Genomic DNA, 67,030 nt, shown 5'->3' on the forward strand with positions numbered 1-67,030 from the left:
TGACGATGACGCTGCCCTTTGACGATGACGACCACGCATTTTGTGTCAACTTGGAGCAGTACCAACGTACATAGAGTAGTATAGCTGACCCCCTCCCCTTCGCCACCTGGGATATCGAATTGATAAACTCAAAACGTTAGAATAGTTTGGGGGCATGGGGAGCATGGAGAGTGGGGAGCCTAGGGAGTGGGGTACTTTGTATGCCTCAAGTCTGCCCGGTTACTTTTCTCTATGCGGAGAGCATACGAGAAGCCATTGGCCAGCCATAAAATGTTCGCTTCAAATGGCGGATTTAGTGGGTGCTTTAAATTAAACAATAGCTATAAAGCTAGGAGCATGCCGTGTTCTATTAGATTCTGTAAAATTAAAACAAATATAAAGTTTCAACCGCACTTATGCGTATTACCAACATTTTCAAGCGGCTGTTCAGTGCCTTCGCCACCAAGCGATTTAACTACTGTTTAATTCTCCATTAAACAAGTTTACACATAATTAAATTCGACGCGCCATTTAAATACGCATCTTCCAGCCGTGCGCAACAATTGCATTGAAAGCTTTTCATTTCTTTCCCATATTCATTGTTAATTTTTATGTCATTTGCGTGCGCCCCAGCAAGAGGCACCGTTTCCCCCCATCTCCTCAAGCGTCGCCCATGGAAATCCCTGACCAAGGGCCACTTGTCGCCGGAGGAAAACCAAAAAACTGGAAAAAAAAAAAACCAAAAGAAGAAGCCCACACGGCCCTCACACACTCACGCACCTCGGAACATAATTTATGTATCGGCGGAATAATGCTTTACGATCTTGGCCTGTCATTTTGGTTCGCTGCTACCTGGGATCCAAAGATTGGCGTGGGACGTTTCGGCTGGGAGAAGATTTCCACACGAACCGGGTCCAAATTCGAGTGAAATATGCAGTATTGGAAAGAGATCTGCATTAGAAATGCTCACTGATAAATAATCTGCATTATGATTGTAGCCGCATCTACAAATGTTACTTTAAAGAGCGAAAGACTGCGAGCAATGATTGGAGTTATATTAAATTTAGTATGCTTTCGAATTCCGGTGCTGTCAGTTACGCGTGACTGAATTGCTCAAAATTAGGAGTGCCACAAAAACACAACTACTTTTCTCCAGGGCATAGACCACAAGGTTCGAGACGAAAATGCAAAGTGGCCCATTCTAGGAGTCGCGATGCTATCAAAAATTCTACGTAAATATGGCACACTGAACTTGCTCGGCAATCACCATCCGCGCAATAGCCAACCGCGAAATCCCAGCCATCGGACACCGGGATGCAGATGCGGATTAGGATCCATTTCAGGTGACTTTTCCGGCGATCCACAGCTGATTCGCCGCGGAATACACGACTGGAATCGGCGCAGTGCGGCGCACCACGAGCGGCGTAAGATCATTCCGAAGCTGGTGTATCTGCACAATCCGTGGAAGTACCTGGTGACCAAGTTCAATCTGTGGAAGCTCAAGTGGCTCTGGGACCGGGACTTCAGCGAGCCGGACTTCTTGGAGGGCGCCAAGCAGGCGGCGATCGTCATGACGGACATCATCCGGCATCAGAGTGCCGATAAGATCAGCGAGTATACAACGCCGGTGGGCTTCCAGCAGATCACCCGGGACATGCTCCTCTCCCGGAACGACACGCGGCTCCAGCTGGTCAGGTTCGAGCGGGAGCACCTGCGCCGAGCGATTCCCATGAAGGTGGCCACGCGACAGAACTTCGGCCGGAAGTACGCCTTCATCGACATGCTCTTTGTGGGCCTGCGGAACACCAAGGACTTTGACACGGCCACCGAGGTGGTGGAGGTCAGTGAGATCATCCGCCGCATGGACAACGAGCTCAAGACACCGCCAGAAGTCGTCTCCGTTCCGCATCGTATTGTCTTCGCCGAGATCTTCATCCGCTTCAGAAGAGACTACACGGCAGATGCCAGAAAGGGTGTCAATTTGAATGGCTATCCCCCCGCTTTCAGTGCACCCACAACTCCAGATCCCATTGGCAGTGCAAAGCCACTGCAGACACCCTTCATACAGTCGGCCTTGGATCCCATGAAATCCGCCCAGACTCCGTCCACGTCCGCTGCTCTTCCGCAAGCGGGTAGGATCCTGCATCGCATGGACGACGTGGGCTGGTCGGTGTCCTTCTACAAGATCCTGACCTTCGACGTCCTCAACTACGATCCGCAGAACAAGCGGCACCAGCACCCGTCCGACGACAAGCCTTAGTGTTAGTGATCAGTTTGATCAGTTTAGTATGATAGAAAAATTGTATGATAAATTCCAGCTGGCAATAAATTGAATTAAGCAACTTCTCCAGCGTTTTGAATAATATATGTACCCAGCAACCTTAGATGAATAACAAGTTCAAAGATAAGTAGCTATTATTCAATCAAAGCAGAGAAAACGGAGACTTTCCATACCGTTTATAATCAAACTCATCAGTTAACTTCCCATACCGTTTATAATCAAATTCATCCGACGGCTTGTTCCCATAACTAATGGCAACATTTAAGCCCATTTTTGCGTGAACTCTCTAAGCTCACTGAAAACCCCCACAAGTTCACACCTTTTTTTTGGGCCACACACGAAAATATGTGTGTGTACAAAACGATGTTGTAATGAGCCACATTACACGATTTGATCTTGTTAGCTGATGTTGTGATGTTATTTTTGTCGTTATTGTTGTTTTGGGCTCTAATTGGTTTTCCAACATTAGCTTTTGGGCTTGGAGTCTCATTCGGCTGTGGGGCTTGGCCTTGGCGTGACCCAATCAATTTAAATATGCCGAATGATTGAAGGAAATAACATAAATAAATTGACTTATGTATGTACACACAACGAGCTCGTGTCATTTGCGTTTTTACATCGTGCCTAACATCTTTTTGCATAATTCGAACATGGTAAATGGTTTTTGGAAATTTAAGTGGGATGGGATGCTAAATATGACAAGTTATGCTGGTTACAAGGGAAAGCTCCGCCCTGAAGAACGAATTTCCACATCGCTGTCTGTTAAGTTGGTCAAAAGTATGCAGTTAGAACTATTTTAAGTGAGCAGTTCCATTTCCACCTTAATGCGACAGACATTTATTTAGCTAAGCCTGTGATCCTTGTGTCTGTCACTTCAAACAAGTTGTTTTGAATGCAGTTTTAAAGGACATTTTTCAAAGTGACGGCACTTCGCTTTCATCCCGCCCAATTCCAATTAGTTGCCCACGGGAAAAGCTATTTGCTCGAGTTAAACAAGACCCGAGTCCCAGGCCAAATAATCCCGACATCCTGCAGTGGCCAAGGAGCGTGAAACCGAACCAGAAACTGGACACGAAGGGAGCGAAAGCGATTGCGAATGCGAATAACAAGAGCCGTCAAAAGGGAAAGAAATAATTTAAATAAGAAAACACAAGCAGCTGTTGCAGTTCTGAGCCAAAGATGGAAATGTGGCACTCCCACTGCCGCTCCCCGCCCCGCCCTTGTCATCCCAGGAGGCAGATAGCTACTGAGGCAGTAACACTGTACAAGCAAAAGGGATAATCTCATTATAATGAAACGCAAGTTATGCACGCGCAGCCGGCAGCCGCTAGATGGCGCCAGTCAAGGCGTCACTCAAGTGTCGCCCGCGCTCTTGGCTTAGGCGTCAAAAAATAAAATACGTAAAAAAAGACTTTAAAAATAGGCAAAAAATCAAATCGGAAAAGGGAAAACAAACCGATGGGAAAGGCAACCGAAGACACAGCTGCTTGTCTGAGACCCGGCTCCACGACTCGGCTTACACAACTGGAATTGGCCTGGCTTGAGCTGACACGCAAAGCGGCCATCGCAAAAAATAAAAAAAAAGAAGCAGGAAAATTATAAAAATTTATGTGTTCCCTTCCTTTCTTTCTGGCCATTCAATCTGTGCGGCAGCCAGCTTCTGTTAGCCTGTCCACTGGATTTGTTGTCCATTTCCAAGGATGTCAGCCGGCAAATGCCTCCGGCCGCTCATAAATAACCAATGGCAAGGAATGCTGTTTTCACCACTGCGAACGTCAGATACCCTAAGCAAACAAATGTTGAGCTATACAACATTCAAAATCACTTAAAATCTCTATCAATAGCGCCTATAAGTAGGCAACGAAATATTTGCAACCCAAAATCAGGAAAATTCCGTTTGAAAATGAAAGCTTTTTATGGCAGATTTTACAATACATATCATTGGAAAAAAAGAAAAAGTGATTCTACATATTTTAAATCATCTTACTGATACTTCAGGATTGTTGATTCTTCTCGGCAATTTGCCTAACTACCAGCCAAGAATTAATTAGACAATCCGAAAGCGGAGAAGATAGGCCGAAAATCAGTAAACCGGCTTAATTCCAAACTCATTTGCAAATATTTACCGAGCCCAGCGAATCGCAGGCATCCTAAGCCAAGTCCCTTTTAACCGGACCCTAAACCGGATCGGCATCCCAGATCCCGGCCAGAAAAAGATGAGTGTAACAGGTGTACACGAAATTTAACCCGCGCAATGGGCCCAAAAGTTTCCACCCGCCTTTCTGGGCCCCATTTTCTTTTAATTTTCCAAAGATTAATTACAAGTCTGGCGTAATGAGAGGATTTCCGGTGCAGGATTTGCTGTGTCCCTTTTTTTTTTTTTCTCCTACCACAGGCGCTCATATTTCTTGTGCTTAATAAAAATTGAATGAAATTTATGAAATATTCGCGCGATGTGCATAGAAATGCGTTTTTCAGGGGGCGGTGGGCGGTGGTCGAAACCACCCACCTGCAGTCTGAATCTCAGCCGCGAATCGTTGATCTTCATTAGCGGAGCCGCCGTCGCCGTCGCCGTCGCCGTCGTTGCCGCCATTGGAGCTGCCGGTAAATGTCTTTATAGACATTATTCCCGCCGTCGCCTTCCTGGCAAAGCTTTAAATTTATGGCAACGCATTTGCGGCGCACGCTCCTAAAGGCCATAATATGAGGCAGAAGAAGAAGACGGGGAAGCAAGAAAGTCTGGCTAATAAAGCGTCGGCGTTATAACACCATCTCCAGCACCTCCAGCTCTTTCTCTCCTTTATTAGTTCATTGCTTGGCTGAAGAAAGCCCCCTTCCATATCCATTTACACTCGACTATTTATCGCCGCTCTTGGCCAAGTTAAAAGCAGAGCTGCGAGACCTCCCGAGGCACCATGCCCAATATACATCCATACATACGTACATAGAGTTGTCACATAATTCCCAACGCTAACAGGCCAAAAGCGGTATTAGCACTGCATTTGTACAATGCCGCCAGATCGAATGGAACTTCTTGGAGTGGTCAGTTTGAAAGCGAGATATATGAAGAGATTCAATTACATTGTAATTGTCTCAAGCTTCTAGATAGTGCACTGGAAAAATTAATAGTGGCTTCTTAACTTTTAAGTTCGTATCGGAAATCTTCAGTATTTTTACTTCTTCCAATAAGAAATAAAACAATTGGAAGACAAGGACCGCTTCAAGTTCTCATTTCCCCTTTGCATCTCTGACTATCTCCCTTTCACTCATGCCGGCCATCTTCTGTCTCACTCTATGAGCAGGCAAGCAATACTGTTTCGCGCCTTTTATGAATTCCGCGGAAAATGTATATGCGCATATGTATAAAATTCGAGGAACAAGTAAAAACCAATAACCAACTGAACCCATTTAGCATGACATTCGATTTTAAGCGAAAGCAAGCCGCACATGTTTTAAAGTTTAAAGAACTGGGCCACAAGTTCGACTGCCCTTTAAATTGCCACTTGGCGCCAAATATTTATTGCACTCGGGGATTGTCTGTTGGTTGGCCGTCAGCTTTTGGGGGAATCTGCATAAATCGAAAATATTTCAGCCAAAGTTGTGTCTTTAATTTAAAACACATTTCGCATTCCCCTTGGCTTGTGTTCGCAGTGCACTGAGAGAAAATACTAGCCAAGCCATTGATACATACATGCATATAATTACATACATATTTACCAAAAAAAGGTGTGCTTAATGTTTTCATTTTCATTTCAAGCGAAGTATGTACCTATTATTTTTCTCTGTGCATTGGACATTCCGCCAACAAGAAAAACATTAAAAATAACGAAAAGCCAAACTGAAACATAAATAAATCTGAAATTTTAAGCACTCAAAATCCGACAACACACAAACACACACGCACACCCAGCTGCACACGAACACACTTACACACACATAAGCTGTTTGCGACTGGAAAACTTTTGTTTTTGAAAGTTCTTCGGTTTGGCGACGTTGTTGGTTGTTTTTTTTATGTACCTCCTTTCCTGTAAAACATGCAATTTCTTTCGGTTTCGCAACGTTCGATTGTTGCGGTGAGAAAGGGGCGGCGGGAGCAGGGGGCGTGGCAGGGCAGCAGCAGCTGCAATAACAACAACGAGCGGCGAACAGCGAAAACAGCGGCGACAAGGACAAAAGCCAACAATGGGTTATTAGTGGCACTTAAGCAAACACGCGGCCCAAAGGGCTGCCTGACCAAGGGGGCGTGGTCGGGGGTCGAATGCCACAAGGATCTCCGTGTGTGTGTGTGTGTGTGTGACATGTGTGTGTGAGCGGTCTTCTGCGGTTCTGGTTGCTGCTGCTGCTGCCGTCGCCTGATTTATCGCCAAGATGTGGGCGTTTTTAATTAATTTCAGAGCACCACCGCTCAGCGCAGATTTCCAGCTCATAAATAGCGATTGCTGCACAATATTCAAGCAGGGGAAAAAATCAACAGCAATGTGGTATTTAGTTAAGAGCTGAAGACCTGAAGAGCTGCAGCAACTGCTTCAAAAGTGCCTCAAGTATCGCCAAGTGGCGGACAGCATTGTGGTTACTTCGTTTGAGTGTGAATACAAATTATTCACACAGCCCAGCCGTTTTGGCTAGTTTGAATGGCAGGGCAAACAGCAGAAGAAGCCCCAAGGGAATATTCGAAAACCTTGAGGGCTTCAAAAAATATGTATTAATATGTATTATATGTATAAGTAAAGAACTTTTACATACACATATAAAATATAAAATACATAATATAACAAATTTAATCTAAGCTTAAAGTAATCTTTCATTTTGCCATGCACACTCAACTCAAATTTCCTAGTTTATCCTAAAACTGCGAAAATCCTCGCTAGCACTGCACTCGAATAGCAAGAGCGCACATCCAGAACTCAGAAATAATTAGATTTTCTGAAGCTAATTTGGTGTTTCCTTTTCTGCTTGGGCAAACTTTTCGCCTTAGCTTTTAATTCTAATTTTGACGCGGGCTTTTGCTAATTTACTTTCAACTTGAATCTTGAATTTCTGTGGAGTTTAAGACACCAACTTTCAACTTCCAACTTGCAAGACTTGCCCAGATAATCTCGACGAGAGTGTCACTTTGCTGATGCCTCCGCACTTGGAGCTTTTTGGCCAATTGGGAACTCTTGCCAGGACAAAAGAAGGCCGCCAAGTTGCCATATCACTTACCCGGAACTTTAAAGGGAAGAACGAGGAGCAAACTTCCATGTGGTTGTGGATGTGAATGGTGGTGCTGGCTGCTGGCTGCTCCTTGGGCCACAATAAATTCATTAGCCGGCTGCGGTTGAATATGAAAATCGCGCGGAAGAACTAATTATGCTGGGAATAGTGTTGCACTATTAAATTTCACTTTGTTGCATGCATAACGTTCATAACGTTCATAACGTTCATTACGCGGCTGCAAAACTCAAATTGAACCCGTTTCGCACTTAATGAGAATTCTGCGGAAAAATCTCGCAGGGCTGCTTTTAAAAATCGATAAATGCCTCATGAAAATACTGATGCACATATTTCAATGACAGCGCGCTGGAATGTTACGTATTTGAATTTGTTTTTAGTTGAAGCTAACAAAGTAAAATGTTTGTATAAATTAAAAAATTGGGCGGGGAATGCAAATAGTAAATAAACGGACAGCAACGAAATGGAAACCAATTAAAAGCAAACATCCAGTTTGTTATGTTGCCCGATGTCGTGTATGCAAATATTTTCGCATCCAGGCGATGTGCGAAAAGTGATTTAAAAGTTTAATTCATGGCCAACAATGGGGAGCAGTAACACGGCTTGCAAATACCCACTAAAAAAATTATAAAACAAATGCGAGTGTAAGTTACCATCGAAAATCGCTGATGAAGGCGGTGGTTTCAAAGTGTTGCATACTTTCAGGCGCAGTCGCAAGTGATTTCGAAAATATTTCGAAAATATTTCCCATTTTTGTGGAATGTGGCAACTTAAATTTGAACTTTTGCCACTCCGCTTGGTAATTGAAGCGCATAATAATAAACAAGCCAATATCTGCGAATTCTCAGCTGTCGCCCGAATAGAAAGAGTGCCAGAAAGGGCCAGTTAATTGATTTACGACCTTCAATAAAACCGTGGCAGACAACTTATCATTACCACCACCCCGTTTCAAAGGCGGCTAAGCTAAAACAAACTAATTTCAGGCTAGAAACCGAGCGCGGGCCATAAAGCAAGTTAACGATCCAGCGAAAAAAAGGCAGAAAACTGGGAGCATCCGTGACATTGAAGGGCCCCAGCCGAAGAGTTCTTCAATTAGTGTAAACACAAACGATGACACTCTCCACGGACCAAAGGCCACAGAACAGAGCCAATTTCCAGTGCCAATCCAGGCTCTCCCTCCACTCCCTCCACTCCAGACCCCCAGTTCCTGCAGTTCTCCAGTTCCTCCAGTTCACCAGTTCCTCCAGATCTCCAGACACTTTAATATTTAACGCCCCTGGGAGCTGGCGACAATGAGCCAAACAACGAGTGTTCCACGAATATGTTCGTGATCATAAAATTATAATTTATGAACAGAAAGCAGCGGGCAGGAGTACTGAGTATGAAAGCTTATCTCATCTCCAGCATCTCCAAGTGCGCCCATATGGAGGACGTCCGATGCCGAGATGCAGATGCAGATGTAGATGCAACAACCGACCCAAGAACCCAACAACCCGACAACCCGACAACGATGACAACGTTTGGAGCGATTTTGGAGCGCGGCTCGCGTCAATTTTCTGGAGTGAGTTCGAAGGGAAAGGGAAGCTGTCTGTGGAACCTTGCACTGAGAGAAAAGAGCGCTCTATACACTGTGATTTGGAAAAGCCACACCTATGATAAAGAAAATAGAAAGCACAATGCTTGGTGAGTGATCAGCATTAGTTGTTATGGGCTTGTCTTCAAAGTGATGCTCCAAATTCCCCCATTTTCTCTCAGTGAGCCGGTCCCTTTTTCAGAACCGCCTGTCATGGGGGTGATTGTTGTTATTGTTATTCCGGTTGCCCTTTCTGTTTCCAGGAAAGACGCCTCGGGCTCTGGATGCGGCTTCTTGGCTGCTGGTAACTGGTTACTTGGACAATATTTTCATATTTATTCAGGCTCTCGTTCTCCGCTGACATTGCTGGTAGCCAGAGCCAGGGATCCCGACCAGAATCCCAGTGGCTCCACAGCGAAACTAATTTGCGGTTCGCCTGTCCGGCGAGTCATCTGCAATTTCCTCTTGGGCTGAGAGGGTCTGTGTTATTCTGCCACGCCCACTGGCAAGCAGGCCTAATAAGTTGCCTTCTGCCTTCTGCCTGAGACTGAGACTCTTTTGGGGTCAACTTCCCGGGGGCTCCGACACACGCATCGCATGGTATCTCCATCCAGAGCTCCCAATTTATCCCCAAAACGATTCGATTTTGGCTGGCTTCTGCAGCTTAATTAAATTCTTTTCACTTGTTCTGCTCTGCGGCTCTGATTGAGTCTGCGTAAGAATCAAATTAGTTTAGTCGGAAAGTTTATCAATTAAGTCGCCGGGCTTCTCTAGGCCAAGTTAAAGTCATGGTTATATCAGCATTTCATGGCGAGCTACTTACTGAAATGCCTTTAAATTGGGCAGTGGTAATACTTATTTTATGCCTACATTTCAGATTATTGGCGTCCAACATTTTCTTGTTAAATGTAATGCTAGCCAATTATTCACTCACTGCTCGCAAGTCTGTTCCATTGTCATTCGCTGCGCCTTTGTTGGCTGCGAAATTAAAAATGATCATCATCGTCAGCGGCTCGATGACTCCAGGCTCCACCAGGCTCCAGCTCCAACTCCAACTCCAACTCCAGCAGGCTCATTGTTATGGGGCTCTGCGGGACTTGCGGTCTCGCCGCCAGGATCATAACTCACAGTCCTGCGGAGCTCCTTGCCTGCTGGCACTGCGAGGAGCATCCTGGATCCCAGGCAGCGGACTATAATTTAAACGCGCTCTATTATTTATTTGAGCATATGTCAATGGAACTTATTTATTTATTCACGCCAGCAATAATAAACAAAAAGTCGCGTATGTGCACATACGCATGCAGATGCGAAATGCGAATAAAATCGCATGTGGACGGCGGCCGTTAATGAGCACAGGGGGGAGTGGGGAAAATCCGTGGAAAAAGGGCGGAAAAGCGGGGGGCTTCCATATGGGGGAAGAGGGGGTTCTGCAGGACTTATGCCGCCGCAGCGTTGGCAACGCGTTGCTGACGTTAATTGACCGCAACAATTTTTTCGCCGCTGCAGTGTGCAGTAAATTTTAATGAAATTGCTGCCATCGCACACGCCCACCGATATAACTGGGCGTGGCCAATCGGGCGCCGCAACCCCCTCACCCTCCTTACCATCCTGCGCCCAAAGTGCTGATGACGTGCTGTCAGCGACACTCACTTCGTGCCGCTTGTTGCATGCGGCAAAGAGGGAGAGCGAGAGAGAGAGGTGCAGATAAAAATAAAATAAAGCTGAAATTAAACGCGCAAAAAAATGAAAATCTATAAAGGAATGCGAGATATAAAAATTATTTACGACTCGGGGCTTAATTCGCGATCCTCTAGCCTCTTGTCTCCCGCCTCCTGTTTGTATATTGGTGGCCATTTTTGATGTGGCTGCATTTATAAATTAATTAAAAATAAATTACTTTATGTTGCATGTCCAATTTCGTTAAAGTTGCCAATGCAACAGCAACAGCAGCAGCAGCAGCGCTGAAAAAGCACAATTATGCACAGACAGTTGACAAGAAAGTGTTGGAAAAAAACGTTGAACTTGCAAACATTGTTTTTATGGCCATCCGCTCAAATAATTAAATGGCTTGATTGAAGCTCTTTTTTTTTATAAATCTGTGATATGTTTTGGTTGTGTCTACTTCTGCACTCATATCCAAATAGAGCACCTAGTCTCCTTCTGGATCAGCACCTCTGCAGCACTTACTTACCCATGAGTTGCATGTGCAACACGTGTACCCATAGATAATCCCCACTGTGTACATAACGCACCTCATATTTGCCCGGGCCAAACACCCAGATTCCGCCGACTTAATGTCGCATTAAGATGGCAATCCCGACTCGAATCCCATATAAATCCACTGGCGGTAGCCCTGGAGTTCAGGTGGAGGAGGTGGTGTTGGATGCGGATGTGGTGGAGGTGGGGGTCAGGAGATAAAGGTGCTGCAGAGATGGTGCAGATAAATTTCCATGTTGTCACACCTTGCAACTCGCATGCCACATAAATATATTTCCACTTCGAGCCGCCGAAAGGTGACACTGCCTGCATTTTCTGCACCTCTCTCGGTTTTTTTTTTTTTTGTCAGCCTTTTTATTTTGTGTACTGGGGTGAGGTAAATAAAGATATCAGAAGGTAGCACCAACTCGATTCCGCATTCAGAGCTGCCCCGCCAGCTACCTCGCAACTTTTGGCCGCATCGAAAGTGAATTATTATTGAATGCAAAAAAAAAAATCAGGAATGAAAAAAAAGTGAGGATGGGTCCTTCTCGGAACTGGCCGCATTTAATTTATTGGGAATATTTGATGTTTGATTTTGCGCCTTGTTCCTCTCGTTTCTTATCGCCTGGCCATTGACATTTTATTTTCGCCAGACACTTTCGAATTCGGGTACGAAATAAATAAATGCGGGACAGAGATTGAAGTGTTGGCGAAATATTTGCTTATCAACTGGAAGAGAAGAAACGGAAATTTATGAAATTGTGCAGCAGTTTCAGATTTCAGCTGGTTGAGCTTTGATGAGATAAGCGCGCCTACTGGCAAGTAAAAGTAAGTAAAGTTACTAAGTAAGCTGCTAATCCTGCTCAATATCACACATAAGAGTTCCTACATAAATCATATCGCTTTTAAGTGCGTTTAACCCGACGAGCAGCCGATTAACTAGCAGTCCAATCTACGTGGAAATCAATTAGCAACTGTCGGTTTGCAGGCCATAAAAGTGAAAATCCGGAGCAGACAGCATAATGCCACCCAAGAGCTGTCAATGGAGCGAGACCACACAACTGGCCGGAGGAGCCAATGAGGATAAAATGAAGCCTGGTCACGCACAGCTCAGCACACAGGAGGAGATGGGGGCGGTAGGGAAGTAAAGGAAGGGGGCGTGGCGTGCCGTGCCGTGGAAGATAGAGATCCCGATTGCCAGCTCGAATATGAAATTATTCAAATGCAGCCACAACATATAAATTCAAGTTAATCCGCACAGCTGGACGTCAGCTTTTCCCGTTCCCGTTCCCCTTCCCGTTCCCGTTTCCCCGGAGGCAGACGAGCGGATCTGGTTAGTGGAGATCTATATAGAGCTATATATTCATGCGAATAGCGCGTACAAGGACTCTGAGCTGATGGGCGCCAGCTTTTAATCATTATTAATTATCCAAGGGCCAGGTCGGCGGAGTATAAATCACTTGTGCTTCCAGTGGGAGGAGCGGCTAATCTATTCCCGGCCAACTAGCAAAACGCTGAGAAATGCGGCTAATTACAGGGCAGGCATTGGAGCATCCACCATTCATTTATATCAACGTGAGTCGAAATGATACGATTAACAACTAGATCGGGATAGTGAGTGAATCTAGAAAATGCTGTTCGGCGATTGGGAGGACATGTCGTCCGCATCGAAGTCCATGATGGCATCTTGATCCTCGATCTCCCTAGCCCTGTAGATGGTGCACATTTCCGAGTGCTCCCACTTCAGGGATTTCCTGGCCAGCTGTTCGGCCTCGTTGAGGTTCAGCGACTCCTTCCAGTTGTGCGTCAGGAAGGACACAATGTCCTCCGAGTCCCTGCCCTTTGCGGCATATATCACCCTGCGGGAGGCGCCACGCTCTTGCAAACTGTATAGGTGGAGACCCATGTTGTCCTGGCCAGCTAGCAGGACATCCGCGGCATCGACGCACTCGTACTTGCCGCACAACATGTCCCGCACCCGGGACACGGTCATCTTCTGGCCGCGATCTCTGGTCAGGTGATCCACCTGGGCACTCACTTCCAGAACTATTCTCCGACCGATGCCGGCACGAGGGGCGCAGCAGCTGTCAAGTATACAAACATTATTTCAAGAGAATGCAATTGATATACGAGTCTTACTAAATGCGGTCATCTAGAAGATATATTTCGTAGTCCTTCGAGTTGGTGGCCAATATGACGCCGTGGCTACTCGTTAGACCCACCATGCTGCCTTCGATATGAGAACTGTGGGAATCAATAGCTTATAGATCACACAATACATGATTCCAAAACATGAAATCACCTTTCGCCTTCCAACATTCTGAAATAGATTCCCGCAAGCGTTCGAGCAGAAAAGTGCCAGTCAAATGAGCTGCAAAGATTCCGTGAAGGTTGTTAGTGATATCTCGGCTTGGGAGGCATAAAATAAAGTTGAGCTGGGTACAAATATCTCAAGTGGCGTTAAGAAGCAATATTTGCTCAAGTAGATTAAGGCCAACAAATTGTCAACGCTTGTGTGGCCAAAAGCGTGGCTATCCATTGTGTGGCAGTAAGCGATATTGGCAGCCCGAGGCCATCTGTCACCACCACTGAATGGCGATCTTCAGATGGCAATCTTCAGTTGGCGGTGATGATGATGATGCCAACTGGTTGGCATTGGCCAAGAAACTCATCTATGGGCAGTCGCACCTGCTCCTCCGCGCGGGGGACTGGCCCTAAAAATAGACCCAACCAGTTGGCGTGGTCAAGACCAGAAGGCCACTTCATGGTAGACACTTTAACGAGCCCATCAATTGTAAGCTACACTGACCGCGCAACGATGTAATCGATGTGTTAATTAGCCTAAGCAGGAGCAGGAGCAGGAGCAGGGATTAACCTACCAGGATCGAGTTCAGTGCTACGCGTTTCTGGATCTGAATGTTTGACGCACAATTAAAAGCCAACTTGATTGCCACTGGGAACAGGGTTCACATTCCACGTCAAAAGGGATTTGCTTTCCAATTAATAAGGCACTGACAGGTGTTCAAAATTAATACGTGCTTTACTGCCAGCTATTTACATATTTACTTTTCAATACTATACATTCTGCATAAAAAAGGGGCTCTTCATAAAAAGTGCACGATTAATTAAATAAAATAGCATTAATGCTAATTAACAGGTGCTAAAGTATTTTTTATTTGTCAAGCCCAGACAAAGAACTCTATCAACTATGGGTGTTAGTCAACTTAAATCATCATTGGCTGTCGGGTTTTTTCCAATTACCAATTACAACTTGGCTTTTGTCAGAGGCTGTCCCCTCTCTGTTTTGCCATTTGACAAAATAATAATCGCGTGCGGATCACAAGCCCCTTATTACATTATTATTATTATTGGTACTCGTCTGCATGTCTGGAATTTAATTTTTTCTGGCATTTACAAAACACTTCAACCCGTTTTGACAAGAGTCGGCGATGACAGCAATTACCATACGATTTGCATGACGTTTATGTTTATTTTCTTTTTCGCTTTGTATATTCCCCTCCACGGCAGTCGTGAATATTTTGCCAGCCCAGCCTTTGTGTTCTTTGGGCCAGGCCAAGAGTGGAAAAGAAACGAACCTGCAAGTGCTCAGGTTGATTTCGATTTTGACAGCTGCCTGGCCTGACTCACTACTCGGCTGGCTGTCCGCATTTTGGCTGGATTCGCATTTCATTAGCTCGTTATGGACCACCTACGGCCAGGCCAACTGCTGACAGTGGAGGAGCACCCTCCTCCTCCCTGATCACCATGGTTTTGGTCAATTGGCAGACCCACAGCGAAGCAATTAAGCCGCCTGGCATCGAACACAGTCCACAATCCCATCGAATGGGGCAATTTAAGGTATTTACAAAAGCGTAAAAAGCTAAAGAACACAAGACTGGCTCCTCCCAATCAAAACATGACGAATGCCACTCGAGGCCCTCTCCGAGATGTCAAGCGTCCAAGTTTAAGTCGGATCGCTTGAGGAGCGCTCCTTCCTACCTGCCCCTACAATAAAATGTTTAAGTTCTTCAAGGGAACTCTAGAGCTTCAAAAGGGAAGAGGGTCTTCAGTCGGGAATACATATTTTTTTTATTGATATTTCATGGTTGAATATCTTGTGTTCAAAATACATTTGCAAAAGTTGTAGGGAAAGCATGCAGAACTAGTGAAACTTCAAGCGGCGATTTAACAGAAGTATACTGACAAATTTAAGAAGTTTACACATTTGTACAGCTCTTTGGTTTAGACAAAGGTTTCCCTGTCGTTGTCCTCGACGTCGTCGTCATCGTCCTTGCCCTGGATCTTGAAGTAGCGCATGGCGAAGGTGTCCTTAGCAGTGGACACCACTCGCACCCAATCGCGCAGACTGTGCTTCTTCAGATACCGCTTGGCCAGGTACTTGAAGTAGCGCTTGGAGAAGTGCACGCCGGAGTGGATGATCAGCGAGGAGTTCTTGGCCCGCTCGAAGGTGACCTGGTCCTTCAGCTGGTTGACCTTGTTATTGATCTTGATGTGCGTCTTCAAGTACTTCTCGAAGTCGGAGACATCCAGAATCAAGTCCTCGACCACGCATGCGCAGTCGATGACAAAACGCTGCAATATCTTCTTCTTGGACCTTTTTCCACGCAGCACATTCTTGGCCCGCTTTGGCTTCGGTTTCTGGGTCGCCGGAGCAGCGCTGCTCTTTCCGACACTTTTGGTGGCCTTTGCCACTTTGGTTGCTGGCACTTCGCTTTTGTCTGCTTTGGGTTCCGTGGAAGCCTGCTCCTTGGGCTCTTCCTGGACCGGGGCTGCCCTTTTGGCGGCAGCACCCGTGGCTTTGACCGCGTTGCCACGTGTAGCATGCGCCGATCTCTTTTTGGTGGCCATCGCAGGAGCAACTGGGTCCGGCACTTGGCTCGAGTTCTTGCGAGGAGCAGTCTGAGCTTTCTTTGGCTTCTGGTCAGCAGTTTCGCTGGTCTTCTTGGCCGTTTCCTTCTTGGCCAACTCGAGATTCTTCAGAGCCACGGCCGGAGCTTTGGCCACCTTTTTCGAGGACAAAGGCGGAGCCGCGGATGCAGTGGCGCTTTCTACGGGAGCCACCTTAGCTTGGGCTTTCTTCGCCGGCTCTGGAGCCTTTGATTTGGCCTTGGGGGCATTCTTTTTCTGAGCCTGTGATTTCATTCCTAAACGGCGAAATATGAGCCCACGCTAAAAAGTTTCTTTTGGCCAACTTACCAGCGGTAAGAAATTAGTACCAAAAGTTCAAGAACAGCACGTGACTTCCTTCGTTGACGTCGGTAGGAAAAAGGATTAGAGTGGCCAAGTTATTCTACAATCAGAAAAAAAATGCATTTTTGGTCAGTGTGACCTTACTCCCAATTGACTGTCGTTTACGCAGAATGCGAATGCCAATTATTCGATTCTCTTTGGCGGCCAATTTGTAAAAAAAAAAACAGGAAATCTTCAAGAGCAAAAAGGCGAGGAAATTGCGGAGCAGGTGGGGATGTTGACGCTCTGATTTAACGCTGATTAATTGGCACGAAATTATTATTACCGCATGTCGGCCAGGGATCAATTTGGCCTTGTTTGCCGTCTCGCCTCCAGTTGAGACCCAGTAATTTGTAATTTTTATATTATACCTGCTCCCTTTTAAGCACTCTTATTACAGGGTATTGCAGTGAAGCGAAATCGATTTAATCGAGATAAGTTACCAAGCTGGTAAGTTATTGGAATAGCGCCTTTTCGCTCTCTTAAATTGATTTCCGAAAGCCTGATTAAAGTCTCATCACTTCGCTGTCTCTTTGGCAGCCAGTTCATTTATTTTCGAGTTGTACAAACATTTAGCTATCGCTTCAATATTTTTTAAGTCAAAAGGAAACCCCTAAATTGCATAACATATCGCTTTGCAACGAGCGCCATTTATCAAATTCAAATGAAAGAGTTGGCCACCAACTGGGATTTGGGTTTGTGGATGGCGGATGGAGGATGGGAAATGGGAGATGCCACCTCCTATCGGCAGGCAAAATAAAAAAGTAACAAATAAAAACAAAAAGTGCAGCCAAAGTGAATTCCCGCGGAGCGTTTAATCAAAATTTACCGGCGAACGCGTTCGCTGACAATGAGAAATTGCAACAAATTCGCGCTACATCGAAACCGTCTCTCTGTCGCGCTGTCTCTTTCTGTCTCGCTGCAGCCGTCTCTTTCGCACGCCACTGCCAAGAGCAAACAAGGCTCAAAAAGGAGGGCGGCAGGGGCGGGGCAGGGGTGTCGATAGCAGCGCAAACAAAGCGTAGCTAAAGTCCAAAGAAATGTAGCGATCACGTATACGCACCCCTGGCCACCGAAACTTAACCCATACCCAGCAATGCACCAACACATACCCTGGAAGTATTACTACTGAGATGCATTGGCACTCTTGGCGGCATGGGTGGTAGACCAACATAAATTGCTTATAATAAAAGAAGAAAGAAAGAAGTGAGTTTTAAGTTAATTTTTGTACATTCTATTCAGACTTCTCATAATCGTAATATTGCTTGAAGCAGACAACCTTAGGGTATTTGAAGCGTTCATACCACTTATTTTTCCAACGCCGCATGAAGCTGCTGCAGTTAGGATGCTACTCGATTTCCCAGCCGCCAACTGCATATTGTTTTCTGGTGGTTTTGGTTCTTTTTGGCGGTTTTGTTTCGGTTGCGGATATGAAAAATGATGCCGAAACGATTTTTACAACCCAAAGCGCTCCCAGGCGCAACCTCTTGCCGCGTCCTCTTCGCGGATTTGGAGATTCGCGGACTCGGGATTCGGGACTCGCGGATTCGGAGGCAGGTACGAGCAAGTGGAGTGCCTCCCGCTCACTGCAAGCACTCGAAGTTGATTGATGGGCTCGGCATTGGGCGATTGGGCGATGGGAAAACTGCAGAGGTGGGCGTGACAGCCCTCCGCCCCCTTGAGAAAAGTGGGAGGAATGATCGGCGGAGTCGTGCGGCTTCTGGCCCGAAATCAATCTGGCTAAACGGTAGCAAATGGGCGGATGGAAAGCGGAAAATGGGTTTGGCGCTGCGGAGGCGTCTTTGGCCTGGGAGTTTGCCTCGTTATGGATGGCAACGGCTGTCCAGGGACATCGATCACCTCGACATCAGGTGGGCAGTGATCTTGCGAGGAGTTGAGACGGCAGAGTCAGTGCAAAGTGAAGGGGCGGAAAATGCCTTTGAAATGGTCTGATTTATACCGGGAATTTGCTTGGCAATTAAAATGGTCTATGTTATGTAAATAAGTAAGCTAACAAATTTATAAGCATGAAACACTAATACTAGAAAAGTTTTAACGAATCAGTGGGAGGTCACACAATAAAACCATTAAACTACCTTGCAAATAGATCTACCAGAGCTCTTAACACCTTTATTGCCATAAATTGGCTTGCCTAACGAAACTGCTCGGGCTAATGAAATGCAAACCGCCAATTGAGATAGTAAATGCAAATGCATGGCCCAGCAGAAAAGAGTTGCCAATTCCGCAGCCACAATATACGAGTGCTCTAGTTGGCCAAAAAAAAAAAATAAGGAGAAACGATTACCAACTGACTCAGCCAGGCCAAAATTGGCAATGTGCCAGGCGAAATAAACAGTTATTGAGTTGACTGTTTGACACTTCCCGCCGCGATTGCCCAGGGTAACTGGGAAATGGATACGACACCTGGTAGGTGACTCCACACCCACACCCACACCCACAACCACTGCCCCTTTCCTTTCCCGTTACAGTCGCTCTATTAATTAAATTAATTCCCAATATAAATTCAAATGGGCAAAGCGTGCCCGCTTACGAGTTCTAATTGGGCGAGTGCGAGTCAATTAGATGGGGAAAACAGGAGTCAGGGAGGCAGGAAAAGCGGAAAAGCGGAAAAGCCCGCCCATTGTGAGCCAGTAAGTCAGGATTGTCGGAGCTGCAGAATGGAAAGTCGCTTGCGGGTGGCGAGGCCTAATTGTTTATTTATGGAAAGGCCTTTCGCAACTCTTTTGCCTTGAGAGCGAACAACCGGGCCTCACATTTCATTAATCACGCAAATGCTTATCGCCTGACCAGCAGTAGGAGCTCCTTTTCCTCGAAGAGCCCAAGTCGAATCGTGGCCATAATTTGTCTGACTTGCTGGAAAAGCAACTAAGAGAGCATCGATGGTGTGAGTGCGAAAATGCGCCTTGCATGACCAGGCGAAGCTCCATCCCAAAACCCAAACCCAAAACCCAATTCCAAACCCAAACCACTCATCAGAATCATTGGTGCTCCGCCTGCTGACCACTTCCGTGCCGGTCTGCATTTTTCAGCGGCCAGCTCTGATTTTGTGATGCTTCAATTCTGGAGGAGCTGGCCGGAAAATTACAGGGCACTGGGAAATGGGAGAGGGGAGAGGTAATGCCATGAGCGGTCTACTGTGTGAAAATTCTGTGGGAGGCTCTCAAGTGACGAGCAAATCTCACCTGGTCGAGAGCAACATTCCATTGCGTTGAGGTGTTGGGATTGCACTTAGAAAAGGTTTTGGCACTCCAAAAAAATAATAATAAAAACATAATTTAACATGAAGGGATAGCTTGTTTCAGATTGATATATACAATGTATATCTGTTTAGAAAGTTTGAAGTTTATGAAATAATTGTAGTAACTTGGAAGTCGTTTAAAGTACTCCATCTGCTTTCGAAAGGCCTCTCGTGTGGAGAAGGAGGCCCTTCGATCCTGTTTGCAGTTTTCTCGGCCTTGTGTGGGCCATTACAATCACTTAGCTTGAAAGCGGCCCCCAGCTACACTGAACTTTGCTCTCGCCCACTCCCTAAATTAAGATGTTATCTGATCTGCCAGTCGTAACTTATGTCATTTATGTCCACGATATCTTCGGACCCACCCACACTGTGCCACTTGGAGGCTGGGAAGATTGCGCCAGGAATTGGCCGGGGAAAAAAAAAGGAAGAGAACAGTCAGCAGACAGCAGACAACCTGGCAGACATTGCGCTGCTGCTTTTCGGCCATATTAGCAAGGCAAATTTCCCAAAAGGCGCAGGAAAAGCGCTCGAAGGAGCCGGGAAAACGGGAAAGCGGGGAAACGGGAAAAGCAGAAGGGGATGCGCCAGGCAACAAGCATGTAGTACAATCTTGAAACTCGAATAACGGAAATAAAAATTATGAGCCCGGAATATTTTAGCGTTGGCAATTTGCATAAGAAAACCGTTTTCGAGAGCTGCAAAGGAACTCCAGAGAAGGCCGGAGAAGTGGCCACAAGATTGGACCAGACTCGGGCGAAATGTCCTTTTTCACGTACAGCCGGAGGTCCTTGGAGCACGTGGCTACGTGGCTAGTATGGCAGTAGGCCACTCCTCGAATGGCCGTGCAGTTTATTGTTGTTTTGGGCGTTGTAATTGATAAGTTAATTTACATTTTTATTGAATGGCCCAGGCAATTGTTGTGACTTGTCGCCGTGCTCTTTGTCACGAAGGTCAGCCTGCTTTGCATACCCATGCCCATGTCCATGTTCAGTGGGCGGAACACAGCCACCCACTTGGATACAACCACCCAAGTTGCCCATTTCATGCATAGCGAAATATGTACAAAAAAATACGCGGGTGAGTTAATAAAACGAATTTGCGGTTTATGTGCCCGGCAAGTCGGTCGTGTTTGATGCTCAATTGGGCGGAAGGTCTGGGCCAAATCCAGGAGGAACAATTGATAAATTCGCACAATCGAATGAATGTGTTGTGGTTGAAGCGAACACAGCTGGTGTGAAATCTAGAAATGAGTTTAATTAAGTGCTCAGCAAAACATGCAACGCCAGTTGATGCATGTTGTGCGCTTTTTTGGTCAGCTACAGCTCTATTGTTCTCCTTTCACTGCTTAATTAAAGATTTCCGGTATCCATAAAGCTATTGTGATAAATAGATTAGAACTGGAGGCAAAAAACTAAACGCACTTTGGCAGATTACATTCTGTTGTATATATTTGCCTGCACATATAAATACAAATATGTATCTTCAATTCAATATTAGTTTTACTCGCGCACAGAGTGTGAGCAAATTCAGACTCGATTCTATTCATTTAAATAACCACTCTTGTGCGTTGGATTCGAAACTCTCTGTTTGATTGTTTTGTCCATTTCTTCTCGGCTGGGTCGAGTGGTTCCGAATTGAGAATCGGGAATCGGGAATCGGGGCTCCATATCCATATACATATCCATATCCATTTCATGTTCCATCGCCCAGTCGTGCATGAAAAGTTAACGAGAATTGATGTTCCATGTATCGCCAAGGCAAAACAAAGCATAAATTTCTCAGTCGCTCGCCGGCTGAAGCTTCCAGTTGCCAGTTGCCAGTTGCCAGTTTTACATGCAGTGGCAGCCGCAGTTGCTGCTGTTGCTGCAACGCTGTCGATATCGGACTACGTCCAAGTACATTGTCCAAATACACACACCAGCAGTCACCGAAGGTCCCCAATATGCCCTACCCCCATCCAATGCCCCCCACCGAACATATATCCCCCGATTGTTCTTGTTGCTTTCTCTTGGCCGACGCGACGTTGCATAAATTTTCAGCCAACGAATTCAATTTGCGTAACGCATGCGGATGGGTCCCGAAATGGAAACGGGTTGCAAATGGATGGGGATTGCTATCGGGATGGGGAGCACTGGACTGAAATGGTCGCCGCGCTTCTTGACCGAGTTTACGTACGGTACTTTCCATGAATCAGATGCATCTAAAGTCGTTTGGTATTCGGAAGCATATTATTACTTAGTTCTAAAGGCATGCAGCAGGCTTTCATCTTTTTAGACACCTGCTACCCCATAGGCTTTGTGCCCAAACTGTTGCACTCGTCATGCGGACCACTCTGGTCACGGGCCCAATCAGTGTCGCGTCTAATCCGGCTCCCCATTGAGTGCCTGTCCAAAAGCAAGACCAAAAGACAAAAACCAAAACCTAAACCCAAACCCAAACCGAAACCGAAACCCATGGCTGCATGGAAATCACCTCGTTGACTTGTGGCCACTGTGGGTGGGCAAACTGCCGCCAGGAGACTTGTGGAGGACGTGTGGATCAGCGGCGTCCTCTCCTGCCTCTCCTGCCTCTCCTCCTCTGATTTGAGTTGATGAATTGCAGTTTCCAGCGACGGCGTCCTCTCTATTGGCAAACAAACTGAGTTGCGATCTCCAAGGAGTGGGTTATCCGCCCAGCTGGAGATGCTGCCGCACCGAGATAATCGCTCTTGAGCTGATTACGTGGACAATGGACCAACTGGGGAAAGAGAAAGGAGCACTTCGGCACGGCTGAGTGGGTCTGAGCCCCTGAAGAAGATTCGCCCGCTGGATGTGGATGTGCTCACTTGCATGTGCGATTGTCAATTGCGGTGACACTGGACTTTAGAGCCACATTCTGAAATGGGTCAGCTGTTGTCCAAGCTAAATGGTTTAACTAATAAGTTTGATGTTTATCAAGTTAGTAGTTCGTTAGTAGTTGTAGTTCGCCATCTGAATTGCAAATGCGCCAATGATTCCCTCTACTGAAAAGTGTCAAATATCGCCAAAAATAGCAAGTGCATATGACGATTGCAGTGATGGGCTTTCACCAGCGGATTATATTGATGTGGGCCTGCAGCAATTCACACTAAACTGAACGCGCTACTTGTCCAACTCATTTCCATGGCCTCGCGTCAATAACTTGTATCGTATTCTGGGGCAAAATATAACAAAAGCTACAAAACCCAATTAATTTCCAATCAGCCAGCCGATTGGCAGCTTCAATTAGTCGCACCGAACCAAATGGCAGTAGCCAACCGATTCAGAATCGGAATGAGAACCACTATCTGTATCTGTAGCTGCATCCGTATCTGTATCTGTTTCAGTATCTGTATCTGTATCTGTATCTGTGGCAGCGGCTGCGTCAATTGAGCGCTAACAAAGATAAATGGCTGAAGCCACAAAATTGATTTGGTTGACAGATGAATTGTGGAGTCCGCTCTTCCTCCTCCCCCTCCCCCCCGCCTGTGTCTCTTCCTCGCGGATGTCAAATCTGCAACTGCAACAATAAGTGCAACATGATCTGCAACTGTTGCCGGTCAGCGCGAATAAAATCAAAAGCATATTTCTCAATCATTCATTGAATGGTGGAAAATATTTCGAAATAAAATGGCAAATAGTAAGGGGGCGGAGTGACGAGCGGTGCCAGAGGGCGTGGCTGCAGTGATGCATATCGCATGAAGCACTTAAATTCGTTGCAGGCGCAGTCGACGACTCGCAGGCTTCACTGTCGACCGGTTGCACTGTCAAATGAAATTACGCATACGCCATGGATGCCCGCTGCCCACATTGGATGGCCAGGGGTAGAAAGAGGAGGGGGCTGGAAAAAGGGGGAAAGCTGTGGGGCACTGTGCTACTGCCAATTGACACTTTGACGCATAAATCAACTTTATTGTTTATTGATTTTTATGTTTGCCCGGCGTGTTTTTGTGTCATTTTATTAAATCTTTGTCTCCGCAATCTCAGAACTCGCCGCCGTTCATCTCACCACCACTTGTGCTCGGTTGTTATTCATTTATTTGAATTTATGCGATTTAAATGAAATTGGTTCATTGTTTGCCGAGCCGGGCATCACTCAGTCACTCAGTACAGTCAATGCAGTCAATGCAGTCAATGCAGTCAATTCATCAATACATGGAGCGCTGGACATGTTCAACAATTCATAAATCGATTAAAGATGTTTTATTTTTTTATCTTTCATTGAAAGCGAGAAATGTGTGCCGCGCAATAAATGTGAAATGACTCGGTCGGTTATCCCAAATGAAATCGCTGCCCTCGATTGTGGTTTTCGTATTGGGCATTCGTCCATTGTGCGGAAAACAGAAAAAATATCCAATATAGTTGTGCTATTTCGCTGACAATAAGTGTAGGAAGCTGCATTTATTTAAGTAAGCTTATTACTAAATAAAATCCTTTGCTGGGTTTGAAAAATTCATTATGATAAACTTTCTTCATTTCAACACCACTGCCGCACCATCGAAGATCATTCAGTTATTCAATCAAAGCTGAAGCGAAACGAATTCATGACCTCGGCGGTAAAGTCAACCGGAAAAGCTTTTGAAACATAATGGGAATTCCGCAGAAAGTTTCTTCGCAAGGCAACTGTCAATGGCGAAAACTTGGTCCTGCCGAAAAACAGATATGGCCACATAGACGGGGGCTCCACTGTTTTAGACTCCACTGCCGTACAAATTAAAATTTAAATGAGCTGCTGGCGCTCACTTTCCACTTTCCACCACCTTCTATTTCCCCCCGCTGTTTTTCCGGGTACCCAGCTCCGAATATTGACACGTGACAAAGTTGAGACGCCAATAAAACATAAAAAGCGGGAAAACAGAAGACAGAAAATAGAAAATAGAATACAGACAGCAGGCTCTCTCGCCCTCAGCAATAGAATCGAATGACCCAGCCAGTCATTCGCCGCTTGGCTTTTCCCAAACTGAACTGAACTGAAGGCGCAAAGTGTTCGAAACAATTTCAATAACCGTTTCCGGAAAACTGCTGGAGGAAAGCTAATAGAAGATGCTAGTGGAGCTGTCTGATGAGCGCCGAGTGAACTGAATTTACTGAATTTAATTGAAAAAAGCGGCAGGCAGCCATCAGCCAACTGATGGAATCGATTTCGTTTGTTTCTGTTTGAATATTGGCAGTGGCCCTACGCTAGAGTTCTATTTGTAAACAGCCGGGTTAATTGAAAATGCCGCAGGTCTAAATAATTAATTGTGTTTTTCTCGGTTTTTATATACGTACATACATACATATTCCCGTTGCCAGCGGATGTCGAAGGATAAAGTTTTCAATTGAGCGAAACTATCACGAAATGCCGGCTTTTTCACCCAGAGTCCCGCTCGCTGAGCCCGAGGATGGCGGAAATTCTGGAAAATCTGTTGTGCTAATATGACACAGCAAATGCAGCTTTCCCGAACCCGCAAAATCGACCCTTTCACCTGAGCTCGTAGTTCCGCTCACATGTTTTGCTTTTAATCTGCGACAGGGCATTAACTTTCCAACGCACCCGGCACAGCCTGTAAATTGCTCCACATCGAGCTTCACATCGGGCTCCACATGGCCCGAGGTCAGAAGGACTTTTCCGCCTCCGCTTTCCACCGCCCCTCCACCCCCCCTCTCTCCCCAGCGAGCTGACAAGGGGCTTAAGGTCCGTTTTCCGGCGACATTTTATGAGCATTTTCTGCACCGAAACTGGGACGAAGTGGCCAACGTGCTGGAGCACTGGACATGTCAGCGAGCCATATTGAGGATGGCCAGTGAGCTACTCGGGGCATTGGGCAGAGTTTAACGCCATTTTGGTGACAGGACACAATGTGCAGCTTAGGGATAGCCGCAAAAGAAGATGACTAGATTTGCCATTAAAGTGGAATTTCCTGCAGCGGCATGTTGTATAACATTAGGTAGTATTCACAGGCATACTAGACTTTTTGAATTGAAGTAATATAATTGTTGCCATTTCCAGAATTTAAATTAAATAATTAATGCTCAGAAATTTTCATTTAAAGTTACCAACTCAGACAACGTAATGTGCTTCGCTTTTCGACCAATTGAAAAGTCATCCCCAAAACACGGCTCTTGGCCCCAACTCAACGTACTTTCTCCTGTCCAAGTGAGCTGTCAGCAGTTCCATTTGTGGTGCTGCACTTTAGCTGCAGATAGAGAGGTACATGTCCATATCGCTGAAAGACTTGGTCAGGAAGCCAGACACATGTGGCCCCATCGGCGGTCACAAGACTCAAATTAAGAGCTTCTCAGTTCTCAGCTATAGTATGTAGTTTTCTTTGGGCAATCAGAAGTTTTGCTATCAGGCAAGTACCATGGGTAATGTATATCTTAAATCAACTCAGTTCTGGAGCTATGATTAGGTTATCCTTGGAGTACAGACACCTCCACATAGAAGTGTGAATATCCAATGAATGCAGTCACCTCTGCCTGACGAAATGCCAAAAAGTGGCAAGTGGCAAGTGGCATTTGCAAAAAGTGCTGCGCTGATTGCAGATTCTGTTTCTGCCACAGCCGGGGGCAATTAGAAGAATGCGCCAAATGGGCTCCGTAACTCGGTGGAGCTCGGCCTGGACTGGAAAGGCTGAAGGGCGGAAAGGCGCTAAAAAACACATTAAAATTAATTATGGGAAACACTCGACGCCATTTGCCAGATTTGGTAGCGCGTTGGGATGAATGGGATGAATGGGATGGTGTGTGGTGGCCATCATCTTTTTTGCAGCCGCGCTTTTTGGCAACCAGCTGAGCGAAATGAATCCATATGTGCCGGGGCGAGGTCCTTTTGGCCATTTGGTCCTATTCCCCTTTTCTCACTTCAGAGTTAATTATGTTGACATAGTCAGTTTCCGTAATTTCTTACTTTGAAACCCTTTTATTAAAATGAGGGGCGGTGCAGTATTTTCCGTCAGCTCTCCTGTACTTTTTTTGTATTTCTGCGACAGCCACGCCCCCCGGCCCCACGGCCCACCGGGTGGCCGCCCCTTTGGCAGCAGTTATTAAGAATTCATGCCACACCCAAAGTTCCACAAAGACGCCCACGGCTGGGTGGGAAAGGATGGAGGGGGTGAAGCTAGAGGTGGGGGCATCCAGATCGGACGACTGCCAAGTTACTCAAATTAATTAAGTTTCGCCTTTGCCAACATCGAGCATACGCCCCATTGCGCGACCGCCCACAACCCACAGCCATGCCCACCTAGCGCCCCAAATGCACACCCCTCACCCCCTTTTTCGCTGGGGGGTCTGCGGAGCTTTTAAATTTTTCAGATGACATTTGCCAGACATTTTGCTCCATGTCTCATATTTTCTAACCGCAGTCGCCTTCGCCGCAGCAGCGCCCCCTGCCGGCCAGTAGCGGAGCCACTTTGGTGGTGGTGTGTGTGTAACCTTTTTAAAATTTAAAATTAATTGCTTTGGCGCTGTTTTAATTATTAAAAAACTATTGATGGCACGGAACTTGCAGCTGCAAAAAAGGGCAAAGCTGAAAAACTAAACGGCAGACGAACTTTTCTCATTGGCACCGCTCTCGCCGGAAAAGTTTCGACTTTAAAAAGCTTTTTTCGAAGTTAACCATCAACTGATTGATCGGAGTCAGGGGCGGGCGATGGGCGGGTACAGTGAAACCCCTGAGATCAATCAAATACGCGAATGTTAACTATCACTCTGAATACTAAAGCATTTAAATCAAATTTTATTTATTTTATGTGTTGGTACAAGAGACCTATTTGCAACTTATTTGCAAGCATCTGCAGCTAGTGTGGCATTTAGCGAGGCCTCACTGCCCCGGCGAATCGATGAGTCTTTGATGGCTTTGTTGTGTTCCACAGCGGCACGTTCCGCTGCTCCGGTGCGGCAATTAGCCAGGAATATAATAAAACGAGTGCTTGCTGCACTGACAACGTTTACCCAAATTAGCCGCTAAACACAGAAATAAAAAGCCAACAACCAACAACCAACAACCAAGGCGGCTAATTGGGCAGCAGCCAAACAGCCGAGCATCCCAGTGGCCGGGGCCAAAATAAAGTGAAATAATATGCAAGAAAAGCGGGCCAAGAGGGCCAAGCCATATAAGAGTCCGCGATGATGGCGGCAATTATAAGTGGTGGTTTTTTCAGAGGTGGGGGGTTTTTCCAGAGGTTTTCCTTTTCGGTGCTGCTCCCTGGCGTGTTGTGGGCACCGCCTGGTCAACTGCACGTGCGGCTATCGCAGAAGCCATGCAACGTGGCGCAGCTGCGAAATTCAATTTAGCTATGCGCAAAAAATTAGCAACAATTTCCCAAAAATACATTTCGAGAGGCCCAACGCCACTCCCCTCCCCCCGCCTCTGAAAAGCCGGCCGCAACAACAAACAAAAGCGTTAACAGCCACGCAATATAATTGAGTGGATGCCAAATGTGGGCGGTGCGACAGAGTGCGCTATACTCGGCCGGGAAAGAGACAGCACGTGCTGGGAAAATGCGAAAGTGGGCTTAGTTGAGCCGACTGAATTTTCCGCCGCTGGAAAATGCACTCGCGCTGACCAACGATGTTTAAACAAGCAATGCAAGACTAATGTATAATTTTATATATTTCAAATATTTACAAATGTATTTAATTGTGTGCTTTAAACTTACGCCTATTTAGAAGTTTTATCCTTTCTCTCTATAAGAAATTCCCTGCTGAAATTCCATTGCAGTTGTTTTAAATTACACAGCAGTTTCTCCATGTGTACTTTCGTTGAGGAATTAATATGAACTGAATAATACATGTGACACGCAAAACAGAAGGGCATGCCGATAGTCGCTTCTGTTTGGGCATTGTTTCATTATTTGGCCCGCTGAACGCTTTTTCCATAGCTAGCCAATTTCAATTTTTGTTTTGGCTTTGTTTTAAACATTGTTGCCGGCTTTGTTGCTGCCGCTGCCGCTGCAATTTCGAACATTTGTTAACGAATTTGTTTGCTTGTTGAACATTCTGAGCGTTCCGCACTTTGGTAGCGCCATTGTTTGTTTGCCCGGCATTGTTGCAAATGACGTGGCAGCCGCATGGTGCACCTTCCGCTTCGCACTGACACGCACTTAACTGCCGCCCAGCCACCCAGCCACCCACTGCCCCACTTCCCCTCTTCACACCCGCGCAATTGGGAAATGGCCTACGTGACGCGTTTAAAAAACAATCAATTTTAATTTCAATTTAAATTAGTTGCCGCCCCCTCGCCGCCCGCCGCCCGCTGCCATTGCAATTCGCCATTAAATTATTTTTGCTCACTTATGCCACTTGCCACTTTGCCACTTGCCACTGCCCTTTGCCGGCGAATGTAATGCAATTTGGCCTGGTGCGCTCTATTGTTGAATTCCATTTATTACTAAATTCCGGCTAACGGCTGCAAAAAGCCAATAAATTTCACTTAAACATTGTATGTTTTAGATGCAGCAAAAGACGAAACTTTAAGTAGCAAACTATCAGAAACTACGAAATAAAAGACCAGAAAAATGTCAAAGTGGCAAAGAAGGTTTTTCTGAATTGTTATGATAATTAATATTTATGTGAAGTTTAGTTTTAATTATTAACTAATATTTTTACACTTTCGAAACGCACTGCCAGCACAAAAATAAAACTAAATCTCGTTATGTTTGCATTTAAAATTGTGTTTCATTTCGTTTCTAAATATTGTTCACCTCCGAACTTATCACACATTTCGGCTGGCATTTGCAAATTACTGAGCATAAGCATATTAAAATTACAAACGGACCAAAGCCTATTTGTTGGCCAACATTAATGTGTTAACAATTAAAATGGTTGTGCAGCGCTATTGGCATTGTTGCCTCGCATTGCATTTAACTCGTATAAAAATGCTACAACTCGTATGTGTGTAGTTGGCCAACTCTTTGTTTAACCGCTTCAGAACACGAAAAGTTTCTGCCCAAGTATATAATTTCATTCCAATTCGAGTTGGGATCAAGTGCTGAGCTTAACCAGCACCTAAATCAATCCATCCAAGGGTTTGCCGGATTTGGGGATGCGTGTGTATCTGCCGCTGGCGCTAAACTACTTAACAGCAAATTTTGCGTAATTTACGTCCTGACCAAGGAGCAGATGGCATTCCAGGCGAGGCTGTGTATCTGTATCTGTATCCCCGTATCCCAGTATCCGAGGGATGCCGAGATACATTTGGGCAGCAGCTGGGGCTGCAGCCGCAAACATGTGTTCCCTTAAGCAAGAACAGATTTCTGGGGGCGGACTCGCTCACTGGCACTGGTACGGGGATAAATTATTGGGTGCGCCTTTTGCAAATCCAACTCCACCTCATCCCCGGTGCCGAAGTATCTTTGTATCTGCACATCCACACATCCGCACATCCGCATATCCACACATCCTGTACGTACATTTGCGTATCTGCGGTTGCGTGGTCTTGGCCTGTACGAAATCAAAGCATTTAATGGCGCTTTTAATCTTGTTAATCGCCCCTTTCTGGCCCGTCTGAGATTTTCAGATAGTTTCGCCGTTTGAGGGCGGCCTAAGTGGGCGTGGCGCACGAAAATTGCCCTGAAACGAAGCAGATACATAGTTAAGTTGTGATAAGCCCAGAGGTTTAGCAGCTGACCACAAACGGCAGCGGAAAAGAAACCAGCAAAATTGTTGCACACTTGAGGTCGTTTTTAAACGCAAAGCAATGGATCTGGCCAAGAATCGGAGTCTTTAACGTGGCCAAAACGTGGCTGTGGCAGCCACACGACATCTTCCTATCCACTTGGGCGTCCGTCAAGGACAATTTTGACATGTTCAAATCCTTTTTGCACAGTCTCCTCCGACGCACAATGAATATTATTTCTTTATGCAAATTTCCTTGGGAGCTGCCACTTGTTGGAGGGGCAGGAAGAAGCCCACCTATTCCCTATTCCCTATTCCATAGTCCCTATATCCGCCCGGTCTCCTTTTTTGCCCATTTGCGTGATATTTTGTTGAGCAAGACAAATGATTTCCATTTAATTTATTTTCACTGCTCCGCTCCGCTCCGTTTTGCTTGGCTCGTGGCGGCAAAGGATTTAGCTGAATAAATTATAGGTTGAAATTGTTACATCTTGGTCGGGTGAAGGGTGGAGTGGGGGAGTGGGGGAGGGGGGTACTAGTTGAAGACAAGTGCAAATAAAATAAGGGCGCAAGCCGCTGACAAATGTTGGCCAATAGAGGAAGGCCCTTTGTGCAGCTAGCGATACGCTCGAAATGAATTTATCGCTGCTCTTGAAGTGTCCCAAAGATCTGCTTACTTCGCTGGAAACATTCAAGATATGGAAAGGAACTTACCTCAAATATAGTACGTATATCCATGTAAAGGCATTTTGGGTTATACCACCAGTCTACCAGTCTAACCTTTAAGCTGAAAAATCCCCGGAGCAGCATTAATTAGTCCGCAGAGCTACAGAACTTGGTCCATGGCTATTTGGGGCTTATGCAAACATGGCCAGCTGGTCAACTGGTCAACTGGTCAGCTGGAATCCTGCCCTGCAGACACACGCGTGTGATTCCAGATCCCCATCCTGCAGCCAACTCCTGCGATTCTCGCTGAAATTTCACACTTTGTCGCTTTGCATATGGGCACCTAAGTGGCAGCTGGCCAAAGGGGCCAGAGGGGGCGGGTTGGGGCACATGGAGCTGCAAGCGATTACAAACGCGCCGACTTGTAAAGCAACTTTGGCTCTGTACATCGCAGCTCGCATTTGGTTCTGGCCTGGTTCTGTTGGCCCAACGATTCTGGCATCGCGTGCCGCTTTCGCGATAATGAAACCGAAAGGCAATGCGCACAAAGCCATCTAAAATCCGGCAGATTGGAGCTCTGAGAAGGTGGCCCCAACTGGCGGAGACTGAGCTGGGTGGTTCCCATAAACCAAAACGCCAAGCAATATATCTGAAGTATCTGAAAATATTAATAATATAAGGTATAATTTGATCTAAAGCTAACTTATATATGCCGAGATATATATCTTTGAGAGATACATTTCGAATGAAAAGGAAATCGAGGCCTCTGTATGCATAACTTGCTATTGCAATCCCAAACGGGCGACTTATCAAGTGCGAATCCTTCGACCAGCTGGAATGCCGCCGACTCCTTTGGCGAGCTGCCCATCTGGAGGACAAGGAGGGACATGGCGGGATTAAGAGGGATTAAGAGGGACAAGAAGCCGTGGTGGATAAGAGAAGCTAGCGATGCGTGTAACTTTTTCAATTAATTTGGCCAAGCTTGAGAGAAGTTGTGAGTTGAGCTTGGCTGGGACATGGAGCCACCGTCGACTGAAACTCCAGCTGAAACTGTTTACGGCTGAGTTATTTCAAAAATGTTTTGCATATCAGATTGAGTCTCTGCATCTTGGCATGGGGCACGGTGGCATGGTGGCTCGGTGGCATGGTGGCATGGTGGCTCCGGGCGGCACTTAAACGCCTTCGTTTTAATTTAATAAGAGCTTGGCAGGCGAACTGATGCTGATTCAACTGGTAACTGGTAACTGAAATGGTAACTGGTAGCTGCTCTGCATCGCAAATGAGCGCAGTGGAAAAAGAGTCCGCGGATATTCACATCCACATCCACATCCACCTCCAACTTCATCGCTGCCGCCACCGCCAACTTTGGCTGCAAGTCGGACGCTGCTGCATGTCAAATTTGAATTTAGCTGCATTTTTACAACTGTTGCAAAGTCGCTTTCAGTTGCCAGTTTCCCAGTTGCTCAGTCTTCAGCTCTCCTAGCTCTCCTAGCTCTCCGCTCCGGATCTGCATCTGGAATCCGCCGGTGGCGGTGGAGGAAATCGCATGTGAGCCAACTCAGACAGTTGGCAATTTGCATAAATTTAGATTAGTGACATCTGACGTGAGTCTCTGATATGCAGAGCTGGCGAGCAGGGAAGCGGCATTAAGTGCGGCTCTTGGAGATGGCGGCGATTGCCACCTCCTAATTCTCAAACCAGATAAGACCCATCTCCTCCACTACATTGCAATCCATTCGAGACTGCCAGCGACAATGGAATATGATTTATGGAGTGCACTCGAGATGGGGCAAGGAACGAGGCCGAGAAGCTGCGTCAAATTCAACAGCTCAAGTGGAAAATTAATCGCATGCAAGCTCATTATGAGCATTAGTTGACGGTTTGTTAATTGTCGCCAAACGGGAAGCGCAGGATAACAGCAGAAGGAGCCGCTTTGCAGCCCAAGGAGCACAGGAAGCCAACTTGAGCTGCAATATTTCAATCAAACTTGAGTCGACAGAGAGCAGCTCACCTAATTGCAATTAGAAAATGGTCTTTAATCTTGACATAACAATACTTGCGCTGCTGATAGTTCGACAGTTTAAAACGGACGCAAGAATATCTGTGACTTTTTGCTGCAATCCAAGTACTCGTTTACGCATAGGCAAACAACTGGCCATCGCCGCTGATGGCGCACTTGGTGATCGGCTGCGGATGCACCTTGCTCTCCAGCAGCGTGGAGCACATCTGGCTGTCCCAGAAGCAGAACACCACCGTGGCAATGCACGATCGTCTTGGCAATCAGCTGGTTAGCTCACTGTTCCGGTGGAGCGCCAACGATCGCACATGGCTGTTGCCCTCTCCCGGGCTCTTCATCCGCGCCTGCTCAACGGGTCCGCCTAGCAGGGTGTAGACCAGGATGGATCCATCGCCGCAGGCCACCACCGCCACCTCGTTGAGGACATCGGCGGCGTAGCTGCGATCCGGCAGCTCCTTCCGGATAAGTTCCATGACAGCACAGTCCCAGAACTGTAAGGATTAAAACTAGTAACTGAATGTAGTACAGCTATGGGTATGGTACCCACCCTGATGGTCTTGTCCCAGGAGGTGGTGGCCAGGTAGTTGCCCGTGCCCACCTTCCTCAGCTGGTTGGATTCCAAGTGCCACTCGGACACCAAGCCATTGGAGTCGCCCAGGTACACCTTGCTGCCCAAGTCGTTCCAAGCGATATCCAGTGGTATGCCCTCCAGGGACTTCATCACCTTGGGCACCACCCTGTCCGATTGCACCTCCCAGATGCGCACGTTGTTGTCCCAACTGCCGGCGCAGATTGCGTTCCAGCAACTCGATGGTGGCACAAACTCCAGGGCTGATGTGGAATCGTTGGGCGGTTCGGGTAGTTCGTAATCCTGTTGCTGGTTTTGCATCACTTGGCCGAATTGATTCATGACTGGAGTTCCAGCTTTGTTGTGACTAGGTTACGAATCATTTTTGACGTTTTGCAAATCAGATTCACAGATATACAGTGAGTGTTGTAACCTTAAAAGCGTATGCAAATATGGAGCTCTTAATGATCGCTGCTAGCCTTAATGATCTGTGCAAGTTTAATCAAACGCTGTGGGGGCTTTGCCATCGAAACAATTCACCCATTGGCCCATATGCCAACGAGAATTCCAATAAAATGAACAGCAAGCCAAACAGTTGCCCCCTCTTTTTTGTGGCCCATGGACCGGGAATCCCAGCGAACGTGCAAATATTTTAACTAAAATGGCGAGTGCGAGTTACTTTTATCTGCTCTGGCGCAAAAATACGAATCGGTATTTGTGTATGTGTGTGTGTGTGGCAACAACTTTGGCAAGCCGAACCCACAACCAACCCACAACCCACCGCCCCCGCATTGCCACGCCCTCGCACGCACACTAACACACTCGTGCGAGGGCGCTGTTTTTCAGTCAACATAATTTAACTACTTTTATGGGCAAAGTAATGCGCCGCTGGTGTGTGGAGTGGGTGGTGGGTGTTGGGTGGAAAACTCCACCCACCGACGCCAACTGAACTTTGCCCATTCTCCACGTGTATCACGTTTAAATTTCAGCATTTTCTTTCATCTCACGCGTCTCGTGTGCAATATTCACAATCTATTTTACACACCATGTGTTTGCGAGTGTTTGCACCACCACGCACCACCCAAAACCACCTAGTACCACCCACCACACACCTAGTACCACCCACCACCCACCTAGTACCACCCACCACCCACCTAGTACCACCCCCTTTGCCGTGGATGCTGCTCGCCCGAGTTTATTGGCTTCGCAGCATACTTTGAAATTTACTGAGTTTCTCTTGTAATGCCTTGCTATATTGAAATTAATTACAAACAAAGGATGCTCCTTTGGGCCTGGAGGAAACAGCATGCTGCGCCATGTCCCACCCACCTGTTCCCCCTTTTCCCAGTTTTCCCCCTTTTCCCAGCTTTTCCAGCTCTGCGAGCTTTCCATCCAGGAACCGTGATGAAACGAATGCTGCGCCGGAGGCTCTAATTCCTGATGTTTTTCTCGCATCAAACAAATGGCGTCGGCGAATAAAAGACATTTTTTTCAGGGGCAAGTGGCAAGCGAACTATTTAAATTGAATTTTTTGCCATTTCACGCTTAACTTATTTAACTCATTTGGCCATAATTGTTGTTTTGATAATTGCCAATTGTTGTTTTTTCTACTTTTTCATCAAATTAAGTACAAATGAGAAAATTCAACGCCAGCGCAGCGCAGCAAAAAGCGGATAATTAAATTCTCAAATGCGCAACATAATTCAGAGCAATCCTATTTTGCACTTAATAAATATTATTTTACGCAACTCGCTGGTGGAAAACCAGAAACGCATGGGAATTTTTTTTAAGGGAACTGAAAAGGCTAGACCTTTGTAAAAATTATTTATTTACATGCGTCATTTTTAAGGACTATCACTGAGTTCGGAAAATGGCTTCGCAATTTAGCGAATTAATCGAGCAGTTTTTGAAAGCATTATTAATTAAATCAAAATATTTATTGACCCTATGTTTGTTTTCGCTTATGCAGCCGATACAAACGATCGATTTCAATTAAGCAGCAAAGTGAAACCCCAAATCGCAGTAATTAAAAATGCTGTTCTAGCTCGGCCCGGCCAAAGGGAATTTGTTCGATTGGCAAGAAAAACAAGGCTGGAAATGGAAATGGATGAAATTTCCTCCGAATTTGCCTCGCAAAATTGCATGAGCACAAGAGAGAAATGCATTTGTTTGCCCAACTTTGAAGAAGTTCAACAAAGCCGGCTGGCAAACTCAAGAGGAAGTGTCTTCAACCCGCTCAAGGCCGCTGATAAAAGTCAACACAAAATGTTGAGAGTCAACAGGGAAAGTTGCTAATACAGATATATATATGTATGTATATATGGACAAAAGGGAGGAACAATATTCGCATATTTGCACATTACAAATATGGCACAAACGCCCCCAAACAGTACAATTAAAAAAGAGCTTCAAATTGAGAGGGATTTTCCAGGACGGCTTTTTTCGTTTGTTGCCCCAACATTTTCAGGACACGCTGCGCACATTTAGCCAAATTTTATTACGCCCAGACAGACTGAGTAAAATGGTTTCATTCCGGAGATTTCTTTTCGCCGTCTTTTGTTCGGCAGATGATGTCTAGCCCGAGTTGCTAATGAAATTTGCCCGTTTACGACGCTGAAAATTGTCCTGCCGCAGGAATTCACCGGATATTCGGAGTGTGGGGGGAACTTTTCAAGGACTAAAGCAAAACAAAACATTCGATTCAATTTCAGGTCGCAGCTGTAAAAAGAAACTGAAAATGAAAGAGGATATCAGCGGAGCGAAGCATGGCATGCATATTGTATTTAAGACCTTTAAACTTTTCGATTAAAGCATACTTTTATATTCCTCTCGGATATTATTGGCTGAACCCTATAAAAGCACTTATAATAAAACTCAGGACATCTCGGAGTCTGTCTTCACTCCAAGGAGCCAACTGCGGTGTGACGGAAGTGCGGCTGAAATTAAAAAGGAGTTTAACCAAATTGCTATTGAAGCGCCACGAAGCGAATGAGCAGGGCGTTGCCAGGAGATGGTGGCCATGGAGGAGCGGTGGCTTTTGCTCCTGCGGTTTATTTGGGCACAGTGCCAGTTCACGGCAGACCCAACAGTTGCTACTCGCTGGATGTGGTCCACGGCGCCAATGCAGTGCGGGTGGCGGAGGAGCAGGGGGTGGACTCCATGGACTCCATGAGGGGGCGTGCAAGGATGCTGTCTGCTCAGTCGGGCGACAGCTTAATTGGGTTAGCAGCGTCAACGGCCTGTCCGCCGCTGGATCATTGGGACTGACACGGATGGCCACAGCCGCCCGAAACTGCCGCCCATCCACCATTACCACTCCATATCGATTTTTCTGTTCCGCAATCGCTTTGGATTATTCCGTAATTAAACGCAAATGCAGGAACCAAAAGCGCGCTTACGCCGCTCTTGACAACACTATCTCATACCCTTTTTTTTTAAGATTCAAGATACATGTTGGGCTGGAAAAGGGAAACTTAATGCAATCTGGTCAAAGTTTAAAGATACTATGCTACATATATGCAATATTTTCTACTGGTACTTTAAGGTACTTACAGGGTATCTGATAGAGCTAGTTTTTCCGCGACTGTGGCATTAAAGCCCGCACTTTTGTTGAAACAAGAAAAACTAAATGATATCTAGTCAGGATTTAGAAAACTATGCTATATACTTGCTACTGTTTGGTATTTACAGGGTATCTGATAGAGCGCGTGTTTCCGCGACTGTGGCATTAAAGGCCTCACTTTTGCGTTGCAATTTGATATTCCGCTCTTCTCTTTTTTGGCGCCATCGATTGTTGCTCTTCCTGGCTGTTTTTGTGGCTCCGATTGCGGGTTGAGGCATTGAATGGCTGATTTTACCTGTTTCGCTCACCTCGGCGCTTTGATCGGTTAAATGTTAATGACTTTGGGGGCGCATCTCCACCGAAAGTGGAGTTTTTTGTTCAAGGCGAAAATGCGTGGAAAATTGCTGGCAAAATGAATCAACATCGGGCAGTATATTTAAGCGGGTAAACTTTAAAACATTTATAACATCGCACTGAACTCGAAACAGTAAAAAATTGTCTAATTTTCGCTGCCTACTAACATGTAATTCAAAGGCCACTACGGGTTAAGCTCTTGTTTGCTGGCCAAATTTTCCAAAACATTTCACTTCACGCGGCCGGAGACCTTAAACCACCGTCAAGCTGCTTATGTTGTTTGCATTTTGTTAAACAAAAAATTAAATAACACACATACACATTCACTCGCGTCCCGAGGGGCGGTAAGTGCTATTATTTGTTGTTTGGTAAATGCAACAAATGCCCCGCCCATGTGCAAGGGACCATGGAGCTGGGAGCAGGGAGCAGTGAGCTGGGAGCATGGAGCAGGGAGTGGAGGACCCGCAGAACCACAGCGACAGCAGTGGCAAAAACAGCAACAAATTGCAATATCTGGCAGGACACGGGAACGAGGACACGGGGACCTGCATCCAGGCGTGGCATCATAATTAATTCAAATTTGAATTTCCTTTTGGCGCAATGCACGCGCCATTTTACATGCTGGGTGGCGGTGGGCGGCACTGCCACGCCCACATGTGTGGCATGCTTTGGCATTGGGGCACCGGCATAATAAACTGTTTAAATATTTAGTCGAAACGAGTTTTTAATACTCGTTGGCGCTTTTAGCAGCTGCCAGCGGTCAGTGAGTGGGGGTCGTGGGTCAGGGATTGGGTCAAAAAGGCGGCGAAGATACTGTCCTTTGGGAAACATATCCTTTTGCCACGTCGATGGTTTGCAGCCAAGAAATCATGGGCAGCTAATGGCTATCAAACGCAGAGATGGCCAAAAAGATATCATTTTAGAATAGCTGTCAGTATGGATTACTCTACTTTGGTTTCCTTTATAGGGAGAGATCAAAGATTTCTTTCTCTCTCCTCAAATGGTATATATAGATAAAAATTAGATTAGATATATATACCATATATAGGAGAACTTTATATTAGGGGAACTCTGTGCTTTAGTGTTAACAATGCTATAATTTCGAGTTTCTATATCTGGGATAATGGATCAATCGAGCCACGGTCTTACCCTTTTTTCACATTCGTCGAGAACACAAGAAGCCCAGTAAGTAGCGCATTTGAGGCACTTAAAAGTGAAATATAAGATATATGATATAAGATATATATGATCCCTGGCAGATGGCCAACGAAGCCGGAAAGCCGAACTTGAGGTCACGCTTCTGCACCGTCTTGAACCACGAGGTCCTCGATCCGAATGAGTACATGGTGCACTTCGCCAAGCGGAGGAAGGGTGAACTCATAATCGGGAGCCAGGTCTGCGGTTGGTGCTACAAAATGGATTTTGAAAACCTCGAAACACCCAAGTCGTCCAGGAAGCAGTCCCCCAAACGTTCGGATGCGCGGAGTACCAGCTCACCAGGAGCAGAAGAAGGAACAGGAGGAGCAGGAGCAGAGATCCCCAGTCCCTCCACTTCGAGTGATGCCTTAGTGCAGGCTATTCAACCCTGGCTGGGCAAAAGTACTGCGTCCTTGGAGTTCGCGGTAGAAGATCATCAGTAGGGGGCTTCAGGTGGTGACCGACCATGTCCCTTAGGTCCCGATACTGATAAATTTGTAATATATTTCAATAAATAATACGACGTCTGTCTTAATAACATGCAGCAGCAATGATGCTTTCTTTTAAAATCTCTTTATTTCTAAGTAATACAAACTCAACATAACCGAATTTGAGAAGAATAAATGAGCATGAATAAACATTAATAAAATAACTTTACTGTGTAATAGACTAATAATACCTTAGGATGGAAAATCTTCGCCTCGCCTACTACTATTTTATGGAATGCAGAGAATGTATAACTACAGATTGTGTTTGCCAAAGGATGATGTCCCCCATCAGCGTCCGAAATAATTGCCCCAACAACCGCCAATCACTCAAGTCCGTCCGTCAGTCACTCAGTCAGTCATTCAGTCTGGCAGTCAGCATTCCATCAGGATATATCTCCGGGCTCTTGGCTTTCCAACTGGGTCACCGGGTGATTTTGGCTAAAAATGGTCTTGGTTAGCGCAAATGCATTTCGCCGGCAAATGACGCGTGCTTCTCGTCTGACAGCCATTGTAGTTGCTGTTTGTGAGCGGTTTGTCGGCGGTGCAGCAGATGGTGGTGCAAGGACCCTCGACTGCTCCACACCAGTGGCACTCGAACTGACAGCCGGCAAAACCCTAATTGAAATGGAGCTGAAGAATGGGTTTTCCAGCCGCTGTGAAGTTTGGACCGTGAGCTCGGGCGTAATTAGAAAATGAGCATGGAAATATTTGCGTGTGAAAGCCGCAGACGGCAGATAAATGAAATTTGTTCGAGGCGAAGCTGAAATTGCACGCAAGTCAGTTGGTTTGGGATATGTGCCATGTTTGTGGAATAATATGACTCACCTAGTGCACTCTTTTGATGGCTACATGTTCGGCTGGTCTTTGCTCACGGTCTCCTTGAGAAACTCGAGGTCGGACTCGCTTTCCTTCACCACATCTTCGAATATTTCCCATTGCATAGCGCCCGAGGATTCCCGATTTTCCTTCTGGAAGCACTTGATCAAGTGGCGACCCTCCTGCAATAGTGTGAATGCACTGGGGTACTCGATGATGACGATTACGCCCAGGAACAAGGCCACATCCACGATGCGCTCCAAGTAGCGGTGGCATATCCATCTCTAAGGCAAATTATACAAAGTACTTATTTAGTTTTATTATAAGTGAGTAACTTACAGGATCGGAGTCTTTCTTGGAGTAGAAGTCGTTCATAAAGAAGGCCGTCACATATTGCATGGTGGAAAACTCCGCCAGCTGTTGAAGTATATACGATATATCCAGTTTAAATGATCCTTTAGGTATTTCTATTTTACAAACCGTTTCCAAATGGCTAATAACGAGAACCGACTGATTGACATGCGTGGCCAGGTCCAACTGAAAGGCCACCAGTAGAATATCCTTGATGTTGTGATCGGTATGATCCCTCCAAATGTTGGTGGTATCGCCGGCTGGTCGAATAGAGGTTCTCACTTTGGTCAAATCAAAGTTCTCGAGGTTCTAGTGGATATGGAAAAACTAGGTAACCAATGAGCAACCAACTACAATATGATGTGCTCACCGTGGAATGCTGCTGGTCGTTGTCACTTAGGCAGGGGACCAGAAACCATACGGTGTACTCCTGAGCCGTGATGTACTCGAAAATGTGGCGCACCTGGTTGAAGACCTCCAGTATGAATTCCCGCTCCGACAGACGCACTGCCTCACCGATGTGCAGGCATGTTTTGACCAGCTTGCAGATCACATCGTTTGATGGCATTGGGTCGGAATCGAATAGCTTCACAAAGGTCTCGAATGGACTATCGGGATCTCTGCAATCAGCATGTTGGTTAGTCCTTCATAAATGGGAATACTTTCGGAAAAGTTCGAATTACCTAAACTTTCTGAAGGCGTCACCATCGCCGTCGCTTTGGATGACCTTCAGCCAGTTGCCGGAGCACTTCTCGTGCAGCTGCCTCAGGAGATTGATCGAGTGCTGGGGCCGCACAAAGAACTTGGCGTGGAACTCCGGGAGGCGGCACGTTTGCCGTTTGCCGCCGTCGATCTGATAGGTAACAATGTTCAGGAAGGAGGCATCGAATCTGCGCTCGACGGTCACGTGGGTGACTTGGGAACGCAGGTTCCTAGTGGTCGCCTCCTTGGCCTTGCGCTGCGCCCGCTGCTCCAGTCGCTCCATGGCCTGCCTCGAGGTGGAGGGTCCATCATCCAGGTCGCTCTCCGGCTCCGGCTCCGGCTCCGGCTCCTGAGTTTGCTCCGTGGCCTTGTCCTTATCCATGGGATGCATTTCGAAGCTCATGGAGACACTTCCCTTGCCGATTTCCAGCTGCGGAATCGTCTCCAGACTTTCTGCATCCGGATAGGTGAGGGAGCAGAGGAGCAGGATGGCCTGGGCCACGGGCGTGACGGCCGGTAGATCCTTTGGCAGATCCTTGACCAAACTGTAGATGATCATGTGCACATTGTCCGCTTTCGAGAAGTTGATTTCCACCGCATCGCAGCCCAGGCAATTGTTGATTTTCAACTGATGGGATATATCATTTTAATCGGTTCTTCTCGGTCTCGATATTAATACAACTCACTGTAATAAATTTAATTGTGTGGTTTTTATTTAGCTTATTATCTCCGCACATTTCTAAGAACAATTTGCAATTATTAGTATCGCTCAAAAACTTTTTGGCGTTCTTCAGTGTAGGTAAGTGCTTTGGTAGCTCCATCGCACTATCGATAGGGCTGCAATCGATGACTAATGACATTGTCCCTAAGTCAGTGTTGGGCAATGTTCCATAGAAGTCAAAACGCTCTTTCAAATTCCGTTACTTGTGACAAGGAGATTTGAAATGATGATTGAGTCTGACACATTTTGCTTGTTTCGACAATTTGAACAAAGAATCTTGACCATCATCCAGCTGGTCCCAGTCCACTAATTTGTTGCTTTGGGGACCTGTAAGCGAACCTAACGCAAATTTATGAATCGGCAAGGAACCAGCATTATTATGAGCCATGGGAAGTGAGCCATTAAATTGGCTTGGCCAGGCCAACAGACTGGATGCATAAAATTAGGATTAACGGCTTTCTAAGTGCCATCAAAAGCCCAACTGTCGTAATTCCCAAATGCACGCACTGAGCAACAATTAGTCCGAAACTCCGCCCAGCTCACTCTTTTCAAAGAGCCCTATTTTGTTGGACAGTTTGAGTATGAGATGATGTTAAATTTTGGGAAACGGCAAACAAAGGCGACAGAAACAAACCAAGATTGTGATTTTCTTTTAATTTTTATGACGCTGTCGGCAGAGTTTTCGCTGGATATTTTACGACTCGCAGGAAAAGGAGAACATTTCCTTATCGCCGCCTCTGATGAGGCCCAAGGAAATCATTTATGTATATTTCTGGGCTTTCTGGCAAATTTTATGTCTTTTGCATTTTTAATGATGATTGCCATTTCTGTATTTTCTTCCCTGGGATTTATGCACTAGGGACCTGAGGACCACACGTCACGCATTTAATTGCGATTTAATAGTCCAAGTGATCGCCAAAAACTTTTGTACAACGAATGGCACTCGACTTTTCTGTTTCTGATTCTGATGTATGTAGATACATATGACCACACATATCTCGAGAAATGTGGAGGAGATTCAGAATCCCTGGCAGCTCGTAAGGCCAGCGAAATTATGGCAATTCAACGGACAGCGCCGATCCAACCGAATGGCCATGCAATTAGATGCCAGCCTTGGGCCACGTGATTCCTCCAACTTGGGATCCTCCTCTCCAGAGATGCAGAGAAGAGATGCGGTTCCAGTCCAGTAGTCGTTGGGGCTTTATCGCCAGCATAAATTTGCGCAGATAAAAGCGCGAAAAAAGCGCTGCTCATGTCCACACAGCATTCTTGCGGAAGAAGAATCGTGGATTGGGGGACTGCCCCCACTTGCAATGTCCAGAAATTATAGCAATTTGCTTGTCAAATTGTTGCCGACTTGGCCAATAAATCGTTGGCTTTATGGGCCGCTCTGCGTCGCCAGGTGATCGCGATAGAGTTGTTTTAGAAATAAATTCGCCAAAAAGGCGATCCTGCTGGCTCCGCTCCGAACCGCTTAGTGGTTCGTAAACTTGTAAAATGTGCAATTTGGCGGCCGGCTTTTAGTTAAGTCGATCGTTTTCTTTATTTTTACCTGCCTGATTTCGCTAATTTAATGCCTCTTTGCCATCCAGTCGGGCCAATTGAATAGTTGCACAAATCGCTGGCGGATTCAGATCGCTGGGGAGCGATTGAAATATGGTTATGGTGATTTACGTGGCTGTGGGTGGTAATTTGCCATTTTTGCGAGTGATGATGATGATGGCGGGCTGTTGAGCAGCCTAATTTGATGGCAGTTTACTGAGGAATTTCAAATATATTATGAGCTGAAAATGACTAGCATTATGAGCATTATCATAAACAGTCTAAGTTCCTTAAAAATAACAAATTCGCTTTAATATTGCTTTCAATATTAATATGCCATTTCCAGTCCACTTTGGCATTTCTTCGAGAAATTTCAGGTTAAATCTGTAAAATTCGCCTTGCAGCTATGTACGAAGATATTTTAAATGAAAAACCCTCATAATTGCACCACTTGCATTCAGCATCCAACCAACAAATGTGCATTCCCCTCCCAGCCTATGCCCACATTCTATTCTTCCATTCCCAATCCGAATCCGGATTCTGGCCATGCTTCGCATCTGCAATTACCAACATTTTTATTGGCTCACCCGTGGGAGCAGCGCTTGCACCTGACACTGTTCGTGTCTGTGCAGGGTATGCAGTAGTGGTTACATCACTTTCTGTAAGGGATATTGTACTAGCTCTAGCATACATACAAAATATGGCATAAAGCTTATAACAATACTCGCATCGTATCAACATTTTAAAGTTGATACTTTAATATTTCGAGTAAATAAGTAGGAGGTATCTTTTAGTCGGTCAACCCTTGCTCGCAATTCTACCATGTTGTTGCTGCGAAATGCCAGATCCTTGAAGCAATCGCAATTCGAAATGTTTACGGTACATTTAATTTCATTTGGATTATTACAATATGCTTTAGGAGGCAACTCCTCCCCATTAACCCCGCTTCCCGCTCCCCCTTGGCTCCAGAACCACAACCATGCTCCATTTGCCAGGCCGAACAATGAGCCGTGAAGATTGGGCTGCGAGGTGGTTTGGGATTAGAGGGGGCCAACCGGAAGCGCAGACCAAATCCAGCGATTTTTGGGCAGGTGTAGCGATGTGCCAGGCGGACATATTTCATTGTTGTTGCCAAAGTGTAATTGCGAATTCCAGACAAATGTGAAATTTGAATTTACAAGTTTAACTTTTCTTGTGAAATCATTTGTTCGGGCTGCTCCTTTTTGTGGGGCTCACTTCGTTGTGCGACTCAAGTGTGCAGTTGGCAATTCTCGACTTAGTTCATTTGTTCCATTTCAACGCTTGCCAGCCGAAGGAGTCCTCTTCCTCTGGGAAGAGGAGCAGGCGACGGAGGAGTAGCAGACTGTAGTTGCTCCATCTTTTGGGGCTCCACATAAACAAATGTACTCATGTCGCAGCTCCTTTCTCTGGAGCCAGTTAGTTCCCCGCTTCCCACTCCCCAAGTGCCTTTCACTTCGATTGTTCCATTTTCGTTGCCATATTTCCGGAATGCTGTACTTCGTCCTTTGTCCTGGTAGAGGTACGAGTATACTGTCGCTTTTGGGTGACACGCATAGATAAGCCGTGTGATTATCTACATGTGGTGCAGTCGTATTTCAGATCGAATTGTAAGTACATTATAAAATAAACACATATACTCATCAGCTAACAATTCTAGTTTAAAGATGGGTATATGCATAAACTAAAAGGTATTTTAAAGGCGCCTCTTGCGATCCCGTGTTCGCTGTCCTCTAGCCTATGGCTTATTTCGTTCCCTCTGTTTTGTGCCTCGACGGACGACATCCGGATTCGGGAGCAGCTGGCGAGGCTTAGGCTGCGATCCCGGAATGCTTCACCTCCGCCTCGAATGGAGGGTCCTTGGGGGCGAGGATATGCGGAATGCGAGGGCTCCTTGCGCAGAACTCCTTTCGTTTGGCATTCTTGTTTGGCTTTTGTGCATTTGCACGGCTTTCTGTTGGCTTCCTTGTTGTGTTCGGCTCGCTGGCTGAATGGTTGGATGGTTGGATGGTTGGAAGTGTGTTTTGTGGCAGTGTGTTTTTTTGTCCAGGCTTTTGTGCTCGAGCGTTGTGCCGAAAAAGTTGCATTTCACGTCTTGTTGGACTCGGACTCGCTCCTCGTCAGCTCTCTCCCGCTGATTTGGCTTCTTCATATTTTGTACCACCAAAGTGGTGCGTTCCGGTTTGCCGCATAAAACACACTGCCACGCCCCCCTACACCTAAACACCCACCCACCCACGCACACACACACACGTACGCACACAAATACAATTAGAGACTTGGTTTGTTGGTTCAACTTGTTTGCTTACATTCAACTTTATTTCACTTCTGCTGCGATGGTTTCTTTCAGTCACTATGCACACAAAAAAAATCCAGATCAATTTGATTACTTTGCTATTAATAGATATTTAAAATATTACAAATGGAAAGGATTTCAAATTGAAGTTGAGGAAAGCAATATGCAAATTGATGACTAGCCCCATTGATATGCTTATTATTGATATATGCTGTATTCCGTTTTTTCAGTGTAGGCCTCAACCCGTTCAGCTGGCAGTGTGCAAAGTTTTTGGCCAGCTTGGGCTCTCCGTCGTGGCACTAGCTCCATTGTGTTTTCCAGGGGGCCGGAGGAGGATCCTGAAAGGATGTCGGAAGCGCCTTAACTTAATTCTGCTGGGTTTCTATGCATTCTCGAACGAAGCAGCGAGCGCTGGCACTCTGTGTTTGCTTAAATGTTGTATAATTCACTGATTTCTCTGTGGTTTTGTTGCCATTGTTGGCTTTTTGTTGATGCTCCTGGGTGTGTGCGTGTGTGTGAGTGTGACTGGGAGTGTAAGTGCGAGTGTGGCAATGCTTGTGATTACATTACGTATACGTACGTATGCGCAATGTATGGGCACTTGTTCATTTGGCGAACTGCAACAACTTTGTGATAAGTCCTCGAGAAATATAGTAATTGGATGGATTACAAATAAATAGTGGACATGAATGGTTAGGCCATAGAATATTTTTCATGCATGCACATAGAAATAACTTATTGAAATTTATCTATGTATACGTATCAGCTGGTAAAACTACTGCCAAAACACATCTTAATTACTAAAATAAATTGAAATAAATGTTTATGCTTTTGGGCATATTCAATATAACTTTTGCAGACTGGCTAATATTATTATTACTTATTTTTTGATACTCGGCACTCCGGCATCTTCATTCAGCCTACTTTCGAATAGTAGATTGCAATAATATAACCGAAAATATGCTAGCCAAGAAAATCCCAATTTCAGTCGATTCCCCCATGGAAAACGTAGGGTAAAGAACATGGACTGAACATTGTAAATTGTTGTCCGAAAATTTATTGGCAGCACTTATCAGATTCACTCATAAATCTACAAAAAGCCCGTCTCCAAAGCCGAGATTGCCCTCTCTTTCGCTCCTTTGCGGTGCGTGGGCGGGTGTGTCTGTGTGCGGGGGAGAGTATCTGTGTGAGGCTGAAATGCACTGGAAAGAATTGTAAGGCATGGCATCGAAGTACCCATATATGTTTATAAAATGTTTCACCTTAAATGAAAGTAGTTTACTGCTTCTCCAAACGTTTTTTAGCATATGTATATTATTAGAAAATATATCTGCACAGAGTTGCTGTGCCGTTTCTCCAAGTGCATCTGACCGTGAGTGGGTGGGTGGCTTGTGCGAGACATTTATTTGCATGCCTTCGCCCGAGTTGGGCTCTCATGCGGTGCTCCATTTCGGTCGCACAATCCACAAATTAACATGACATTTTTACAAGCCAAACATGTGTACACATGGGCCCGAAAGTGAACCGAACCACTCGAAATTAATAGCCAGCAAAGCAGCATCGGGCGCACATAAGCCGCTCATTGGACGTGGAATGGATGTGGCCCAAATGGACACTCGGCACTGCGGCCGGACATTTATGGACATGGCCGAAAAAGTCAGACATTTGAGGAGGAGAGGAGAAGGGCAGCGCATGGGTCCGAACTTCGAACAGGTTGCCATTTTATGCATCCATAAATTTAATTACTCAAAGCTACAAAATGTGCAAAAACAAAGAGCCATTAGCTCAGGTGGAAAATGGTCCATGGATGAACTTTCATATCTCGCATTTCTCCGATTCGAACAAAGTTTATGGCTCCACCACTCGCATCTCTCGCAATTTATGCACTACACAAGCAAATTTTATCATGCGAATAGTTTCGATGCAACTGGTAAATGAAATATAAAATAATAATTCCATAACAGATAGCCATTATCCATTTCTGGATTTACTGAATGTCTCACATTATATTAAAACCAGTTCTGAGTTAGGATTCTGCCGCTCCGACTTGAATGTTCGATAATCTGGCCAAGTGACGTGCCAGTCAACTTGCAGATTTTCCATTGACAGAGAGACAGGAGTCTATGGGGCAGACTGGAAATGTGGAAGGGGAAAATCATGACAAAACATTTGGCCAACGAGTTTTCATTTTCTTTGTGAGCTGGCTTTTTTTGCTCTCTTTTTTTTTCATTTTGGTTCTACTCGAATGAGAATGAGAATGAGGATGACGAGCGGACGTCCACGATGATGAAGTTATCAGGCAAAAACAAGCCAAAAGTTGGCACAGTTTCAAAAAGTTTGGCCCACATAGAGGAGGCAGCTGGGCGGTTTGGGGCCAACAATCCGAAGAGCAGACTGCTGACTGCAAATTCTAAAACAAGGCACACGAACTTTGTCCACTGAGCTGCAGCGTGCGAAAGAGACGCCTTGAACGGCGACGAAAGAGATGGCCGGCTGGGGGAAGAGAGAGATGGGACGCTGAACGCACACTGAGGGGACTCAAACATTTCCGTCCGAGTGCGAATGAGTTTAGCCCTCGGATCTCTGTCAATAGCGAGGAGTGGCACATGGACAGGAGCCACAGGAAGTGCCGGCAAAAACAACAGCAGTTGACAAATGCAACAAACGACAAGTTAAAATTCATGTTCATTGTAGATGCCACAAGTTTGCCTTTGCTGGGTTAAAACACAACATTGCTCGACATCAAACCAACAAGCTGGCAGTGTAAATGGTAATTGACAAACAGCAGCTTAAGTATTTTCGAGCGATTTTAAGTGTTCTGAATGCCGGTAAGCTGGGGATAAGTGAATGAATCTCAAATAATATTGCATTCAAGAATTGGTTTGTTAAGTCCTAAGATTTTAGTAAAAGTCCATACAATGTATATATGATTTATAGCATACTTTTATGCACCTTTCCCACTTTAAAGCCAAATTTTCGTGGCTTCCGCGAAGTGCTGCTATGCAAACTTAAATGCAGATCCATTTAAGACTCATCCTAGGTAATTGCATGGATAAACAAGCAGGTTTTATGTACATAGTTCAGTAAATCTACTAAGTTTGCGAAAAGCTAAAACTCATCTACTGCCAACTATTCTAATTATTCAAATTTGAAAAACAAAAAGCCGTCTGGCTGGCAGCTCTCGTTTCACTCACCAATCCGAAACAAAACATTTGCGCTATGTAAGTGGCTAGAATATTTTAGCGCCTGGTTTCTTCGGATGGAAAGTGTTTCTGCCACCTCACCTGACTGACTGGATGACTGACTGACTGACTGACTGACTGGTTGACTGAATGACTTCCGTTTCGCTCCACTTTGGACAATAATATGACGCATGCATGTTGGGGCTAACATGAAGTTAGCCGCAAAATAATAAAATGGCTATAATAAATTTCTGTTTTGCAAAATATTTCCAGGAATTCGGGGATGGATTGTAGCCAGCCATCCAGCCTTTCAAGCGGAAATTGCACATTTTGCAGAAAGTGCTCCCCCGGCGAACTGGGATGAGATGGAGTAGAAAAGGAATTAGGAATGCAATTTGCGGTTACGTTAGCAATGGGCAACCGGGCTAACTGGCACTGAAAAAAAAGTCCATGTCACATACATATATTGTCATACTACGTCATATGCATACATAGCTGCTAATTGTGGAATCATGTCTGATGGATGGATGGGCTATAGCAGGATTCGCATACCAAAGGTAGTCAGATATTTCTTTGAGTGCATCGCACCACCAACCGCATTTGACCACATCTGTATGCGCATTTGTTTAGATGAGAGACGGTATATGTGTGTGTGTGTGTGTCAGCCAGGCAAACAGACAGTTGGACTGGCACTTGGACAGATGTTGGTATACGCAGAGATCCTGGAAGTTGGTCCCAGCTCCGGCTGACAGCTGCACCCAGGAATCGTCCGTCCAGCGCCCCCAGAAACCCTTTTCCCAGATATTAATAGACGAAATTTGAGTATTGCTTCCGTCATGAATAAAATTTTGCATCCAGAGGGCAGCAGCAGCGAGTAGCGCATGGAGAACTATGTACGGCTCCTCCGAAAACTTTTGACAATTTCCCCACAGCCCACAGCTCCGCCTCCACTACGGAAAACTTCTCACCCAGAGCTGGAACATTCGCATTGTCCAGGACTGCAGTTTCCTTGCCCAAAACTTTTCAAATTGTCCATTCAACGTCCATTCAGCTGTCTGTTTTTGTGGCTTCCTTTTTTCCTCATTTTACATTCTTTTAATTTTAATGATGCGTTCTGAAAAATGTTAAAAGCTAAAAACAATTTCGAGTATGTGCATTTTATGGGATTTGCGCATTCTGCTCCCAATGGGCACACATGATTGCCCCTCTTGGGTTTTAAAGAAGAAAGTTTAGGCCAAAAGGATATGCAATCTAAATTAAATACCAAACTTAATCAATCAAAAGCGAGGCAAAAATCTAGCACTGCAAAATACAAATGCAAAATGCAGAAATTGAAGAAACGCAGCGATTCGAACTGAGCTGAAACCACAGAAGGAAATGCGGTAACACGCAGAACTTTGCTGAATCAACTACTAAAAGATTTATGGTATCAAAATAGTGCCACATAAAATATTCACACCTTGGCCCGACTTGGCCAGAATCTAACGACTCTGGAGGGACGCAGGAAAGGGATTTTGGGGCCTGGAACGGAGGGAGTGAGCCAACCAACTGATGCCTTTGGCCGATAAAGCCATTGTTTATACTCCGCACAGCGACTGGGTTGTGGATTGCATTTTGGCCATAAGTTGGCAACATTTTTTATGCGTTCATCATGCGGTCAGCATAAATTTTTCATAGCCAGTTCAGCTTTCCCTCGTCCACTTTTCCTTCGCTGAGCTCCCTCCCCACGAACATGTTGCCAATTTTGATGTCTGATGGCCATAAATCAGGGCGCTTAAAGTCGCTGGATGAAAAACTACAAATGAATAATTCGTTTTCGGCCATAACATATAAACTATTTATTCCACACCAATATGTTTGCGACCATGTCTGTGTTTCTTGTGGGCTTGAGTATCTGTTTGCTTGCGTAGGGGAAGTCTTGGAACAAGTTGTGCAAATAAAGAGACACCAATCATGCAAAAGTACAAAAACAACTAATGATGGGCTCATGGGGTTCGTCAACGCCAATGGGGGACCTTGGTAAGCGCTTTTCCTGAAAGGAAAACATTGTACTAAATTCGAATTTGTATTTTAATGGGCTCTATACGGACGCTCCCTTGAGCGGACAACCTGTTTGTATTAAAACTTTCCGAGTACTCACCACAATTGAATGATTGATTGCCTTTGCTGTACTTCGAAGAATCGTGCATGGACGGTGTGCTAGGGATTAGAAAGGATTGCTATAGATCGAATTAGGATGCCGAGCCCCTGGCCGAGATTTACTTACTTCAGACCGTTGCGCATGTCCCGGTACATGGGTGCGTCGTAGGAGGGCTTCATCCGGCTGACCTGCTGGTGGGATGGGCTCTGCTGCTGCTGGAAGTGCTGCAACTGTTGGTACTGCGGCTGGTGACTCTGCATGGGCTGGCTGTATTGCCACATGTTGGCATTGCTCATCTGGTTGGAGCTGGGACTGGAGCTCCAGTTGCCAGTATTCGTGGGCGACGACGGACAGGCCGCGGCCATTCCCGTACTGCAGCCGCCCGTCAGACGACCCTGATGCATTTGGGTGGAAGATCCCGTTGGATTGTACTGCTGCAGTGGCTGCATCTGACTCATGGAGCTCATGGGCTGCAGGTCGGGCAGCACTGCATTGATACCGGGGGCGTCGATGGCGCCCATGGGATTGCCCATCATGGGCATCATGGTCATGCTGTTGAGGGGCGTTACCGCTCCAATCGGCAGCTGGGTGCTCATCGTGGACATGGGAGTCATCTGATTACCCCCTTGCATCATGCCCAGCGGCATACCCTGCATGGGGTATGATGAGGCGCCCGACTGGCACACGGGCATCTGCATCTGCAGATTCATCTGTGGTGGATTCAGCGGCTGCATGGCCATGGACTGTCCTTGACCCTGACTGGCACCCATGGCCAGAGGGTACTGGGGCACGCTTTTCATCTGAAACATGGGAAAACAGGGCACTGTACTCCAAAACTACAAGACCAATGCGCTTATTTGTACCTTGGAATCGGCGTACATGCCGTAATCAGCTTCGTAGGGCACTGAGCAAAAATTCATTATCAATGTGTGGGAAAACTCGAGATATTCCGAAAGTATTTTAAAAAATAAGTCACTCCAAATTTGTGTATAACTTAAATTTTTAGAATTTTTTTGTTTTACTTTCTACCAATAGATCTGAATCCTACGATGAAATAAATACGAATGAACTATGGAATGGGAAACTTTCCAGACTTCTGACATTGCTGGGAAAAGACCTACTATGATTGCAAAGGATTCAGATTTTAGCGCATTTTTTTCATCGCACAGGCCTTGGAAAATGAAATAATCAAAAATCAGAGTAATCATCTTTTCAAAATTAATTGTTATCACAGCGAGTAAATGGGACACAAAGGCCACAGGACTAGAAAGAAAGTCAAATTGCAACGGAAGGGCCATCCTCCTCAAAAAATTAAAATAAAGCCGCCCACAAGGCATAACCACGCCCACATCCACTCAAGCCGTCATCCTCGCCCAAGAACTCGGAAATCTGAGGTTTTCCACGACAACTGCTGCAAGTACAAGATCCATACGAGGACCATGAGACGCTATCAGGTCGACCTGGCCACCCAGTGCCCCTCCCGCACCATCAGCCTGGCCCCCTATGTGCCGCTCCTGCAACATCCTGTCCGGCGGAAGGTGCTCCATCTGCCGGAAACGGTGGTCATGCACATGCGTAATATGGAGGACGCCCGCCGCGTGGCGGTTAGCAATAGGAGAACCCTAATTCAGACCCATGTATCGGTGCCGGATGGGGAAGCTGGGAGTGATCCACGCCAAATAGATCGGAGGTTGAGGCAAGTCTATAGAAGAGGAAGGGAGCGGCCCTTATCCAGCAGCATGGATATGAATGACTTGTGTACTGATCCGTTTCAGTAGCGATGTGTTTTTCTTGCTAGTGCAATACTTGTCTTCTAGAAAATACACATAGATGCAATACTTATTTAATAAATAGGTTAAACAACTCGTTTACAGAAAGGCCAGGAGTCCTAATCTTTTCTAGTTGCCAATCCACATATCCCGCGAGACGTGGGATTCCTTTGCTGCTTCTAACTAGTTGCTTCGCCCCAAGGGCATATCGTGATCATCCACTAGGCCACGCCCCTCCTCCAGTCTAGCCGCCCACCCAAGCTGACCACGACAATTAATTTTGCCCCAGCTTGTCAGCTTATTGTTTATCTACATAACTACGGAACACGGCGAACAGAGAACAGAGAACAGAGTACAGAGTACAGGGAACAGAGGACGGCTGCCCTGAGCTGTCGTGTCATTTATTCTGCTGCTCCGAACGGGCTCGACTTTCGATATCCTTTGGGCCGTGGTGCAGTTGCCACACCATTTATGCCATTAAGTCATTAGCTTTGTTTAACAAATAACAAACTGTCAATGAGTGATTAACGATGTTTTTCGCATGAACTGCAATTAGCCGCCGCCGCCGCCGTGGACTTCGTTGTTCGCCGTTTGCCGCCCGACTTCTTTTCCCTGACAAATGGGTGTGATTTCGCTCCCGGCGGTGTTCCAGTGGATCCGAGGTGTACTGCCTGGATGTGGATTGATGGTTGGTGGCGGGTGGATGGCGGATGGCGGTGGGCTCACCGGGTGACAAGCACTCGTTATTGATGCGCCCCCAAGTTGCCGTCACTTGGCAATTATTGTGTATTGTGCTCCGAGTCAACGGCATTTGCCATAGTCATAGTCATAGTCATGGAACAGTCACACTCATCGCAGTTGGCATTCATCATTGAAAGGTATTGTTGGCATTTTTGGAAACCAAGAATGTAAAATGTTAAATACTCAATTACAAATTAATGGCTAACAATCGAAACGATCGCATTCCAGCCGATCACTTGCACATTTGAATACTTGGTCATCATAACTTGACCAAAAAGAGTCACACAACCGAAAGAATAACTTTTTTGTACAACTACTAATCCATACTAACAATATGTAACAAACTCTGGAAGAATTTCAGGAAATTTTTTTTTTTGCCAATTTTCGCATTTTTTGTAAGGGGTACCATCATCAAAATTTGCGAAAAATCGACAAAAATTGAAATGTTCAAATTGGATTTCCAATCGATTGGAAATGCGATAGCGAGTTCAAAAATGCATAACATTCAAGATTTGGCCCATTTTTTTGCTTGTTTTGGCTAAAAATGGTCGGAAAATAGGAGACTTTTCTTCATAACTCGGCCAAAATATGTCACAAACATTAGTAAAAGACTTTTTTGTGCAGCTAATGATCCAAACTAACGACCCAAATCACAATCTTGCGGGTTTTGGAAAATTTAATTTTTGCCAATTTTTGCATTTTTTGTAAGGGGTACCATCATCAAAATTTGCAAAAAACCGATAAAAATGTAAAATTCCAAATTTGTTCAAACTTGAATGCAAATCGATTGGGAATGTAATTACGAGTTCAACAAGGTACAATATTCAGGATTTGGACCATTTAAGTGATGGTTTTGGCCAAAAATACTACTTTTTCAATAAGATTCAGTGTTATAGATGAAGCACTTTTATTAAACAATGGATCCAGTTTATATGGGTAGATTCCTAGCTATTCCTCTGCCTTCATGGCTGCCATCTCTGTTGGTGCGTGGGAGGAAAGAGGAGTGTTAACGCAATTATACCCGTTGACAAGTGTAATGTCAGCCAACCGCGGCTGCCGTTCTCATTGGCATCTCCACGAGGCTTCCATTGGCAACCAACCCGCTGTGCCAGCTCCTCCAGCTCCCTCGCTCCTCCTGCTCCTCTAGCTCATCCAGCTCCTCCTGCTCCTCCTGCTGCTCCTGCTGTTTCTGCTGACGACGTGACACGCTTCATCACTCACTCACTCGCTGGCTGCTAACACGCTCCCCAGTTACCCAGTTATCCGGCCCTCTCCACTACTTGGCCACTCAGGAGGACTGGCGCCCAACCAGGAGCGGAACAGGTGGGTTGGGGTATGGCGCCCGAGCTGGGAAAGAACTTTTACACAAGTGCATTTTATTAGTTACATATATTATGGGATTATTGCGAGACTGACAGAATTATTAATAATGGAGAATGGGTGTAAATATGTTTTCCATACCTAATTGACATTGAAGGACTAGCGAACCGCTCCCGTGTAAGCATATTTACACTGTAATTATTATGCAAAATGCAATTGACTCCATTATTTACGATATTGTTAGACTTCGTGAGCAGAATGCTAAATGGGGTGAACCGCATTGGATGGCGACAGCGAAACTTTCAATATATATACATATACATATAAATAAATTGCTAATTCCATATTTCTATGTATACGAGTATTTTGTAATCCGGCAACACAATATAAATGAGTTTGTGTGCGGTCGCTAATTGCCTTTGCCAGAAAGTTAATTACAGCGAAATTTGAAAATTTCAAAATTGGACTTGTCAAAAACATTTTGACGTTTCCCCTCAGACGCCCGCCACCCACACCATCACCCAACATTCAGCCATCAGTTGGAGGAAATTAGTTTTACAAACTTTGGGTTTTATGCATTTCGCACTGTTTTGGATTCGTTGACTTTTAACTAAAAGTTGGCTTTCATTGTTGGCCTCGGCACTCATTATGCGGCATTATTACCACTATTAGCACTCGAATATCAAACACAAATGAGGAAATGCCATTCATCAAGTGAAGTGTTGATGTCCATTTGAATTACTGCAAACATTTCCCATTTTCCCATTTTCCCATTTTCCAGGCCTAATTAAGTGCCAGGGATGCGTGTTAATGACTGCGCGCATCGCTTTCAATAAAAAGTATCAAAATGGGAAACGAAATTAATTGTGAAATGTTATTTATGAAATGTGATTTTATGATTTTGTGATATTTTGATGATTTTCGATGGCCATGTCATGTCGAGAGGGAAATTGAATGCTGAATGCTGATTGCTGAATGCTGAGTGGGAAACGTGTGTTTTGCCCTGAAAATGTAGTTGCACTGAATGCAGCGAGTCGTAGCATCTAGTGAACACTACACCATTGTTGAACATTTAACAAGCTGCCTGGAAATTTGCATTGCTCATTACTGGGAATCTGCAAGAAAGTAGAAGAAAGTGAAAGAAAGTAGGAAAACAAGGACGAACTTTGCCCGCACTCCTCATTACTCATCAGACATGCACGCCGGGCTAAGGTCTTTGATTTAACACCTAAAAGGAAGAGGAGAAGGTGTGCAGCAGCGACAAAGGCCTCATTAATTAGGAATGTTAAGATGATGAAAACTAATCTGCTAAAAGCACACTACCTGAATCCTTCGGGTGAGTCATTTGTCTGCCAGGATCAGCGGGTGGGTGGAAGGGGTCCGCAGGAGTGGCTTTTGCAGGCGTCATTGTTTGGCACCCGTTCACATGCGCTTAATGCACTTGGAAGCCGGGGGTCCCAGCATCTCACCTTCGACAATGTTGCTGGATAAGCACGGACGCAAAGCACTGGCAACAAACTAACCCAGCTCCAAGGACCCGGCGGAAGCGAAGGATGCGAAGGATACGAAGGATGCGAAGGATGCGAAGCCCAGGACGTCAGGTTGAAATCTGTGCAAATCACAAAATTGGAAAAATCGAGGCGAAACGAAACGAGGCAACGAGAAGGTAATGCCGAGGCCGGGGATCCGGCAAGCCAAATGCCAAGCGAAGTAGAAGCCGGAATCAGAATCGAGTCCTCCATTAGAGTTGGCCATAAAATAAGCAACTTGTATCGGTAGCACCAGCTCCGCTTTTCCCAGCTCATTTTCCACCTGGAGAAAAAGTTTGGCTCAATTGCAGTTTGGCAACAGCGTGGCAAAGCCGTTTATCTAACTTTTATATTGAAAATTGCTGAAATTGATGCGCACTAATAAATTAAAAACTTTTCATTGCTTTTTTTTTAGCAGGGTACTATTGCAGCTGTTTTAATCAATATATACAGAGGATAGTAGTGTTTTCCAAAGTAGACAACAGAATATTTGAAATCTGAATCCCTTGGATTCACTGCATTCATAACTTTGTCTTGCCAGTCAGTTGTAGAAATTTTCCAACTTTACACCGCTTTTTCGCACTGTGCACTCGTAAGCTCATGATGCCCCAATGCATGACGCTTGGCTGAGTGCAAATTCAATTAACTTGTTACAACACAAGCTAAGGATCAGCTTTGGCATCAGCATCTGCCCAGACGGGATTGGGATTGGTATTGGTGTATCTGTGCTTGGGCCTCCAGTTAGAGATGCTTTCCTGCCCAGCACTGAAAGTGGGTCCGAAGAAGGGTTCTGGATGCTTCGCCGCCGACATTTGTTTATTCTATTTGGAATTTTAATTCCAATCAAATTGGTTTTTGCGGTACGCGCTCAAACAAACATTTATTTGATTTAGGCCCCGTCGGAAAATGCATTTTTCCTAATTCAATTAATAAAAGATTCCGAAGGCAAACATCCATAACGAGCTGACATTTACATTGGCATAGCGTCTCTATGCAGCAAATAGATAGAGAAGTCGAGCTGAGGCTCGCTGCACATGAATTTCTTAGCGACTCAAATTGAAATTGATAATCAAACGTCAGTTTCTCAATGGATTAATAAATCTGCTGGAAGCATACTCAACAGTTTGGTTTTAGGAATATTGAGAGGCAATTTGAGCGCAATAAAAATAAAAATGTCTGGATGGCAAACAATGTAGTGACTAAGAGGTGAATCTTTTGTGAAACCGCAAACTTTTAAATCCCAACTCAAATTCAAATTTATATAAAATTTCCATTCCGCCAGCTCAACTGACAACAGCCGACGGGCAAAATATTCCGGTTGCCCCTTTTCACCATTATTTTCGACATTACCTTAAAAATATATCCCCATCGCAGCGGTCCATAATTTATGGCCAGTCCCAGTGCCCACTTCCATTATGAATTCATTAGCACCTGAGGGCTACGCGAAAGAGCCCCCCAAAAAAAAGGGGAATTTAAAAGACAGAATGCGGCCAATGCCAATGGGTCGAGTATTAGGGCCAAAAGGGCGCATTTCGGTGGCTTTAAAGTGGCTCGTGAGCTGTAAGTCTGATCCCGGGATTCTGCTCAAAGTGACTTAGCTGTATATTTGCATAGCACGGAGTGCGATACCAAACCAACTGACTGAATATACCCTGAATATCCCCCCCCCCGACTGAGAGTTTGATTTGCCCGGGGAGCCGCACAAATGATGCGATCCGTGCAACGTAGAACGTGCCCCGCCGTTTCGGCCGCAAATCGATGGCGTTGGCCAGCGAATCCAAAGCGATTCACGTTCCATGCCACGTTCCCTGCCACCCAGCTGCAGTCCCAGCTGACTGGCTGGCTGCATTCGCAATTAGATGGCAGAGTGGGTCTCTCAAGGATTTGCCCAGATTTTGCGGCGCTAAACAGCTAAATGGCCGTGACAGCTGCAATCGAACTGGGCCAGGACAGCTGGCAATTTATTTTTCTGTTAGCCAAATCTTGCGACATTTTATGACGTCTGCTCCTGAGGACTTCCAGTCCATGTCCTTGTCGCTCTCGTCTTTAGTCCTGGGTGGGGGTGTCACCTCCAAGGCGTTGCCAGCAAATCAACGTCACGTCCGCCAATCCAAGGCGTCCATAAAAAATGTCTCCGCGTCTGGTCCCTCATCCTGCTCCGTGCTCCGTGCTCCCAGCTCTAAGCTCCAAGCTCCACACTCCAAGCTCCCAGCTCCACACTCCTCCATTTGCTCTGTCCGCACGAGTTGAGCAATAGTTTTGCTGACTGCCGCAGAAGTAGCCATCCAATCTTACCCTTTTCCCCCTGATTTCGGGGTGGACATGTGGGCATAAGGACATGTGTGCTCAGGTTCGTCTACGTGCCTTGATCTGCTTACAAGTTCAGAGTTCCATGGCATATCCTGTGGGCAAGGTCATTGGGGGTCACTGCATTGGGCGGTGGGGTTGCACGGCTCGCCTTATATATAGTTTATTTGTCGCAGTTGACAAATTGATATAAATTGGATGGGAAATCTGTTGCCCAGCCCAGCGACAATCGTCATGCAATGAAACCCGATATAATCGATCGATTTATGTTTTATTCACTTGATGTTCTATTTTAAATATGAACTTAAACATACTATTTTCTTGCATACCTTTGGACATCTCCATCGGCACTTTAAATATCCCAGTGATTATTGTGTCGCTCAACCTTTCGATTTGAATACCTCTGCCTTGTGTGAATCAAGTCCAACCTTTCAGCACTTAAAATCTCAGAAGTTCATTGCATTTCCGTCTGAACTCTGGGCTTTGAAATCTTATTTTTTTCACATTTCGATCGATTGTCGTCCCAGAGAAATCGGCCCATTCAATAAGTCGTAGTTCGGCATTTGTCATGAGTCAGTGCCTCCCACTCCACTTCCCCCCTCTTTTAATGTCGTTGCACATGTAAGTCCACGTGACCACCGTATCCACTGACTATCCACTGCTCCTCCACCTTTGATTTGTTGGGGGTTGGCCGGTGCACCCACCCTCTGCCCCCCCCTTTGGCCCTTTGGAGCCCATGAGCTGCTGAGTATTCGTCGGTTTGTTTCACTTCAATCACTTGTCGGTTGACTGCTTTCGTTAAGTGCCATCTTTGCATGTGTCCATCGACGACCAGATCCCTGTGCCCCTTCAACGTGTCCATCTCATGGGGCTGGCACGCAATGCAGATCGCAGGGCCCCCCTCTTCACGGGCGCCTCTGGCCACCAGACGCATTGCAAATTATTTGGGTCTGTCACAGCCGTGATTTGGACTTTTGATTACTTGATTACGTTCGCAATGCGTTTCCTCTCGCTCTTTGTGGCCCTGGACATGGGACACTTGCTGGATCTTCCGTTGCCATCTGGCCGAGTCTCCGATTGCCCGTCTCCAAGCCGCTTCCATTTCACACACTCAGCAAATAAGTCGAGGTCTACAAATAAATCATAATGGAATGAGCATAATCCTTCTAAAGGTAAGTAGTCAGCGTGGTCTGTTCATCACCTCTAAAATGAATGTAAGGAATATTCGCCAGCTTTAAGATATTAAAAGTATTTCAACTGGTTCTATCACATGATTTTTCTGAGTGCAGCAGTGGGACCGACAAACGCCATCATCGGATGCGGGCTGGCACTCGTCAATGATTTAAATGGAGGTCAAGTGAAGTTCTCTTGATTGACGCAGAACATTGAACGACTGCCACCCCCTCCGCTTTCCCCACCGATTGTCCCATCTTCTCTGCACATTCGAGTCAATCTTTTAGCCAAAATGTAATTTGCACATTGATTACATGAAGAGAAAATGAGTTACGCTGCAATTTAGTGCCGCAAATGAAGTGAAACCGATCGGCAATTTGTTGATAGTTTTGTCCCCAGCTGCGTCACAGATTACAATTGTGGCTGGGGATGGGTTGATTGGGTTCTCGGATGACTCCGAAGATGATTGGTTACACGGATGAGTCATGGAGTCAAGGAAGTTGTAAGTTGTACAAGCTGAAGACACGAGGAGTACAGCTACTAACCATATAAAATGTGTACAACTAGGCGTATGCGCAATATTTAACTTAACATTAATCATTCGAGGTAATAAACAAACCCCTAAGTTTTATTATGATTTTCTCCTGTATTGTTATTGATTACAACACATTGCCAGAGGCACTTTCTTCGCAATTAAAAACATTATTTCCGTTTCCGCCTGACCTATGCCAACATAAGCCCTGCAAAGTGCACTATGCGAAGGGCTTTGCACCTGTAAAGGAAGCAAGAAAGGCCCCAGGATCCTGGCAACAGACAGTGAAGTTTGCACGTTTGGCTTTAACCAACAGAAAGCCGCTTAATTGCCGGCCATTTGACCGGCGGCGATGTTCACTCCTCCCCGGCCCATTATCGTGTATAAATCAGTCAACACCCAGCCGCTCAATTTTCAACACTTGGCTATTAAAAACTTTGGCGAATTTATTTAAGAGAAGCGAGTTCGAGTGGCGCCCGGAGGCGCCAGTCGGAGTGCGGAGTTAATTGCTCGCTTCCATGTTGTTTATTCTCGGTATTTTAAAGAAAATAATTCATAAATTAATTTGGACATGCGGGAAATATGAGCGAGATACATACAAGTATACGAGCTGGTTCAGCGGTGCGGAGAAAACGTTTTATGAAAAATCACCTCATAAATTTGCAGCTACGTGAACGGCAGCAATTATGATGGCTGGTGGATGGGGTTTTGGAAGGAAAGCCTGAAAGGAAAGCTTGAAAGGAGCAGCTTACGTGACCTGGTCGAAGAGTCAACATCCACTCTTATTTGCTCAACAATTTGGCAACCTTTTTGTTAACAACTTATCAAAAATTATGTCAAAATTGCAGCGCCAATGGCCCCGCTCTCCTGCTGTCCCGCTCCCCTGCTGCCCCGCTGTCCGGCTGCATGGGTTAAGGTTAACCCACTGCGTCCTGGCCGCTCCATTCCCGCTGATTGGCATTCAAGCACTTCATTACAGCAATTGCCCCATTGAAGCCCAGCTCCCAGTGCGAGGAATTGAAATTTCACGCAAGTTGAGCACACGAGAAGGAGTTGCCCGTAAGTGGGGGCCCAAAAGGGGAGCATCGAGTGCCCAGCTGCAGAGGGGGGAGTGGCTGCCAAAGGGAGTGCAACACATGCAAAGCAATTTAAATGTCGGCCATCGCCTGAGTACTCGCTTGAGCTGCACGGCGAGAAAAATCCATGTTAATAGGGGTGGCATTTCAACATATAAATTGAATTGAAGTATTCATTTAGTTTGGAACAGTTCTGTTCGAAGTTTCAATGTAAAAAAGCGATAAATAGGATAATATTATTTATCCTTTTAATAAATCTGTCTGAACAGAAAACTCTAAGTTTTTCAGCTTTTGAATGCATGTAGTGAATGAACAAAGCTGGAATCAGTTTTTCTTTCAGTGTCTGGCCATTGGACATGCTCCCGTTTTTGCATTGTTGACCGCTGAGTGATGCAGGTTCCCTTCCATTTCCATTTCCCCACACCCAATCCCATACCCAACCCCCCTTCCATTTCCCCTCCCTTGACCAGCCCCCCTCTTCAGCTTGTTTGGGGCTCCTCGCGTTTTTCGCGCCGCGCAAGCCGATAATTTATTAAAGGCGATTATTATGGCCTGGTTCGAACGAGTTTGCACTCGTCTGGGAACTGAGAACGGAATCGGGAATGGGTTTGCGTTTGGGTTTGCGTTTGGGAATGGGTATATGTATGGTTTGAGTATAGCATTGGGTGTCGGGATGGGACCTGCGTGTTGTGGTAATTTACTGCCCGAGGGGAGTGGCAAAGGGGCGCGATCCACTGGGATCCCTCGCCGTGTTGTACTTTGAGGTATTTACATATGAAATGTGTTAAATTGAGCTCTTTTTTAGCGCAAGTTTGTTTTAGCGAACAAATTGCGGACCCCTCTCCACACCCCCTCCCCACCCGCCGTGAAATTATAGTTTCAACATTCCGGCAACTCACATAATCGGCCGACGATTTGATTAAAAAATCGCACAATCATCGCAGCGAGGAGCTGACCACAAAGGCGCCCCATGGCCCCAAGGGTTCCTTGGCGGCATTACGATGACGATGACGTCGGCTATAGTTGGCTCCTTCAACTAATGAAAAATTTGCATATCCTGCAGAGCTCCTACCACCCTACAGCTGCCCCATGCTGAAAGTTTGTTTTGTTTTGGGGGGCGTGGCATCGTAAAGTGCATTCAACTGGGCGGAATTTTAAAAACAGCACATTTGGGCCGCCCTCTTGTGGGTTTTTGTTTGTTGCCCTTTCACTTTGTGGCGAACATTTTAATTGCTTTTATTCAAAACGAAACTTAAAGCGAGACTTAAATAGGTGTTGCAAAGTGAAGGCACTTGAAGCAGAAATTTCAATATTTTTCAATCTATTGAGCAGCTAAAATCGGTTTTTCAATGGATCTTAACAAGTTTTCCAACTGACCATTCTGTGTATATTAACACATAGCCAAGCCAAATCGATGGCTTAAATAAATGAGACCCAAAACTACGACAAATGATTATCGATGGTCAATGCATATGGGAAACCCAGAAGAAAACTTTGTATCTTTCTTAGCCAGCCCATTAGAGCGACTTAAGTAAGACACTCAAATCAGAATTGACAGCGCAATCAAAGCTGCGATCCCTCCCAGTTCTCCCAGTTCCTCCCAGTTGATTTGGCCAATGGCCAGGATAGATATCCTTCTGGTCCATGTCCATATCCATATCCCAGTTACTTTCCATCCCGCCCCTTTTCGGTCATGGAGTCTACTTTTTATGGGCCGCAAAACTTTACGCAAGCTTCCGTTTTATTCCATTTTCTTCTGTTTTCTTGGTCCCTTTGGCATCCCGAAGGAAATGTCCAATTTGACAGCCGAGACACCCAAATTGAAGACATGTGCTGAATTTTATGGCTTTTAAATAAGAAACCATAAAAGACGGCAAAACAAAGGGACAGTGGCACAGGAAAAGGAGCAGAAAGGAGTCAACAAACCGGAAATTGTCAAAGGAATGAAACTAAACGGAAAGCGAAAGCGAAAACATTGGCAATGCTCGAATACGTATATATTTAAAAATAGAATGATAACATTTTATTCGCTTTTCGGGAAACGGAATGGAAACTCCTCGGGGGCGAGTTCTTCATAATGAATGAACACTGTTCCACGGCGACGCCTTCCTGTCTTGCCTAAATTACAAGAGTCGCTGGGGATGGCTGACTTCGTTAACTTGGCCACGGAGGGTCAGGAGTCAGGGGTCGGGGGTCAAAGGTCAGCCCACGGGATCCCTGCAGTCGAAGAAGAAGTCTGGGGGTCAGGGGTCAGCGATAAAAGGTAATGAAAACAAACGAAACGAGACGAAACGAAAATGAAACGCACTGCAATGCCAAACGTTTTTATCTCACTTTGACTTAAAGGAAAGCGCCTTTTTCGCAGTGAGTAACCGACCTGCAAATGCTATTTACACATCACAAAAAGCCAAATGGAAATGCTGGAAAAACGATGAAGACAACAAAACGATTTCATGATTCTGGCAAGTAAAACGCTGCCAGTGATAATGGTGAAAATGGTGAAAAACTACAGACACAGGGAAAAGCCAACTGTTGGTAGTAAAAGCATTTAGGATTCACTTAAAACAAACTAAAAATGCAAACCGAATGCGCCAGGAAGCCCCCGCAACGCAAAGCGATGATGTTGGGAAATGAAATAGTAAAGGTGTAAGAAAATCAAGTTGGAAAATGAAAATGGTTTTGGGGTGGACCATGACCGCAGCGTCCAATGACAGGTCCCAACTGTTGGGGCTGCAATTTCCTCGGAGGAAAAATGGAATGGGGCTACCCAAAGCTGAAAGCTTTGCAGTCCTTGTTAATTGCGGGGAGCAGCATTCGGGTGAACCCAAGTGCAGGTGGTGGACCCATCTGAGTTTCCGTAGCACCTCAATTAAGTCAAAAGCTCAAAGGTGGAAAACAGCAGGCCCTAGACTCGGACAATGAAAGAGAGACGTTAAGTGATTCAAATGTTGCCAACTGGCCGACTTAGCTGTGATTTCAACTGACATAGGTATAGTGGACATTGGGAAACCCTTTTCGGAAAAGCCTCTTATCGCAGGCCCAGTTCATTCGTCCACTTATCCGTCGATATAACCGATAATCGTCTCATCTAAGCCGGCACAAATCACTGTGATTCCCCGTTTCCAGCCGGAATCGGTGTTGTCCATCTGATGGGGCGGATACTTAATGTCTGCTGCGGTACAGTCCAGCTTCACTAAGTGGCTATAACCCTTTGATGTGTAACTAGATAGCATGGAGTAGTTCAACTTGGCAAAACCAGCTCTTTAATGTTGTGACTGATGAATGAACTTGGTTCTTTTTCAACGAGCAAATAGTTGCAATGCGTCTGGACTTTTTATAAGAGGTACGACTGTAACTCGCGCTACTCAAGCCCTTTGTTTGTGATTCCTTGCTGTAGTTGCCTGGGCATAGTGTGACAAAATCGCTTGAGCCGGCTTAACGAGGCTTGTAATTGAATTATGCGATTTCATTGTGATTATTTCCCAAGCTCCCTCCGTTTGGCGGAGCGCCAAGGAGGAGCACTGAGCACTGGCTGGTGACCCCGTCACTTCTGAGTAATGAGATACATAAAAGTTATTTAAACTTTTAAATCCGCGTCGCTGCCTTTTACTTTGGCATTTCATTTCGTCCTTACCACCCACACCCAAGAGAGAAGGGGGTTTTCGGCGGAGCCTGGCTAGTTAAACGTTTGAAAAGTTTTCCAACTGAGCCGCTGAAATGATTTGGAAAATTACAACAACCAAGGAGCACACAGCGCAGCGGAGTAAAGCTGAGTAGAGCAGATCAGAGGAGCTGACAAGGAAATACAAATGAGTCGTCGTTTTTACGGCCGCCCCTGAAGAATGCTGCTGTTGACAGTCGCTCTCACCCTTTGTTTTCGTTTTCCTTGTTTTTCCCGGAAAAGCCCCCCCGTTTTTCCGAGCCGTGCTCGTGCATTTTCCACATGCCAGAGGAAAGGGTTGATTGGCATTTCTCGCAGAGTAAGCAAAAGTTTTTCCTTGCCTCTCCATATATTTTTTTGCCCCCGTTTCTTTGTTTCAGTGGGGCGCCAACACCTCCCCGGCAGCCACCCACCCACCCACACACTCAAACAAATGTCAATCACTTGGGGAAAACCAAATAAATGCAAATACCCAAAGTATTGGAGCGAACAAAGTCCTCATTTTGGGTACCAGTAATTTTCACTTAAAAGGTAATACATCATGTTCTTTAAAAGAACGGTTAGTCTACTAGGCATAGCTGAAGAGCACTTTCTCTCAGTGTAGCACTCGACACATAGGCAAGTGTTTCATTTTTTGGCTGATTGCGAGGCTTGGCCGGGTACATCTCTCTATCTGCTTTCATCTGGGGGGCTCCCCAACCCCCATTACCCCCGGCTCATTGCCTTTGTGGGCGCCCATTTGGACTGGTTGAAGCCGAATCCCTCTGTCTCTGACGTCCTTCGAGCGAATGCCGAAAATTCATTTGTATTTCAAAATCCCTTTTTGATGAACTCTACGTTTTCCTCCTGTTTGCCCCTCGTGTTTGCCGCCCCCCCTTTGCCGACGCCCCTGGCCTTCGTCCTTTTTGCTGTAGTAATGCGATTGCCGCAAATGTTTAAGTACACGCTGAGGAAAATTTAATATTCTACAAAGTGTGTGTTTAGTAGGTAAACTTATATTTTCAGGTGGTAACTGCTCAATCAGCTGATTCGAGTTTGAACTTTGAATATTTTCATGCCAGTTTCTAAGTATCTAAGATCCATATTAGATTTTTATCAGTGTACTTCTCTACCTTGTTTCCTTGCATATTACATACATATGCTCTAGCATTCTTCCCTGTTAGTTTACAAGAAGTATTCAAGTTCAACGAAAATGATTAAATCGCAAGAAAAAAACTGAAGTAGAGTATGGATTTGTGTCTGGGCTTTTCCCCCCGGCATTTGCCCGCTTTCCCGGACAGCCTGATCCCCAAAACAGACGCCATAAATTATCATGGTAATGTAGATTTTGTGCGAGAGGCCAGAAGGGTCCGTATCCGGCTGTTATGCCGGAATCAGGACCCGGACCCCGAACCCCGAACCCCGGACCCGCACTCAATTACCTCTTGTCTTTGGCCACGGAAAAGTACCGGCACTCGTTGAATCATAATTGCAGTTGCGGATGGCCCTTGAAAAACTTTAATTGCTCCACAGGGCTGATGGTGGGAGGATCGATGGGTTGGCTGGTTGGTTGACTGGTTGGTGGAGGAGGTCCTTAAACCGATTTATTTGATTTATGGGCTCTAGGTGCTTAGTGCTGGCAGACAGGTTACCCATTCGGCGTGCAGTTTCGCTTTTCGCCAAATTGAATCAATAAAGGCCGCTCGCAAAAAAGTAAAACTTTTGCGATTATAATTTATTGTGTTTTTGCCACACACACACACAACCGCTTTTGTTTTTTGCACTTGCAATTAATGTCAGACACACCGACGACAACGAGCAAAAGGAGAAAGAGACGGCGACAGCGACAAAGACAGAGACAGAGAGGAGACGAATGAAAAACAATAAAAGCGAATTACATTAAAATTACACAATCAGCAAAAAGCAGCAGCGAGAGGAAGAAAATGGAAATGGAAACCCTGTTACACTGCACTGGA

The 67,030-nt window shown here is 45.6% G+C and overlaps 8 protein-coding genes across 11 annotated transcripts; 3 read left to right on the plus strand and 5 right to left on the minus strand.

Moving 5' to 3' along the window:
* The first annotated feature begins 1,045 nt into the window (after positions 1 to 1,045).
* Positions 1,046 to 2,321, plus strand: LOC120446782. Its single transcript, XM_039627928.2, has one exon. It carries the CDS (start codon positions 1,193 to 1,195, stop codon positions 2,237 to 2,239), a length of 1,047 nt encoding a protein of 348 aa, XP_039483862.1. The 5' UTR covers positions 1,046 to 1,192; the 3' UTR covers positions 2,240 to 2,321.
* Positions 2,322 to 12,765: 10,444 nt separating this feature from the next.
* LOC120445589 lies at positions 12,766 to 14,232 on the minus strand. The gene is made up of 4 exons (XM_039626081.2): positions 14,123 to 14,232; positions 13,546 to 13,614; positions 13,383 to 13,487; positions 12,766 to 13,327 (listed from the first exon to the last, which is right to left on the minus strand). The coding sequence occupies exons 2-4, from the start codon at positions 13,560 to 13,562 to the stop codon at positions 12,868 to 12,870; spliced, it is 582 nt and encodes a 193-aa protein (XP_039482015.1). The 5' UTR covers positions 13,563 to 13,614; positions 14,123 to 14,232; the 3' UTR covers positions 12,766 to 12,867.
* Positions 14,233 to 15,313: 1,081 nt separating this feature from the next.
* On the minus strand, positions 15,314 to 16,572 carry LOC120445343 (60S ribosomal protein L22). The gene is made up of 2 exons (XM_039625680.2): positions 16,461 to 16,572; positions 15,314 to 16,408 (listed from the first exon to the last, which is right to left on the minus strand). Exon 2 carries the CDS (start codon positions 16,404 to 16,406, stop codon positions 15,486 to 15,488), a length of 921 nt encoding a protein of 306 aa, XP_039481614.1. The 5' UTR covers positions 16,407 to 16,408; positions 16,461 to 16,572; the 3' UTR covers positions 15,314 to 15,485.
* A 16,507-nt stretch (positions 16,573 to 33,079) lies between these two features.
* Positions 33,080 to 34,040, minus strand: LOC120445881 (protein Rae1). Its single transcript, XM_039626528.2, has 2 exons — positions 33,578 to 34,040; positions 33,080 to 33,521 (listed from the first exon to the last, which is right to left on the minus strand). Exons 1-2 carry the CDS (start codon positions 33,938 to 33,940, stop codon positions 33,294 to 33,296), a joined length of 591 nt encoding a protein of 196 aa, XP_039482462.1. The 5' UTR covers positions 33,941 to 34,040; the 3' UTR covers positions 33,080 to 33,293.
* Positions 34,041 to 38,567: 4,527 nt separating this feature from the next.
* LOC120446671 lies at positions 38,568 to 39,252 on the plus strand. Its single transcript, XM_039627744.1, has 2 exons — positions 38,568 to 38,699; positions 38,774 to 39,252. The coding sequence occupies exon 2, from the start codon at positions 38,774 to 38,776 to the stop codon at positions 39,152 to 39,154; it is 381 nt and encodes a 126-aa protein (XP_039483678.1). The 5' UTR covers positions 38,568 to 38,699; the 3' UTR covers positions 39,155 to 39,252.
* An 82-nt stretch (positions 39,253 to 39,334) lies between these two features.
* LOC120446670 (protein ORD) lies at positions 39,335 to 42,000 on the minus strand. Its single transcript, XM_039627743.1, has 7 exons — positions 41,755 to 42,000; positions 41,050 to 41,696; positions 40,737 to 40,986; positions 40,496 to 40,675; positions 40,355 to 40,432; positions 40,025 to 40,299; positions 39,335 to 39,959 (listed from the first exon to the last, which is right to left on the minus strand). Exons 1-6 carry the CDS (start codon positions 41,926 to 41,928, stop codon positions 40,045 to 40,047), a joined length of 1,584 nt encoding a protein of 527 aa, XP_039483677.1. The 5' UTR covers positions 41,929 to 42,000; the 3' UTR covers positions 39,335 to 39,959; positions 40,025 to 40,044.
* An 8,223-nt stretch (positions 42,001 to 50,223) lies between these two features.
* On the minus strand, positions 50,224 to 52,023 carry LOC120446546. 4 transcript variants are annotated; one of them, XR_005615859.2, is made up of 5 exons: positions 51,831 to 52,023; positions 51,094 to 51,767; positions 50,968 to 51,026; positions 50,677 to 50,859; positions 50,224 to 50,610 (listed from the first exon to the last, which is right to left on the minus strand). XR_005615859.2 is itself a non-coding variant. In XM_039627562.2 (4 exons), the coding sequence occupies exons 1-4, from the start codon at positions 51,885 to 51,887 to the stop codon at positions 50,825 to 50,827; spliced, it is 825 nt and encodes a 274-aa protein (XP_039483496.1). In that variant the 5' UTR covers positions 51,888 to 52,023; the 3' UTR covers positions 50,637 to 50,824. The 4 variants fall into 4 exon arrangements, 1 of the variants encoding a protein (XP_039483496.1); XR_005615858.2 differs by having other exon boundaries at positions 50,224 to 50,622; XR_005615860.2 differs by lacking the exon at positions 50,224 to 50,610 and having other exon boundaries at positions 50,637 to 50,859; positions 50,968 to 51,046.
* A 46-nt stretch (positions 52,024 to 52,069) lies between these two features.
* LOC120446547 lies at positions 52,070 to 52,844 on the plus strand. Its single transcript, XM_039627563.2, has one exon. The coding sequence runs from the start codon at positions 52,209 to 52,211 to the stop codon at positions 52,743 to 52,745; it is 537 nt and encodes a 178-aa protein (XP_039483497.1). The 5' UTR covers positions 52,070 to 52,208; the 3' UTR covers positions 52,746 to 52,844.
* The last annotated feature ends 14,186 nt before the right edge of the window (positions 52,845 to 67,030 follow it).

Source organism: Drosophila santomea, chromosome 2R (genome assembly GCF_016746245.2).
Source record: "Drosophila santomea strain STO CAGO 1482 chromosome 2R, Prin_Dsan_1.1, whole genome shotgun sequence".
Lineage (NCBI taxonomy): Eukaryota > Metazoa > Arthropoda > Insecta > Diptera > Drosophilidae > Drosophila > Drosophila santomea.

Coding starts and splice junctions, on each gene's coding strand:
- LOC120446671 (XM_039627744.1), top strand. CDS start 38,774: ATGGCCAACGAAGCCGGAAAGCCGAACTTGAGGTCACGCTTCTGCACC.
- LOC120446782 (XM_039627928.2), top strand. CDS start 1,193: ATGCTATCAAAAATTCTACGTAAATATGGCACACTGAACTTGCTCGGC.
- LOC120445589 (XM_039626081.2), bottom strand. Junction 13,328..13,382: donor CTTCTAGATGACCGCATTTA/GTAAGACTCGTA, acceptor TATACTTGACAG/CTGCTGCGCCCCTCGTGCCG.
- LOC120445881 (XM_039626528.2), bottom strand. CDS start 33,940: ATGAATCAATTCGGCCAAGTGATGCAAAACCAGCAACAGGATTACGAA. Junction 33,522..33,577: donor CCTGGGACAAGACCATCAGG/GTGGGTACCATA, acceptor TAATCCTTACAG/TTCTGGGACTGTGCTGTCAT.
- LOC120446670 (XM_039627743.1), bottom strand. CDS start 41,928: ATGTCATTAGTCATCGATTGCAGCCCTATCGATAGTGCGATGGAGCTA. Junction 41,697..41,754: donor ACACAATTAAATTTATTACA/GTGAGTTGTATT, acceptor ATATCCCATCAG/TTGAAAATCAACAATTGCCT. Junction 40,433..40,495: donor TTATTAGCCATTTGGAAACG/GTTTGTAAAATA, acceptor ATACTTCAACAG/CTGGCGGAGTTTTCCACCAT.
- LOC120445343 (XM_039625680.2), bottom strand. CDS start 16,406: ATGAAATCACAGGCTCAGAAAAAGAATGCCCCCAAGGCCAAATCAAAG.
- LOC120446547 (XM_039627563.2), top strand. CDS start 52,209: ATGGGACACAAAGGCCACAGGACTAGAAAGAAAGTCAAATTGCAACGG.
- LOC120446546 (XM_039627562.2), bottom strand. CDS start 51,887: ATGAATTTTTGCTCAGTGCCCTACGAAGCTGATTACGGCATGTACGCC. Junction 51,027..51,093: donor GACATGCGCAACGGTCTGAA/GTAAGTAAATCT, acceptor TCTAATCCCTAG/CACACCGTCCATGCACGATT. Junction 50,860..50,967: donor CAATCAATCATTCAATTGTG/GTGAGTACTCGG, acceptor TTTTCCTTTCAG/GAAAAGCGCTTACCAAGGTC.